This window comes from Eriocheir sinensis, chromosome 7 (assembly GCF_024679095.1).
Source record: "Eriocheir sinensis breed Jianghai 21 chromosome 7, ASM2467909v1, whole genome shotgun sequence".
In the NCBI taxonomy this organism is placed as follows: Eukaryota; Metazoa; Arthropoda; class Malacostraca; order Decapoda; family Varunidae; genus Eriocheir; species Eriocheir sinensis.
Window position 1 is genome coordinate 24339645 of NC_066515.1, and position 71427 is coordinate 24411071.

Genomic DNA, 71427 nt, shown 5'->3' on the forward strand with positions numbered 1-71427 from the left:
CTTATATTTTTTACTTTTATTTGCATTTACGTTTTGGATTTTTTTTATCAGAGAGAGAGAGAGAGAGAGAGAGAGAGAGAGAGAGAGAGAGAGAGAGAGAGAGAGAGAGAGAGAGAGAGAGAGAGAGAGAGAGAGAGAGAGCAACGGCGTGCCTCCTGATTGCTACATTTTCCGTCTCATTAACTCTTTTGGGCTCACCCTTCACGTTGACAACCCTCATGTGGAGCTTGTGTGACCCCTCCCCCCCCTCCTCCTCCTCCTCCTCCTCCTCCTCGTCCTTGTCCTCTTCGTCCTCGTCTTCGTCTTCATCGTCCTCTTCTCCCTCGTTATCCTCCTCCTCCTCCGCCTTTCTAGAATTGTCATCTCCTTTACAAACTGAACTTAGAGACGAGAAAAGAGCAAGGTAAGGTAAGGTATGGTAAGGTAAGGTAAGGTAAGGTAAGGTAAGGTAAAGTTAGGTAAGGTAAAGTTAAGTAAGGTAAGGTAAGGTAACGTAAGGTAAGGTTAGGTAAGGTAAGGTAGAAGACAGATAGACAGACAGACAGATTGATGGACTAGCAGACAGAAATGGAGACAGTTAGTAAGTTGTATTGAGTGAGGATACATTAATCAGTCCAATATTAAAAGTGTGAAATCTGTGATATATGAAAGAGGTAAATAAAAAAAAAGACCTAAAATTATCGAGACCCAGAAGTGTGTCATATGAATTGAGTTTATATGAAGGGTGTCATGAAGGCTATATTTTATGGGAGCTCTTTTATAGGTACTCAACAGGTGTCTTGTTTGCATATCTTTTCACCTGTCAACTCATTCTGCTGTAAATTATTTCTCACATTTTTAATTTTTTTATTTAACACCTTTCACGCTTTTAGATCGGTATTATAAGACAATTCCGCTCCTCACATCAACTATTTCTAAAGGTCAAAGAAGGGACTAGTTGAGTTCTAATGAGTGTTTCTTTAGGTTCACCGTACATAGGAAGGGTCACACTACCACCAGGGTCATAAAACTACTCCTGGAAATGCCCGAAACTCCTACGAAAGCCTTGTCAAATATGTGTTCCTTAGGTTCACCGTACATAGGAAGGGTCACACTACCACCAGGGTCATAAAACTACTCCTGGAAATGCCCGAAACTCCTACGAAAGCCTTGTCAAATACGTGTTCCTTAGGTTCACCGTACATAGGAAGGGTCACACTACCACCAGGGTCATAAAACTACTCCTGGAAATGCCCGAAACTCCTACGAAAGCCTTGTCAAATACGTGAACATGGGCAACGAAATGTCTAGTAATACGTCCCCTAATGGTTAATTGGACATACTTTTATCTTACCTGTACAAACACCCACCCACACACCTGTCCACACCTACCAATCAGGAGCAAAAGTTACTACCAATGGATGCCGAAGAGTGTAGTTAATTGGACACACCTTTATCTTACCTGTACAAGCACCCCCCTAATGTCGTCCCTCTTAAGCTGTTCATCTATTTTTATAACCTATTTTTTTCCGTCTATTGGTGACTCAAAATGCAGTTCTCCGTAATACCTTTCCCCCTCATTGATAATTCCTCGCCTTCACAGGTGTTTGGAGGTGACATAAATTGCTGAGTAATTACTGTTTTTTTTATTTTTTATATGGTAACACCTGAAGATAAATATTTGATACATGACCACCCTTTCATGTGTGTGTGTGTGTGTGTGTGTGTGTGTGTGTGTGTGTGTGTGAGTGTGTGTCTCGTAATCCATACTCGTTTTCCTACTCCTCCATCCCTTCCTCCTCCTCCTCCTCCTCCTCCTCCTCCTCCTTCTCCTCCTCCTCTTTTTCCTCGTCTCACAAATTAATAGTCTGACAAACTCGGCCTAGACACTTCCAGGAGGCGAGAATGTATTTATCTTTCTTCCTCTCCAGTCTTTTCTTTCCTCCTTTGTCTCCGTCCCTCCTCCCCCCGCTCCCCCTTCCACCCCTGGGTCAGACACGGGGAAGGTTTCTGGTCATAAACTCCACTAACTAGACGTATCTTGCGAGAGGCGTTTACCTGACACGCCTTCTGGAGGAGTGAGTCTAGTTCCTTCAGGAGGGTTATAGATGAAGGAAGGTAGTGGGAGGGAGGAGGAGGGAGGCAATAGGGAGGGGAGGTAAAGATGGGGAGGGTGGAGGTGATGGTGGTTATGGTGATGGTTGTGATGGAGGTGGGAGGAGAATGAGGAGGTGGAGGAGGAGGAAGGAAGGAAAGGGAAAGATAATCAGTGAGGGTGGAGGTGATGGTGGATAATAGTGATAGCTGTGTTTTCATGATTGGAGGTGGAGGGAGATTGTGGAGGAAGGAGGTGGAAGGCAGAAGTGGGTGGAGGTGGAGAGACAATCAGTGAGGGTGGAGGAGGTGATGGAGGTGTTGAGTATGGTGTTTCCTCATGAGTGGAGAGAAGAATTGGAGGTGGAAGGGGAGGTGGAGATGGAGTTGGAGGCAGAAGTGGAGGTGGAGGGGTTGGGATGGTATTTACTTCTCCTCCTTCTCCTTCTTCCACTCCTCCTCCACCTTCTTTTCATTACTAAAGGAAAGGTAAGGTAAGGTAAAGTTAGGTAAGGTTATATTAGGTTAGGATAGGTTAGGTAATGTAAGGTTAGGTAAGGTAAGGTCAGGCAAGGTAAAGTTAGGTAAGGTAAGGTAAGGTTAGGTTAGGTAAGGTAAGGTAAGGTTAGGTAAGGTAAAGTTAGGAAAGGTAAGGTAAGGCAAGGTTAAGTTAGGTTAGGTTAGGTAAGGTAAGGTACGATAAAGTTAGGTTAGGTTAGGTAAGGTAAGGTGAGTTAAGGTAAGGTAAGATTAGGTAAGGTAAAAGAAGAGAGAAAGAGAAAGGAAGTTCAATTAAATACTGGAAATGTTCTCTTCGTTTAACCATTCTCGTCACGTCTTAAAGTGGAGAGCATCAATCTTATGTTCCTCCTTCAGAAATTGGGGAGGTTTCACAGGCTGTCGGAAATCAGGTAATGGCGCTCAGAAATAAAATAATAAAAAAAACTCCTAAAATATTGAACATACTCGTGTCATACTTTCACTGCGTCTCCCGATGAATGAAATATGTACGAAAGGTTTACCCCGCCCCGCACTCCTCCCTCTTGACTGATGGAGGAAGGGAGGGAAGGAGGGAGGGAGGGAGGAAAAAGATGGAGAGAGAAGTTACGAAATGCAGTAGTGAAAATTGTTTAATGATGGTGCAGGAGGAGGAGGAGGAGGAGGAGGAAGAGGAGGAGGAGTGAAGAACGAGTTAGTCTTTTTGTGAAGGTGTTGATGCGAGAGAGTGAGGAATAGAGTTAATGATGGGAGGAAGAGAGGAGGTGGAGGAGAAGAGGAGGAGGAAGAGGAAGAGACATGAAGGGAAAGAAAAAAAAAGAAAATAGAAAAATGATAAAAGTGAGAGGAAAAGGTCGTCACACACACACACACACACACACACACACACACACACACACACACACACACACACACACACACACACACACACACACCTGTCCACCCGTCTATCGCCCTCGGTTCTGCATGCTTGCCCACGACCCCTGCCGCCAACCCCTGTCACCGCCGCCACCCTGCCCCTCCCCCCTCACCCCCTACCCCCCCCCTGCTGCCCGTCCCGCCGCCCGCCGCCACCCCTGTCAAAACACGCCCCTCACCACCACCACCACCACCACCACCACTATCACCACCAAAACTGCGTCCTTTCATCACCACTTAAGAACGACCACCACTATTTTTGTGATTTTGCTGCAACCACAATCACCAACATCAGTAGTAGTAGTAGTAGTAGTAGTAGTAGTAGTAATTGTAGTAGTGAAATCATCTACATTAACTTTCATCTTTCATCTTTATCTTTCTCAGTCTTACGGTTTTTGCTTTTTAGATTAACATACTACTACTACTACTACTACTACTACTACTACTACTACCACTACTGCTACTACTACTACTACTACTACTACTACTACTACTACTACTACTACTACCACTACTGCTACTAAATCTGTCCTAATTACTTCCATCTTTTTCCTTTTATCCACCTCCTCCCCTCCCCTTCCTCCTCCTCCTCCTTCCTCGCTCCGTCTCTCCTCCTCACCTTCTCTTCCTCCCTTCCCCCCGACCATCCCTCATACCCAGAATAAAAAATCCATTAGTTGTCCAACCTTGCTGACGTGGAGGCAATAAATCTTTCTTGACAGAGAGGAAAACCGTCCCTCCACCTCTCCTTCCTTCCCTCCCTCCCTCTCTTTCTCTCTCCACTTCCCTCCCTCTCGTCCACATCCATCCCTCTTCATCTTCCTCCTCCTCCTTTTTCTTCTTCCTATTGCTTTTTATTTTTGTATCACTTTTGTATTTCTTTATTAATTTTCTCTCCTTCCTCATTCTTCACTTTTGTTTCTTCTCTACTTTCTTCTCTTCCTTCTTCTCTTTCTCACAAGTATCTTCAACCTTTTCTCTTGCTTCTTATTATATCACTTCTACCTCTTTCTTCACTTTTCTTTTCTCTCTGCTTTCTTCTCCTCTTCCTTCTTCTCTTTCTCACAAGTATCTTCAACCTTTTCTCTTGCTTCTTATTATATCATTTCTCCTTCCTCCTCTGTTTTTATTTTCTCTCCTCTCTCTTTCCTCTTTCTTCTCCTCACCAGTATCCTTCACCCCTCGCCCTTCCACGCCCACACCCCCTTCCTTCTCCTCTCCCACCCTTCCCTTCTCTTTTTCCTTTAGTCTCCCCCCTTCCCTCCCTCACCCCCGGCTGGCCCTCGACCCCAAGTGCCACTAATCCAGTCAGCGGTGCCACGGCGAGCATGTTTAAGAGGGGAAACGCGAGACGTGCAAGAGGCGGAGTTCTTTTCATGCGGGATTCTGGAGCCTCTTGGGGGATCCGTGTTGCAGTGTCGGATTATATTTTGTGGTGTTGGATTCGCCTTACGTGAGACTGGATCCTGTGACTTATATTCTTTCTCTCTATATACGATTTTAAATAGGGATGTTTTTTTTTTTTTTGGTTTAGTGTTTTGAATTGTTTGTTTTAAGTCGTGATTTTGATGTGGTTTTTGATCGCTTTCTCTGGACTCTTCGATTCTCTTTCCTTGTACCATTGGAATCTACTTATGCAGGCCTGGTTTCACTCCTACATCGCTCGGCTTAGCTCGTATGGTGTCAGATCCAGTTCCAAGGAGGTCAGATCGGCTTATGCATCGCTGGTTTCGTGTATAAATCGCTCCATTAAGCTTATGTAGTGTCGGATCCTTCTCCAAGCGGATGAAATCGTTTTGAGTAATACTGACGTGGTTTTTACATTCTCCTATTAGCGTATGAAGGGTCAGATCCACTTCCAAGCAGGTGAGATCGACTTACGTAACGCTGAACCCCTTTATGTAGTTTCTGATCCTCTTCCGAGCGGGTGGAATCGTTTTGAGTAATGCTGGTTTCGTTTTTACACTCCCCTGTTTAGCGTAGTAGAATCCGATCCCCTTCCAAGCACGTGTAGCGACTTACGTAACGCTGAACCCCTTTATAGATCACTAGACTCCGCTTGTGTAGTGTCGGATCCTGTTCCTCGATGTCTTACTCGTTCTTACATCTTTTGATTCCACTTTCTCGCGCGGCATTTAATTTAGTGGCGGAGCTCGTGCGGCTGACGGGGAGAAATTTTAATGCAGACAAGAATTCTCCCCCTCGGTATAAACTTTCCTCCTCCCGGTATTAAATTTAACCCGGAATGACAAATGCCTTTCGATTCCTTATCTTGTTCTGCTGCTTCAATATTTTCTCAGTGTTCTGAATGTGTCGTGGAGCGTGAACGAGGTGAGAGGGGTTAGGGAAACGCCTTCCAGAGGGGGGTGGGGTGAAGGGGTGAGGGGGAGGTTGTCAGGGCGTGATGGAAGGGGCAGGGAAGGGAAATGTGTGGGGTGGAAGGGGGCGAACGTGATCTGGGAAGGGGAGAAAGGGGGGAGGTGGAGGGGGTTAAGGGTGGACTGTGATATTGTAAGGAGAGAAGCGAAGGGTGGAATGGGTGTTTCAGAGACGAGTGAAGGTTGATGTAGCAAGTAATGGGAGGGGTGGACTTGCGTTAAAGGGTGAAGGGTGATTTTGAGAGGGAGAAAGGAAGGGGTTTTAAGGTGAACTGTAGCTCTCCCCCTCCCTTTCCTGCCTCCTCCCCTTCCCTTCCTTTCCCCCTCCCTGCCCTGCCTCTCCACCCCTTCCCTATTTTGTAAGAAGGAAGGGTGGAAGTACAAACACCCATAGACTTTACATGATTCTAGTGACACATGCAATAGAGGTAAGAAAGCAAGACTGTTAAGCATGAAGGAAGGGACTGTTTAGCGTCGAGGTCCAGCGGGTTTGCGGGTAACGGGAAGGGTGTGAGAAGGAAACGTGTGAAGTGACGCTGCATAAGGGAAGTGAGGAGGAAAAGGATGCTGAGTGAAGGATGTTTTTTGAGGGGTAATGAACTGTGATGGACGGTGCAGGGAGTGAAAAGATGTGTGTGTGAGGGGAGAGGTGGGCAGCTCAAGGGACGGCGGGGAGAGATAGAAAGGGAGGAAAGATAACTTGTATGGAGGTAGGATGATGAAATAGAGATCAGTGAGGAGGCAAAAAGAAGGGAAGAGAAACGAAGAGGAGGGAAAGCCATTGAAACGCAGGTACTGTTAAAATGCAGAGACATGAAAGGGCTTTTAAAACGTTCTTTCTAACTCATATATCAAAACTGGCTAACATAGGCAAATGGAATGATGGAAAATTGCGAGAGTACAAGTAAAATGCTGTTCTTGTGTTTTGTAGAGGAGAAATAATGAACTTAGAGCATGACAGTGCATTCGAAACAAACATGTGAAGTGAATGGAAGGAAGATAAGGTGAATATTGATAAGGAAAATACAGGTAAGATTTTGTTTTTTTCTGTGTTATGGAGGAGAAATAATGAACTAACAATGCGATACTTTCCTTCAGAACAATCATCTTGGCCAATGTTAGTGAAATGAGAGGATGGAAGATGACGTAAATATGGAAATGAAGAAAATACTGATAAAATGTTGATGATGTTTTTCGTGTTTGTGATGGAGGAGATATAATCAACTAACAATGCCATACTCTCATTCAGAACACTCATCTTGACTAATAGTAGTGAAATGAGTGAAAGGAATATGATGAAAATTATGGAAGTGAGGAAAATACAAGTAAAAAAAATGTTCGTGTGTGTTATGGAGGAGAAACAATCAACTAACAATGCCATACTCTCATTCAGAACACTCATCTTTGCTAATGTTAGTGAAATGAGTGGAAGGAAGATGACGTAAATATGGAAATCAGGAAAATACAAGTAAAATGTTGTTCGTGTTTGTTATGGAGAGAAGAGGAAAAGAGAAAGGGAAATAGAGAGAAAAAGAATGAGAGGAGAGAGAGAGAGAGAGAGAGAGAGAGAGAGAGAGAGAGAGAGAGAGAGAGGAGGAAAATGAAGAGAGAAAGAAAGAGAAAGAGAGAAGGATTAACATACCACTTAAATATGACACTTGCATTCAGAACACTCATAACAGCCAGTATTAGCGAGCTGAGTGGAAGGTAGACGATGGAAACAGGAACATAATCACGTTCTTATGCATAATGAAAGAGAGAGAACGCAAATTACAACGTGACTCGCTTACAAAACAATAAAAAAAGTGACAACTCTCCTCCCGAAATTGACCTCTTTTTTTGGCCACTCCTCTGTACTCTGTTCAGGAGCAATAAGTAGCGGGCTTTTTTTTCTAATATTGTCTTCTTTCTTTTCTACGCCCTTGAACTGTCTCCTTTGCTGTAAAAAAAAAAAAAAAAAAAAAAAAAAATACATAAGGTAAAAAAAAAGGGGGGGAATTTGGGGTTATGGGGAACGGGGAAGAAGGATAACGAGAGGGAATGGTGCTGGGGAAAGGGGGGGGAGGGGGGGGAGGATGTGACAGTAGGCAGGTGGTGGTGGTGGTGGTGGCGGCGGAGGTTGTGATGTGGCAGGGGTGTGTGGTGGAGGGAGAGGGAAGTGGAGGGGGGGTGGAGGGGAACGTCACTACCATCATTTGTTATAATAGATGGAAGAGAGGTCAGACAACTACCTCCCCCCCCCTCTAGCCCCCCCTCCCCTCCCCCCCACACGGCTATTAGTCTCCGTCTCATAAAACAAGACACACATTTGTATCCTTTCTCGCGTTTGCCGCCTCGTTTTTTGGCACGGCCTTTATTTTGGCTTATGCGCTAGAGGAGGAGGAGGAGGAGGAGGAGGCGGCATTTTTCGCGTTCTCTAAATTTAACGCTACTCTGGGGTTCTCATTTTTCCGGGTTCTTTATTGCTGGGAGGTACTGAAGTTGTAGTAGTAGTAGTAGTAGTAGTAGTAGGAGGAGGAGGAGGAGAGATAGCAGAAATAATGTAGTTGTAGTAGTAGTAGTAGTAGTAGTAGTAGTTGTAGTAGGAGGAGGAGGAGAGATAGCAGAAATAATATAGCTGTAGTAGTAGTAGTAGTAGTTGTAGTTGTAGTAGTAATAGTAGGAGGAGGAGGAGAGATAGCAGAAATAATGTAGCTGTAGTAGTAGTAGTAGTAGTTGTAGTGGTAATAGTAGGAGGAGGAATAGGAAAAAAAAAGGAGGAGGAAAAGGAGGAGGAGGGAGGTTCAGCATCCCATCACTTAATATTGAATAGGAAGCAACATCATTCCCTTTCTCATTCCTCCCCTTCCTTCATCCTTCCCTCCTTTCCTTCCTTTCCTTCCCTTCTTTTTTCCTTCCTTTCCCTCCTTTCCTTCCCTTCCCTTCCCTCCCTTACCTCTTTCCCTCCCTTCTTTCCTTTCTTCTTTCCTTCCCTTCTTCCTTCCTTCATTCCTTTCCCTCCCCTCCCTTACCTCTTTCCTTCCCTTTTTTCCCTTCTTCCTTCCTCCCCATCTTTCCTCCTTCCCTCCCTTCCATCCTTTCCTTCCCTTCCCTTCCCTTCTTCCTCCTTTCATTCCTTTCCCTCCCCTCTTCCTTCATTTCCTTCCCTCCCTTACCGCTTTCCCTCCCTTTTTTCCCTTCTTCCTTCCTCCCCATCTTTCCTCCTTCCCTCCCTTCCATCCTTCCCTTCCCTTCTTCCTCCTTCCCTTCCTTTCCTTCCCTTCTTCAACAGGTTGCATGCTACACACGGAATATATGTCCCGTCAAGCTGAAATCAAGTTGAGAGAGAGAGAGAGAGAGGCCAGGCTGCACCATAAATCAGAGCGGCCGTCAGTGGGTCTGCCCCGTGAAATATTCCTCGCTCAGTTCTCGTGGCGGCCATCATCTGTACCTCTCACTCTCTCCCTCCCTCCCTCCCTCCTCTCCCTCCCACTCTCTCTCTCTCTCTCTCTCTCTCTCTCTCTCTCTCTCTCTCTCTCTCTCTCTCTCTCTCTCTCTCTCCAATTTCTTTCTCTTTCCCTCTCCTTATTTCTCTCCATTTCATTTTCCTCTTCTCTCTCCTCTATTTCGTTTTGCTTCCTTTCTCTTTCTCTCCAGTTTCATCCTCTCATCCTTTCTCTTTATTTCCCTTTCTCTTTTCCTCTTCTCTCCAAATTCTCTCCTTCTCTCTTCATTTCTATCTTCCCTTCATTTTCTCTTCCATTTTTCCGCGTGTGATTGATGATTTTCTTTCTATTTCTTTTCCTTTATTTTCACCTCCCGCAAATTTATCTTCCTTACACAAGACGAGGATTTATGGGGAGCGATGGGGAGGTAAATCTTGCTTACTTAATATAAAGAGCAACGGGGAGGGAGCGATTAATCCCCCGAAGGTCTGACACTCACGTCGCCCCCTTCCTCAACAGGTGGTAATCAAGGGCCATTACCTGGGCGGGGGTGGGGGTAATCAGTGCGTTTGTTAATAAGTTATCGCGTGAAGGCAAATTATGGGCCCGGCTTATGAGGTCCATTTATTTACGTTGCTCTGATAGATTTAATAAATTTCCCGGGGTTTATGAAGTAGCTTGGGGAACGTTATTATTATTAGTGCCTCGCGGGGGTGGATATAGATGGCGCTTTTTACGGGATTAATATTTTCTTTTTCTTTATCTTTTTTTATTTTTCTCTCCGTTTCCTCCCTGTTTTCCCTCCCTTTCTTCCCTCTTTTATCTCCATTGGCGCTTTTTACGGAACTTATGTTTTCTTTTTCTCTACCTTTTCTCTTTTTCTCTCCGTTTCCTGCCTCTTTTATCTCCCTTGCTACCTCTTTTCTCCTTTTTATCTCCCTTTCCTCTCTTTTCTCTCCGTTTCCTCCCTCTTTTCCCTCCCTTTCCTCCTTCTTTTAATCTCCCTTGCTACCTCTTTTCTCCTTTTCATCTCCCTTTCCTCTTTTCTCTCCGTTCCCTTCCTTCTAAACCTCCCATTATCACTATCAATCTATTTATCTATATCTATCTATCTATCTATACATCTATCTATTTATCTATCCATCTATCTATCTCTGTGTCTATCTTTTTGTTTGCGTTGAAGTTGTATTAAAACCTAAAAAAAATGGGGAAAAGAGTGAAAAGAAAGTTAGAGAGAGAGAGAGAGAGAGAGAGAGAGAGAGAGAGAGAGAGGGTTGTGGCTCAGTGCTAAGTATACCTGGTTTTCGTTACCTCTGTTGCGCCCCTTGACGCTCACCTGTGGCGGTCAATTAGCGCTCAGGTGAGGGTGAGCGCGTGTTACATTAAGGTGACATTCTGCCTTCCCTCCCCTATTTCCCTCCACCCCTCCCTTTCCTCTCCTTCTTTTCCCTCCATGCTTTTGCCTTCCTCTGGTTTGAATTTCCTCTCCTCCTCTGCCTTTTCCTCTCCTATTTCCCTCCCTTCCCTCCCTTTCCTCCCCTTCCTTTCCCTCCATGCCTTCCCTTCCTCTGGTATTATTTCTCTCTCCCTCCGTCTTTCTCTCCCTCTTTCTCTACCTCTTCCTCTTTCTCCTCTTGTTCTTCTTTCCCTATTTTCCTCCATCCCTCCACTCCCTTCTCTTCCCTCAACCCCTCTCCTTCCTCCTCCTCCTCTTTTCTCTATGCCTTCTCTTCCTCTGGTTTGATCTCTCCCTCTTTCTCTCTCTTCCTCTTTCTCTTCTTCCTCTTCCCCTTTTTCCTCCCCGCCAAGCAATTGAATCTAAATTATTTATTTTCCTTTTTCTTTCCCTTCCTGTCATCGCTCCATCATTCTCTCTCTCTCTCTCTCTCTCTCTCTCTCTCTCTCTCTCTCTCTCTCTCTCTCTCTCTCTCTCTCTCTCTCTCTCTCTCTCTCTCTCTCTCTCTCTCTCTCTCTCTCTCTCTCTTATCTTTTCTTCACCACAATTTTCTCATCTTTTCTTTATTCTGTTTTCTTACCCTTTCAGTTTTCTTTCAATTTCTCTTTCATTCTCTCTTTTCCTTGCTTCTCTTTCTCCATCATCTCTTTGCTTCATCATTTTCGTAACTTACCTCCGTTTCTTTCGTATTTTTCTATGACATATGACGCTGTTCTTTCCCTCCTTCCCTTCTTTCTTCCTTTTCATTCCCTTCCCTTTGGTCTCTTCCTCTTTACCCTTCCTTTTTTCATTCTTCCCTTTTCTCTTTAATATGTAACATCCTCTCTCTTTCTTTTTTTATGCCTTTTCTTCTTAACCCTTCAACCTTTCCTCTCCTCCTTCCTTTTCATCCCTTTCCCTTTTATCTCTTCCTTTTTTCCCTTCTTTTTTTCATTCTTCCATCCCTTTTCTCTCTAATATGTGACATCCTCTCTTTTTCCTCTTTTTTCCCCCTTTCTTTTTAACCCTTCAGTATATCCGTTTCCCTTCCTTTTCATCCCCTTTTCTCTCTTATCTCTTCCTCTTTACCCTTCCTTTTTTTTCATTCTTCCCTTTTCTCTCTAATTTGTGACATCCTCTCTTTCCTTTTTTTCCCTTTTCTTCTTAACCCTTCAACCTTTCCCTCCCCCCCTTCCTTTTCATCCCTTTTCTCTCCTAATATAAGTGACATCCTGCCCCTTCCTGTTCCGCCTCGTCACCTCCGTCCTCCCTTCCCTTCCCTTCCGTCACCTGCCCTGCCCTTCACCTTTCCTTTCCCTCCCTTCTCTCTCCCCTCCTACCTTACCTTACCTTACCTTTCCCCTTTTATCTTCTACTCCTTTTCCTTTTCTTCTTCCTTAACCTTCCACATTTTTTCTTTTCCTGTGTTTTACCTTACCTTACTTTTCTTTTTTTCTCTCCTTTTCCTTCCTCTTTTCCCTCCCTTTCCTCCCTCTTCTCTTTTCTCTCCTTTTCCTTCCTCCTAAACCATCCACTTTTTTTCCCTATTCCTCTGTCTTACCTTATCTTACTTTTCTTTTTTTCTCTCCTTTTCCTTTCTCTTTTCCTTCCCTTTCCTCCCTCTTCTCTTTTCTCTCCTTTTCCTCCCTCCTAAACCTTCCATCTCTTGCATTATCTTTTCTCCTCCTTTTAACCTTCTTCCTCATTCGTCTTCTTCCTCCCTTCCTCTCCTCCTCCTCCTTCTCCTCCTCCAAGATGTGACAGCCCCCCCCGTCAGGTAAAGAGTGTGAAGCGGGTTCATCTCAAGTTTCCCTCACCTGTCACCTGTCTGTCTGTCTGTGTATTCGTGAGGTATACAGGTGTTGGGGTGAGAAGGGCCAGCCAATCACAGCCCGACATTGCGAGAGGTGGGCGGGGCTTGTGTTTCTGTTCTGGGGCTAAAGTCAGGGGATAGTGTGTCGGAGATGTGCACTGAGGCCTCGCGTAGGTTAGTGTGCCTGGAGTTTTATGTATGTTTGTGTAAGTTTTAGGAATATGTGTAGGTTTTTTTTTTTTCTTTCCTTTTTTTCTTTAAATTTTTTCCTTCTCTTCTTTTTTGCATTCTCTGTTTTCCTTTCTCTTTCATTTATTCTCTCTCTCTCTCTCTCTCTCTCTCTCTCTCTCTCTCTCTCTCTCTCTCTCTCTCTCTCTCTCTCTCTCTCTCTCTCTCTCTCTCTCTCTCTCTCTCTCTCTCTCTCTCTCTCTCTCTCTCTCTCTCTCTCATAAATCAGTTTTCTTTTTTTCCCTCCATCCGCTTGATATCTTCCTATTTCTTTTTTTTTTCTCTCCCTTTGATCCCTCCATAAATCTCCTCTTTCCTCTGTAACTCTTAATCTTTCCTCTATGATAGTCTTTTTTCCCTCTTATTTTATGGTCCTTTTTTCTCCTCTTTATCCCTCTTCTCTTCCTCTTCATCGTTTTGTCGTGGTGTTATGCTCCTCTTTCCTCTTCAAACTCTTCTTTATCATATTTTTTCCTCCTCCTCTTTCTCCTCTTTCATCTCCCTTCCTCTCTTTTCCTCTTATTTCCTCTTTGCGCGTATTTTTCACTCCCTTTCCTCTTACTTTTGACCCCTGTGACCTCTTGCCTCTTGGTCATCAATGCTCCTCTTCTTTCCTCTTCTTTCTTTATTAACATTAGAACATAAGGAGACTGCAAGAGGCCTAATTCATCCAGCAAGGCGGTCATCCAGTCAGGCGTTCATCCAGCCAGTTATTTATACAGCCATTCAACCAGTCAACCAATCTACCAGTCAGTCATCCATCTGTAGAGCCGGTCATCCATCTATTGAGTCAGCCATCCTTCAGCCAGCCAGCCAGTCATTCATCCAGATAGCTATTCTTATTCATCCAGCCAGTTATTTATACAGTCACTCAGCCACTCAAGCAATCTACCAGTCACTCATCCAAGCAGTCATCCATCGAGACAGTCATTAGGTTATCCATATATCGAGTCAGCCATCCTTCATCCATCCATCCAGCCAGTGATTCATCTAACCCGTCATTCATCCAAGCACTCATCCATCCGGGCAGTCAGTAGGTCATCCATCTATCGCGACCATCATCCATGTATTGCGTCAGCCTTCCCTCAGCCGCCCGTCCCAATCGTTAAGTCATCCAATCAGTCATCCATCTGTAGAGCCGGTCATCCATCTATTGAGTCAGCCATCCTTCATCCAGCCAGCCAGCCAGTCATTCATCCAAGCACTCATCCATCCGGGCAGTCAGTAGGTCATCCATCTATCGCGACCGTCATCCATCTATCACGTCAGCCGTCCCTCACCCGCCCGTCCCAATCGTTAAGCACAAGGTCGGAATAATGGATCACCCTCACCATTAATTTCGCCGACAGTAAGATGGATGTTTACCGCTGTCATCCATCACGCAATTTATGGTATGGGTGGTGGCGGGTGTGTGTGGAGGGGGTGGGGATTGGGAGGGGTGGAGTGTGATCATGGTTTTTCCTCCCTCCGCTACCACGCCTACTCTTCCATCTCTTCTCTCCATCCCTTCCACTACCACCATCCACTCCTCTCCTCCACCCCTCTAGAAATTCATCCACCTACCTCTCTACTAGCATGTCTCTTTCTCTATGCATCCTCCACCTCCCCCTTCCTCCTCCTCCTCTATCTCTTCCACCTCTCCACCACTCCTCAAACTCCTCCACCTACCTCTCTACTATCATGCCTCTTTCTCTGTGCTTCCTCCACCTCCCCCTTCCTCCTCCTCCACAATCTCTTCCACCTCTCATCCATTCCTCCACAAACTCCTCCACCTACCTCTCTTTTACCACACCTCTTTCTCCACCCTTCCACCTTCTCCCCCTACTCCTCCTTCGTCACCCTTCCTCCACCTTCCTCCCACTCCACCTCCTCCTTTCCACTACTTCTCCTCCCTTCCCCCCCTTCCCTAACGTGCCCCTATCGTCATTATAGCCAAGTCGGGAAGGTTCCTAAAGTGAGATTGTCCCCCTGGCGGCCTTGTTACGCGTTAAGAAGGCTACGTTGGTACTGTCTTGAGGTCGGGACGGTTGGGAATTCTTGGTGGTTGTTTTGATGTTGTTGTTGTTTATTTGTAAGTATTTTTTTCTTCTTTCTTCATTTTCTCTTTCTTCTTTCTTCTATTTTCTTTCTTCTTTTTCTGCGATTGTTTGTGGTTTATTTTTTTTTCTATTTCTTTCTTCCTCCTCTTCCTTATCCTCCATATTCTCCTCATCTTTCCCTTCCTCCTTCTTTCCCTCCTCCTCTTCTCCCTTCCACTTAGGCGTCAGGGTACAGGGTGAAGGGAGGGAACACGAACAGGAGGCGGCGGCGGAGGAGGAGGAGGAGGAAGGGGAGGGATGGAGGGGGAGAGGTGGGACATAGCCATCAGCTGTGGTCATCAATCTCTGTTTTCCATTATTCAGATCACTTGGGGGTTGAAAGTTGATGAGCTGTGCGGAGGGGAAGAGGGAGAGAATGGAGGGAAAGAAGAGAGAAGGAGGAGGAGGAAGACGTGGGTGAGAGGTGTGAAGTGGAGGAGGACGAGGAGGAGGAGGAGGAGGAGGAGAGAGAAAGTGCTCCGGAGTAGAAAAGGATGAAGGATGAAGACAGACAGAGATGGAGGATGTTTGGATAGCCGTCCTCCCCTTTTTCTCTCCTTCCTCCTCCTCCTCTTCCTCTTCCTCCTCCTCCTCGTTCTTCACCTCCTCTTCTTATGTCTCTCTTTCATAATTTATATTTTCTCCTAACTCGAAATATCACACTACAATTTTCACACTCTCCCTCTCCCTTTCTCCCTTTCTCTCATTTAGTCTCCCTTTTCTAGTCCTTTTTATCTCTCACCTTCCTCCACTTTCACATACACCCATACACTCAGTTCCTCCTCTCCCTCTCTCTCTTTTTCTCTTCCTCCTCCTCCTCCTTCTTTCTCCTCTTTCCCGTTTATTATTTCCATTTTATTTGTATTTTGGAATTTTCTCCTATTTTCTGCTTCTTCCTTTTCTTTATTCTTTTTGTGCTTTGCTTCGTTATTCTAAATCATGAGGTAAGACTTTCCCTTCTTCTTCTTCTTCTCCCCCCCCCTCCTCCTCCTCCTCCTCCTCCTCCTCCTCCTGTTCCCTCCCTACCTACCTCCACCTTTTTTTCCTCCCTCACCTGCCCTCCTTCCCTCACGCGGGTCACCTGTACCGATAACTTGATTGATTTTTCTTGTCTTCCCGCCGCCTCACCTGATCGACTGGACAAAGGCCCCAACAACACTGAGGTTTCTTCTCTCTCTCTCTCTCTCTCTCTCTCTCTCTCTCTCTCTCTCTCTCTCTCTCTCTCTCTCTCTCTCTCTCTCTCATTCGATTTCTATGCATATTTCTCTATTTCTGTGTCTTTCTTTGCCATCTTTTATTTCCTATCTTTATCTGTTTACTTTTTCCTCTGTCTTTCTATCCACCTGTCTGTTTGCCTCTCTGTCTACCTGTCTGTCTATCTGTTGGTCTATTTATCTATTGTTTGTCTATTTGTATACATCTCCATCCAATTGATTATGTAATTTTGTCAATATTACTTCAGAGAGAGAGAGAGAGAGAGAGAGAGAGAGAGAGAGAGAGAGAGAGAGAGAGAGAGAGAGGGCGCAAAGATACTCGCGGCGGACAAGTACAAACAAAAACAATCTCCTTCAAAAAGTAATGAAAATAAAAGTCCGCGGAGGGAACAATGTTGCCAAACGGGGCGAAAAAGCGGAAGGAATTCGGAACTGTCATTCTTTTAAGATTTTTCCGACATTTGTTTACTTTTAACATTCCGCGGAGAGACAGTTATACCTCCGTGTGTGCGTGCGTGTGTGTGTGTGTTTGTGTAGTGGGTAGGGTTGGTGTGTGTGTGTGTGTGTGTGTGTGTGTGTGTGTGGTGTGTGTGTGTGTGTTTGAGAGAGAGAGAGAGAGAGAGAGAGAGAGAGAGAGAGAGAGACAGACAAATCGAAAAATAGACAGAAACGGACAGAAAAAATCAAAATCAGAGAGAGAGAGAGAGAGAGAGAGAGAGAGAGAGAGAGAGAGAGAGAGAGAGAGAGAATTCGGGCTTGCCAATAGATCAGGTCGGAAGGGTTGAATATGGAATGGTGATGGAGGAGGGAGGGACGGAGGAAGATGATGGAGGAGGAGGGAGAGAAGGAGGTGATGGAGGAGGGAGGGAGTGATGGAGGGATCCTTGAGCTGTCAGGGGCCTTTTATCTCCCTCTAACCCAGTTCCTCCTGCATGGCTTAAGAAGGGAGAATAGGGAGGATAGGAAGGAAGGAAAGAAGGATAGGAAGTAAGGAAGGAAGGAAGGAAGGAAAGGAAGGAAGGAAGGAAGGAAGGAAGGAAGAAGAAAAGGAAGAAGAAAAGATGAAAAAGTGAATGTAAAATGGAAAATGAAAAATGAAAATGATTATCAAGACATTTAGAGAGATGAAAATGAAGTTGAAGAAGGAAGGAAGAATAGGGAGAATGGGAAGGAAGGAAGGAAGGAAAGAAGAAAAGGAAGAATAAAAGAATAAAAAAGTGACTAGAATTGGAAAAGGGAAAGTGAAAATGAATATCAAGAATGAAGTAGAAGAGGAAGAATAGGAAGTAAAGAAGAAAAGGAGAGAAGGAAATCAGAGAAAGGAAGATCATGAAAAGGAAAACAAAGATGAAAAATGACAATCAAGATGAAAATTAAAGCAATCAATGAAAAAAATGGCAAATATGAGAAAAAGTACAGGAAAAGAAGGAAAAGAAGGACGTAAAGAAGAAAAGGAAGAAAATCATAGAAAGGAAAATCATGAAAAGGAAAAGAGATGAAAAATGACAATCAAGATGAAAATAAAAGTAATGGATGAAAAAAATGGCAAATATGAGAAAAAATAAAGGAAAAAAAGGAAAAGAATTACGTAAAGAAGAAAAGGAAGGCAGAAAATGAAGGGAAGAAAGATCATGGAAAGGAAAACAAAGATGAAAAATGACAATCAAAACATTTAGTAAGATGAAAATAAAAATAAAGGATGAAAAAATATTAATAATGAAAAGAAAAATGAAGAAAAACAAGAAATATCACGAACAAGGAATAGAAGAAAATACTAAACACTTATTAAACTTTTATTATGCTGAAGAAAATAAAGCAATTGTGAGATGTAAAATAAATTGGACTGCAAAAGATACAAGAGAACGGTATATCAAGTAAATTAAAAGAGCAGTAACATGAGACGAAGAAGAGAAAAGAAGAAAGGCTGAACAAGAAGAGTGGAGGAGGAGGAGGAGGAGGAGGCCTAACTAACCTCAACTGACACCATTATGCTCTTGTTAATGTCTGCAGATGTCTGGCGCTACTCTCTGGGGGGGAAGAATTAAGAGGAGGAGGAGGGAGAAGAAGAAGAAAAAGAAGAAGGAGAAGAAGAAGAAGTGGGAGAAGAAGGAAGAGGGTGAAAGTTTTACCTCAATACAAAATAATGAAAAAAAAAAGATTGAAAGAAAATAAAAAGAAATTCCAGGATTCAGAAAAAGAAATAAATGAAAAGACAGAGGAAGTTAAGCTAATGATAAATAGGAGGAGGAGGAGGAGGAGGAGAAAAGGAAAGAGAGAGAGAGAGAGAGAGAGAGAGAGAGAGAGGTAAGGAGGTAAGGGGGAGATAACGAGTCAGCTGTTCTCCCATTCTCACACCCACAACATCCCCATTACCTCCCTCCTCCTCCTCCTCCTCCTTCCTCCTCCTCCTCCTCCTCTTCCCACACCGCCCGGGCGACAAAGATGTTTTGACAGCCTCCCATCTAGAGCGAGAGAGAGAGAGAGAGAGAGAGAGAGAGAGAGAGAGAGAGAGAGAGAGAGAGAGATGATCAATGGAGGAATAAAAGAGAGGAGGCTGATTTCCCTCCACTTTTCCTCCCTCCCTCCCTCCCTTCCTTTCCCTCCATTTATCTCCGAATTTACTTCAGTGTGGTATTGACATCACTGACTTAGAAACTGCTTCCTCGATTTCGTGTGACTTCATTCTCGGTCGATTCTCTCTCTTTCCCGCCTCCCTTTTCGACCCTCAGTCCTGCCACTCCTCCAAGTAACAGTAGTAGTAGTAGTAGTAGTAGTAGTAGCTGTAGTAGTAGTAGTAGTGGTTGTAGTAATGTTTGAGTGATGGTAACCTAACCTAACCTAACCTAACCTACTACTACTACTTCTACTACTACTACTACTACTACTACTACTACTACTACTACTACTACTACTACTACTACTACCACTACCATTACCACCACCACCACCACGACATCGTTCATCTCATTCTAATTAGTGGTGCTCCCTTCGCCCTTCCCCCTCCCCCCTTTGCTCCCTTTGTCCCTTGTTTACGCCGGAGTCACCCTTTAGCGCCCCCTGCCCGCCTGTTAGTGGGAGGAAGCAAGGGGTTAAGGGGAAGCCGTGACTAAAGACTGCAAAGGGACAGATGTGCTGACTCAGGGTCCCATATCCCTCACCCCCTCTCTCTTTCTCTCTCTCTTTTTCTTTTCCTCTCTCTCTCTCTCTCTCTCTCTCTCTGGCTCTCTTCCTCTCTTTTCCTCTCTCTGTCTCTATCTTCCTCTTCTTTCCTCTTTCCTCTGTCTCTCTGTCTTTTCATCTCTTTTCCTCTCTCCTCTCTGTCTTTCTTCCTCTTTTTTCCTCTTTCTTGCTCTCTTTCTATCTCTTCCTTGCTTTTGCTCTTTAGTCTCAGTCTCTCTCTTTCTTCCTCTCTCTTCCTTTCTTTCTCGCTCTCTTTCTCTGTCTCTCCTCCTCTCTTTTCCTCTCTCTCTCTTCCTTTTCTCTCTCTGTTTTCTAAGACTCGAAATCCTATTCTTTTTGTTTTGTTTTGTTCTGGGTAATTCCAGTTTCTTCCTTATATTGTATCTTGGTTTCATTCTTTTCCTTTTGATTTCTCTTTCTTGTATACCTATTTTCTTTACTCTTCTTCATATTTTACTCCACTGGTTCCACACGCATACTATCATACCCTTCTTTAACCCTTTCTCATCACCCTTGTCCGATTCCCTCACTTCCATTTCCCCGTCTCATACATTTCCCTCACATTCCATCATACCCGCTCCTCTCCTTCCTCACCTCCATCACGCAATCCGCCGTCAGACCCTTCTCAGTTTCCTTGTTTACGTTTGTTTTGTGCTCGAGGGACCCGCGTCTGTGTGCTCGGTGAGGGGCGCTGGATAACTATTAGCCCTGTCAGTATTCGCCACAAGTCTGCCAGTCCTAACGAGGCAGGAACAAAGTGAAGGTCGGTTAATTAATGTGGGATTAACCCGTAGCATCCGGACCAAGGGCGAGAGAGAGAGAGAGAGAGAGAGAGAATTATAGGGTGTCTCGACCGTACCTAGCATCCGTGGAAGTGAATAAACTCGTACTCTCTCTCTCTCTCTCTCTCTCTCTCTCTCTCTCTCTCTCTCTCTCTCTCTCTCTCTCTCTCTCTCTCATTTCTCATCATTTCCTCAGCGCCGTTCCCGTTCGTGTCGTACTGGCGGCGGGCTACAATTTTGCTGTAGGGGCGACCTCTCTCAATTTATGTCTCTCCCCATACAATAAATAAGGGGCGAAGGGAGGAGACGGAGGGGAGGGGCGGCGGAGAAAGGAGGAGGAGGGAGCGAGGGAGAGAAAGGGCGGGAAGATAGATATTAATGGGTTGTGATATATAAGGTGAGAGGATGTTCTTTCACGCGATATTTGAAGGAAGGAGAGAGAGAGAGAGAGAGAGAGAGAGAGAGAGAGAGAGAGAGAGAGAGAGAGAGAGAGAGAGAGAGAGAATTATGTGTAAGCTACGGAAAAGTGAGAATATACACGAACGACGGTAAACTGTGAATTAAAATTAGATAAATATATATGACTATAAATCATTACTGGGACGCGTGTGTGTCATATAACCTACACACACACACACACACACACACACACACACACACACACGTACACACCGTCCATCACACTTAGACCTGACCTATAGTAAGGGAACCGGGTCTGTATATATATTTCAGGGCGCCGCGTTATAATAGGTCCCTGAGCGTATAATTTTGATACAGTGTACGATATATGCCCCCGGAGAGAGAGAGAGAGAGAGAGAGAGAGAGAGAGAGAGAGAGAGAGAGAGAGAGAAATAGGAAAGAATAGAAAGTGCGTAAATCCTGATAAGCATATAATTAAAGATAAAGATGATAAAGTAGAAGACAAGCAAAGTAAAATAATAATAAGATAAAGATTAAGAAACAAGAAAGTGACGTTTAATAAGATGTAAGTGATTATAAGAAAGCAACACAGACTTAAGGTTAATTTTACATGTCTACGTTATCTCTGCAGTAAAAATTATATTCACTTTAATAAATGTGTTAATATTCTCCGCCTCGTATATTTCAAGAGGCAGATAAATACACAAACAGACACAGCCAATATGTTGTATCACACTCGCTTTGTTTTCCCGGCTTTTTCTTTTTAATCTCTCATTCTTTTACGTTCCCTTTCGCTAATTCATTTTATTCATATCTCGTTGTGTCGGGGGTCGAGGCTGCATTAATTTTACAACTCCACTTTTTTGGCGGCGCCGTTCAAGTGTCACAAAACTTTTCACCAACACTTTTTAACCACTTTTCTTTCTGTCGCTCTTATGTTTTTACTACCACAATTTCGTATAATATAACCTTCCCCCTTCTCTTCTCTTGCCTTCTTTATCGGGCCATCTTTTGTGTAAACTTAACGCTCTCCACCCTGTCTTCTTCCTTTATTCCTTCTCCCATCTTTTGTACGAATGTTGCCCGCTTCCTCCTCGGCTCCATCTCCTGCTCCCTCCTCTCCCCCGTCTCCCTGCGCCTTCCGGGTCTTCTCTGCATGCCTTTCCTCTCTCCCCTCCCTTCCCTCTCTTGCCTTCCCTTCCCTCCCTGCCGCCTCACACACACATCTCGGCCCCAACACCACCACACAAATACAGCCCAGGATAAAGTGAGAGGGTAACTGCTTCGCTAGACTATAACTGCTTCCCGGAGGAGTCTCGTAAGGACGGAGGATGTGTTGCCCTCTCTCCCCTCCCTCTCCCTCTCTCTCTCTCTCTCTCTCTCTTCTTTCCTCCTGCACTGCCTCCCTTTCTCCTCCTCCTCCTGCTTCCCACACACAACCTGACTGAAGCTGACGGTAATAGGATAACCATTTCAGAACCTGGCCATGCATTTAAACCCCCTTACACTCCTCCTCCTCCTCTTCCTCGGAATCTCTATACCTCCTCCTCCTCCTCCTTCTCCTCGTCTTTCTCCTCCTCCTCCTCTACCTCCTTTCCTTCTCCTTAAACTCCTCCCCTTACTGAACCCTCCTTGGTTTCTGTGCTTCCGGCTTCCTCCTCCTCCTCCTCCTCCTCCTCCTCCTCTTCTTGGTATATCAACACTTCCTCCTCCGGTGTTTCTGGCGTTGAGGGTGTTCGTGAGGGAGTCTTGCTGTGTTGCGTTGTGGGCGTGAGTTTGACGTTATGTAGAGTGTTGGGTGGTTGTGGGTGTGTTGCTGGAGGTTATGGGGGGAAGAGACGCTTGGCTTGGTGTTGAAGGTGTTGCGAGGTGTTGAAGTGTGGTTTTAAGTGGAAGTGATTGGAAGGTTAAGTTAAGGAAGAGTGAAGAGGTCCTTGAGTGCTTGTATTAATAAAAGGATCCATAATGTGTTAGGAAGGATGTTATGTGGTGTTTTACCAGAGAGAGAGAGAGAGAGAGAGAGAGAGAGAGAGAAACCGTACCGTATGACTCTGTTTATTAACTTTCCTCCCTCCCTCTCTCTCTCTCCCTCATTCTCTCTCTCTCTCTCCCCATTCTCCTATGTCGTGGAGTTACTGTTCTCTCCCTCTCTCCCTCTCTCTCTCTCTTTTCCCTCACTCCCTCCTTTCTTCTCTCCTTCCCTCCCGCGTCTGGTCGTAAAGGCGTTAAGAAAAATTTATCTGTCTAGTTTAAGGAGAAAATATAGAAGCCTGTTCGGAGGATGTGGTAGACAGACTCGCTGCTTTCACGGAGGCAAAAGAGGCGGAGGAAACGGTCCCTCCTTCTCTCTCCACCCTTTCTCTCCATCTTTCCTCCCTCCTCGGAAAATGGGAAAGCAATGTGGCCCCGGATTTGTGTAGGAAAAGTGACGCCGGTGTGTGTGTGTGTGTGTGTGTGTGTGTGTGTGAAGGCTCTTGGGCGGGACGGTGACTGTCAGGAGGAAGGAATTTAAGGCTGTATCGTTCTTCTCTTTCTTTTAAATACAATCTTTTCCGCTTCACTTACCCGAAAATAAATAATATAAAAGTGAGAGATTGTATTGGGGACGTAAGTGGGCTGGAGGAAGGAGGAGGAAGAAGAAAGGAAGAGGAAGAAAGGGCGAAGGAAGAAGGAGGAAGGAAAGTGGAAGATAAGCAAGAGAAGAGGAAGAGGAAGGAAAGAGGAAGATTAGCAAGAGGAGATAGGAAGAGGAAGGAAGGAGGAAGACAGGCAAGAGAAGGAAAGGGTGAAGAAAGAAGGAGGAAGAAGAGAGGAAGATAAACAAAAGGAAGAAAGATCGAATGAAGGAAGTAGGAAGGAAGGAGATAAGCAAGATAAAGAAAGGAGAAGACGAAGGAAAAGAAAAGAAGGAAGGAGATAGCAAGATGAAGAAAGGAGAAGACAAAGGAAAAGAAAAGAAAGAAGATAGCAAGAGGAATGAAGGAAGGAGAAGACAAAGAAAAAGAACAGAAGTGGATAAGGAAGAGGATCGTTAGAGGGAGAAACAACGATTTAGAGGAAGTGGAGGATGATGACGACGCTGATGACGAGAGTGTGACAAGTTTGGCGTTGATGACGAGGACGAGACATGTTTGGGACCTGTACCTATCGACCGTGAAGATAAGGGGGGGAGGTAAGGAGACTGACTACACGAGGCCGGTCCATCTACACGCGACAGCCCCTGAGAACCAGTCTTTCCTATCCTCCCTCTCCTCTTCTGCACACTATCCTTACACCCATCATCCATGCAGACACTTAGGGTAATATTCTTGGTAAATATTTAGGGGTTCCAAGCACGTATCTGACAAGGCTTTCGTGGGAGTTGTGGTCATTTCCATGGGTAGTTGTATGAGCCAGGTGGTAATTTGAGAAGGGTTATGTATATTGAATGTGGAAAGGGACTCCTGAAAGCCTGATTAACCACCTTTTCGGATGTTTGGAAATGGTTGATGTGGGAAGCGGAAACGTCTGAGGATAGTCCATCGTCGTTGTAGTGTGTGTACGTAATCCGAAACTCCTCCAAGTGATCACATCGTACATCGTAATGCTTTATATCATGGTGGGATGTCGACTCTGAAATTCATTATCGAAAAGTCTTGTTATTCAGTCAGTATATTTTCTTTCCCTCATTCGTCATCGTCCAGTCTGTTATTCTTTTGTATCTGTGTTTGTAAAAGTTAATCAGTTTGGACATTTTCTTGTCGACTCTAAACTTCATTATAGGAAAATCTTGTTATTCAGTCAGTATGTTAATCAGTTTGGACATTTTCTTGTCGACTCTAAACTTCATTATAGGAAAATCTTGTTATTCAGTAAGTATTTTTTCTCATTCGCCATCATCCAGTTTTTCTTTTGTATCACCGTTTCTAAAAGTTAATCAGTTTGGATATTCTCTTGTATACGTGGTGACTACATATTAATCCTTTTTTTTTTTGACATTTTGATAGCTGACAGACAAACAGACAGACTGACAACGACATCATCATCAGAGGCGGGCGATAATAACCGTATTTGCCTTTATCAAACATCGGACCATAACACTCCAAATATGCACCACTGTGTTAATATTTCTCCATCTATTTATCTATCTTTATCTTCCTGGTTATCTATCTATGTACCTGTCTGCTTATATCTATCTCTCTGTCTGCCTATCTTCTGTTTTGCATCTCCCGTTTTGAATTCAGAGACGGAAGACACATTCACTAACACACATACATTCACGCCCCCCCCACCCCCCCATCCCACCCACACACCCACCCACACACCCACCCACGCCCATTACGTCTTCACCAGCAATCACAATCCGGCCTCAGAAACACGAGACCCTGTTTATCCGTCCCTCAATGGCCGCGACGCTCTCTCACATACACACGATCACTCTCCACGATAACTTATGTCCCGCACTTGTGATGTTTTCCCGGGCGTTTAATATAGGCGAGGCAAGTGTTCCCCCCTCGAGCGGGTAGGCGGAGAGTGACTTACGAGGGGCACTTGAATCGGGGGTGTCAAGTGGCGGGTTCGGGCGGACAGGCGTGGCATTCAGAGGGGCCCATTTGGCACTCTTGTCAGGCCGCACTTAGCACACGCACTGATCTCCGCGCTTAATGATTCATAATGTAGCCGTGAATGTCATCTAAATTCATTTGGTGCAGTCGCTGGGCCGCGCAGTTAACGTGTGTGTGTGTGTGTGTGGGGTGGAGGTTGGAGTGTGTGTGTGTGTGTGTGTGTGTGTGTGTGTGTGTGTGTGTGTGTGTATGCTTCAGCGGTGGCCCTTGAAGTGGGTTAATGTGCATGTGCTTGCTGAGTGGCCGACAACAACGTGTCTGTTTGGTGTGTGTGTGTGTGTGTGTGTGTGTGTGTGTGTGTGTGTGTGTGTGTGTGCTTGAATCTCGCTACAACACACACACACACACACACACACACACACACACAGACACACACACACACACACTTGAGTCCCCGCCCCACCTCACACCGCACGCCCAAGGACTCAGGAGGCGCGAATAATCTGTTTAATTATTATAAACTGACGGGAAAAAAATCTCTTCCACTCTGATTCCAACACGCAGTTCAGCACCGGGCTCAGGGGCGGTCCATTGTGGGGGTCCTGATTCGCCCTAATGATAGGTTCGCCTTTGTGACCTCTGACTGTTATCTTTATTGTGTGTTTTATCTTCATATATATATCTTCGTTAAGCGCATTGCATTCATTTTTATTCTTCTTCTGAGGTGATTTTTTTTCTTCTTTCTTTCTTTTGCTTTTCCTGTGTTCTTTGTCGCTCTGTGTTTTTCTTATTTTTCTTTTTTTCTTTATAATAAATTTTTCTTTTATATATTTTTTTTCCTTTTTTTCTGCTTCTTTCGTTCTTTGTTGATCTGTGTGTGTGTGTGTGTGTGTCTGTGTGTGTGTGTGTGTGTGTGTGTGTGTGTGTGTGTGTGTGTGTGTGTGTAATCAATTTGAGTTTCTTTTTATTGGTATTTTATTCTCTCTCTCTCTCTCTCTCTCTCTCTCTCTCTCTCTCTCTCTCTCTCTCTCTCTCTCTCTCTCTCTCATGCATATTTAGTATCCAAACCCTTGTGATATGATTGATGTTATGGTTTGTTTTAATTCTCTCCCTCGCGTGTCTTTAGTATCTTTGCACTTGTAATAAGATTGATGCCATAGTTAAGCTCATATTAAAGATCTGACTCTCTCTCTGTCTACCTCTATCTCACTTTATCTCTCTGTCTGTCTATGTATCTCAACATTAAACAAATATAATGTCTTGTGAGTTTTAACATATGAGTAAGGAAGTATTTTCGTTCTGTCTATCTAAATATCTATCTATCTATCTGTATCTATCTCAACAAAAAAACAAATATAATGTCTTGGAGTTTTAACATAGACTAAAGAAGTATTTTTGTTCTATCTATCTATGTCATAATTAATACCTATTCTCTTGCTACAGGTAAGGTGTGGCAAGCCCTTGGGTGTGGACAGGTGACCTCGACCTCGCTTGAACTTAGGTAATGTACCCTATTTGGCAGACTTTCCACGTTCTCGTATTTACTGTTTGTTTTGACTGTCTAAATATATATGTTATTGGAGATGGTGACAGAGGTAACGGTAGAGAGAGAGAGAGAGAGAGAGAGAGAGAGAGAGAGAGAGAGAGAGAGAGAGAGAGAGAGAGAGAGAGAGAGAGAGAGAGAGAGAGAGAGAGAGGAGAGGAGTGGATGAGGGAGGGAGGAAGTTGAAGGAAAGAAAGGGCAGATGGATTGATGAAAAGACGATAGATAGATACATAAAGATGGAAATTATAAGGTGAAGGAAGGTTAGAGCAGACATATAGACGGAGATGATAAGAAAGGTACAGAAAGATGCAGTGACGAAATAATGAGTTGTTGTTGAAGATGTCAGGAAAGCAAATAAGAGACAGATGAAGTATATGAAAAGTTATTGAGTAATTCTGACGAGGGAAAAAGAAAGAAGAACAGAGAGGTTAAGAGAAATAGAAGAGGATACGTGAAGAAACATAGAAAGAATAGAGAAAGATGGAGAAACGAAACATATCCAAAAAAATCTGTAGTTAAGGAAAATATACGATAATAGTGAAAGAGATTAGTGAAGAGATAACATTTTGATAACAGAAGGAGGGGAACAAGGCGAAAGGGAGATAAAAATAGAAGACACGAAGGGAGAACATATAACTTAGAGAAATGAGGGAGGAAGATGAGAAGGGAGAAAACGAGGGGAAAGGGAGAAATACTTAGGCAAAGAAGGGATAAAGTAATGTAAATATATGGTTTGTTACGGTCGAGGGAGAAAGGGTGAAGAGGGGAGAAGAGAGAGATAATGAAGGGGAGGAAGAGGAGGAAGAGAGAGAGAGGGAGGGAGTGGGAGAAGGATGTCTGGAGGAGAGAAAGTGAAGGAGAAGGATTTTGTTGGGGAGAGAAAGAAGAAAGGAGAGAAAAGAGAAGAAAAGAAAGGGGAGAAAAGGGAAAGAAAGGGCAAGAGGGAGAAGCAATGACAGGAAGGGGAGGAAAGAAAATGGATGGAGGAAAGAGGTAACCATGACAAGAGGGAGAGAAAGGGAGAAGGGGAGGAAACAGAGAGGAATGGATGGGAGGAAAGGAGTACCCGTGACAAGTTGGAGGAAAGGGAGGGAGAGGAAGGGAGGGAGGGAGAAGGGAGGGAACGTCGGCATGGTAAAAGAAAGGGAGACAGACTGATGGGAGTTAGATGAGGTGACGGGAGGGAGAGGGAGGAAGGGAGAGAGGGAGAGGAGGAGAGGGAGGGAGAGGAGAGTGTGGCCGTTACGCGCCGAAAGAGAGGAAGTGACGTGAAAACATCCAATATGGCCGCCCGTCTGGCCCGCGTCACCCCCTCCCCCCCACGCCCCCCTCCAGAACCCCTCCCCCACACACTGTTCCTCCCACAAGCGTTCACTCCTCCCAGAACGCTTCGGCCACGGGATCACGCGTCCTTTTTTTTGCTTTTCCTTTTTTTTTTTACTCAGCCTCGTGGAATGAAGACCCCGGTAACAAAAATAATGGAGAAGGGAACGCACGCCCCCCCACTTGATTTCTCCTCCCCCCTTCCATCCAACAAGAGTTATTTTTTTTTTTTTTTAACTCAATCTCGCGGAAATTAAGACACGGTTTACCAAAAGAAGTAATACAGTAAACGCCCCCGCCATCCCCCTCCCCCCCTTCATCCCTCCCTCTCCCCTTCCCCCTCAAAAGGTAGTAATGTAGTCTCCCCCTTTCCCTACCTGCAACCCCTCTCCCCTGTACATCCCCCCCTCTCTCTCCCCCTGCACCCCACCCCCTCCTCTCTACCTCCTGCACTCCTTCCCCCCTCAAAAAATATATGAAAAAGTAGAAACCGCTGTAGCCATCTTAACATTATTTTTTCGTAGTAATCTCATGTAAAAAAAAAGATTGAAAAGAGGATACAAAACGCACGCCAGGTAAAGATTCTGTCATCTGTGTTTACCTGAATATACGCTGACTGAACGCCCAGGTGTGTGAATGAATACGCTGCTCTTTTGTTTGTTTGCTTGACGGCGCCACGTGAACAAAAAGAGTGATGAAGGAGAGAGGAGGGAAAGAAAACAGGTGGCAAACGAAGGTATACGCATTTGTGTTTACCTGAAATCGCTACGCCCAGATGAACGCATACGCCACTTTTTCTTTTTGGACGCCGCCGGAAAAAAAGCAACGTAGATGAGAAGAAGAGAAAAGAAAACGGCCGGCAAACAAAAGCTATCATGCGTATTTACCTGAAAACACTGAACGCCGAGGTGAGTGAATGCGTTGTTTTTTTTACGCATCCACATAAAAAAGAGCAACGTAAAAGAGAGAGAAGAGGAGAAAAGAAAACGGACGGCAAACAAAAGCTATCATGCGTATTTACCTGAAAACACTGAAAACCGAGGTGAGTGAATGCGTTGTTTTTTACGCATCCACATGAAAAAAGAGCAACGTAAAAGCGAAAGAATAGGAGAAGAAAACAGCCGGCAAACAAAGGCTCCTCCCTCCGTGTTTACGTGTCCGCCGTGAAACAAATGAGCGTCGAGATGCGCAACGAGACTATTTGGGAAGGGAATGGCGGCGGCAGATCGGTCCCGGGAGCCACGTTTTGAGCGATGGCCGCGGGGTAAGTGCAATTAAAGCTCCGGGGCTCACATCAGGCGCCAAATTAAGCATGGATGAGCGATGAGATGCCGCTGTCACAACTGCGGCGGGAGGCGTGATGGAGAGCCCGACTTGGTAACACTGCCCCCGCCGCCCGCCAACCCCAGAGAGAGTCACCGCCGTGTTGGTAATACTGCGAGATAGGGTTAGGGTATATCAGTAGTTTTTTTCTTCTTTTTTTTTTTCCTTCTTTTATCGTTAATTTATTTGTGCTCGTTTTAGACTGAAGTATAAGATTTTTTTTCTCCTCATAATGCATTTTTTTTATTTTCTTTATCCCCTTCTTCTTTTTCTTCTTTTTCCTTCTTTCTGTTTTCTTCTCCTTCTCCTCTTCGTATTATTATGTTTACTATGATATTATTCTTTCTGATTATCCATATTTTCTTCTTCTTCCTCTTCTTCTTTTTCATCTTTCTTATTTATTATTATTATCATCCCCCACAGTAGTCATTTTCTTCAGCTACCCTTTCCTCCACCACCACCATCATCCCCCCTCCTCCTCCCCCTCTCCCCCTCCTTCACGGCCTCCCTTTCCCCTCCGCCCATCCATTACACTGATATATAAGAAATTTCACAGTTCCACGCGCCCATCACAGCAATGTCGCCTTAATCACAGGGGGCGGAGAGGCCATAATCCGGCGGCAAGAGATATAACGTAATAGAAGGGAGCTCGTTATTCTATTACCGCAACGCTCGACGATTCGTTATAGCAGGGCCGGATTATTAAAGCGACGTTTATGTAGTGCGCTTCGCTATAACGCAATTCGACATGACGTAGACGGGCGGCTGGAAGTCTCTCTTGGACGTTCCCGGCGCCTCTAGTGGTATAGGTTGTGTGTGTGTGTGTGTGTGTGTGTGTGTGTGTGTGTGTGTGTGTGTGTGTGTGTGTGTGTTTGGATCCTCTTGTGTCTGTCATGAAGGGAATTGAATCCGGTTTAATAATGTATTTTTTTCTTATGTCGTGTTGGATCCTGTTTCATTTTTTCTAGAAGGGGATTGAAAACGAATCACTGATGTTTTTTCTCCTTGTTTCGTGTTAATTCGCCTTGTGTTTACCTTGAAGAGGTTTAAGTACGTTCAATTGTTTTTTTTATGTCGAATTTGATTGTTTATTTTTTCTCTTGAATGGGATTGAATAGTGTTTGATAATGTTTTTTTTTTCTTGTTTTGTGGGTTTGAAAACAGCTTAACAGTATTCAGTATTTTCTCATTGACGTGACGAGGTTTTCATGGGTCAATAAATTCTACACATTTCATTTTTCCTGCAACATACATTTTTAAGCTTGGGAATATAAACAAATTGTGATTCTTATCTCACGTGTTGCGAAGAGTGTAGAATAAATATATATATCACGGGATCGACGTTTATGCGCTGCTCGTAAAACTGATTGGTGGTGGAGGAGGAGAAGGAGAAGGAGAGAGAGGAAGAGAGAGAATAGGAGAGAAGGTGAAGAAGAAGGAGAAGAAGGTGAAGAAGAAGGAGAAGAAGAAGGAGAAGAAGGTGAAGAAGAAGGAGAAGAAGGTGAAGAAGAAGGAAAAGGAAAAGGAAAAGGAAAAGGAAAAGGAGATGGAAAAGGAAAAGGAAAAGGAAAAGGAGATGGAAAAGGAAAAGGAGATGGAAAAGGAGATGAAAAGAGATGAAAAGAGAGAAGGAGAGAAGGAGAGAGAGAAAGAGAGAGGGAGCGGGAGAGGGAGCGGGGAGGTGCAGGTGATGGTGGTGGCTTAAAAAAAAATATTAAAAAAATAAAAACAATCTCATGCATGTTTATATATATTCCACGTCAGATCAAACATGAAGTCTTTCCATTTTGGGCGGCGGATATTTTGTGTCAGGAATCTCGCTTCATTTTCTTTATCTTATTTATGCTCTCCGCTTTAATACGAGAGAACAGGAGAGTCAGCATCTATTTGAATCAATTACGCGGGCTCTAACGAGTGATTAAGATGATGAATGAGCGATATGTTAAGGGATATTGACACGTCACACTCTCCTTAACATGACCAGTTCTCTTAACACCGATTTTTCGCAACCGTTCATCAGTTTTCAATAATTCTTACGTCGTGTTATTTTGCTAGCACGAAATATTAGTTCGATAAAGCACTGCAACTTGTGTAAAAAAATGTATTTCTCTCTCTCTCTCTCTCTCTCTCTCTCTCTCTCTCTCTCTCTCTCTCTCTCTCTCTCTCTCTCTCACACCTGGCCTTCGTTACACCTGGTCGCCTCATTACTCACAGACAGGTGATGAGGGAGGTGAGGACAGGTGTGTGTGTGTGTGTGTGTGTGTGTGTGTGTGTGTGTGTGTGTGTGTGTGTGTGTGTGTGTGTGTGTGTGTTCAAAGTAGTTTCAATCATTTTTAATCTCATAACTAATTGCTGTTTGGGTTAACTTGTCTTACTTAACCCACAAAGGACAATAATAACACACACACACACACACACACACACACACACACACACACACACACACACACACACTGAGAACCATCAAAGCTAAGGCAGAAAAATGCGTTCAAATAAATCATGATATCTTTTAACCATGAGAGAGAGAGAGAGAGAGAGAGAGAGAGAGAGAGAGAGAGAGAGAGAGAGAGATGATTCAGCTTCGTCGGTTGCACTAAGACTAAGGAGACTAGCTCACTACCACCACCACCACCACCGTGAATAAAAATATGATGTAAGTCGTCTTTTCAGAGGACGCCATGGAGGAGAGCCCCGAGTTGTGTTGAAAAAAATATTAGATCCTGGTCATCTATCATTATTAATCCGGTGATCTTGGATGATGAAGTGAGGAGAGGAGGAGGAGGAGGAGGAGGAGGAGGAGGAGGGAGTGTCTGCGTGTTGTGGTGGAGAAAATTAGGTGTTTAAGATGTTTGGATTAACCTCAAATTCGTCGTTGATTTACTCTCCTTTTTGGTTGTGGTTGTGATTTTGGATATAAGAATTTTTTTGTGGGTAGTCGTTTTGTCATGCTCCTGAGGTAATGATGACAATGATAGTGACAATAATGATGATAATGACGATGCATGTTCAGAAGGTATATTTTGATTGTATAGTTGTTATGTCTCTTGCAGGAACTAGGTCGTTGATAATAATGATGATAGTTGTGATAATGGGGATGAAGATATGCTTGTCAACTATCTTTTATGTTAATAGTCTTTCAGTTATTCAATCTTCCTATTATTCTGTTCTAAAGTTTATCAGTTCTTCAATCATTCTAGCTTTCTATCCTTCAATCCTTCATTTTGTCACTTTAAATTTAAGGGGATGTGTAACGCTTGTAGGATGTTGAGAAGGATGCTGTGTAATGTGCCTAAATTGATCACGTTCCCGATGTTGCTTCTGTCATCTGTGTGAGAGAAGTAGTTTTCGAGTATTTTTGATTTCTTTTATTTTGATTTGATTTTTCTTTTTTCTTTTTGTTGTTTTAATTTATTTGCCCGTCGTAAAAAAAAAAATGTGTGTGATAATGATGCTGAATGGGGAGATGAGGACTTGCAGGTTTTGGAAGCGGCGATGATGTGAAGCATGTGAAAATGAGTACACGTAGTAATGTATAGGGGAGTAAGACCTTTAAATGACTTACTTAAAGACCTCGAAAATCATCAAACTCTAAAAATGACGTAAAAAGAGAATCCTGAACATGAGCGTTGGAAAATATTGTATAAAACTTATATCTTTGTGGAAGACCTTTTAATAACTTACTTAAAGACCTCGAAAATCATCAGACTCTTAAAATGACGTGGAAAGAGAATCCTGAACGTGAGCGTTGGAAAATATCGTATACAACTTAAATCTTTGTGGAAACTTTCGCGGACCAAACACAGTGGCGGAAAAAGCTTGTTATAGATATTTTCCCAATCTTATGACACATCAGCAACAAAAAGGATAAAGATACGCGATCGAAAAAAGAAATCAAGGAGTCAAAAATAAAAAAAATTCAACCAGTCCTTAAGCACGAAATGGAGGGATTGGAGTGAGTCGTGAGAGGGGGAGGGAGGGGACGAAGGGGGGCGGGAGAGGAGGGAGGCAAACGGAGAGGCAAAGTGACATAATCCCCCCCGCAGTAAGGCTCATCACTCCCTTGTTGAAAGCCGTGCTAATCGACCTTATGGAGCCAGCCGCGGCGGGGATTTCTGGGCTTCAAAGAAAACTTTTAGTGGGAGAGATCAAAGAGGAGGGAAGAGGGAGGAAAAGGGAGGTAAATCGGAGGAAAGTGGGAGATGGAGGAAAGGAAGAAGAAAGGTGGGAGAGAGAGAGAGAGAGAGAGAGAGAGAGAGAGAGAGAGAGAGAGAGAGAGAGAGAGAGAGAGAGAGAGAGAGATCAGACGAGCAGTGAAAAAGAGCGGGTTCACTAACACCCTAATTGATGTCATCGTGTTTGTGAATATAAATTCCTGAAGTAATGACAAGCCGCGGGATGAGGCGGGAAGCACGTCCGCCACAGCTGCTTCGCCGCCGCCACGGGGGAGACGCGACCCCGGGGCAGCGCTGGGGGGCGAGGGGCTTAACGGGCTGCGGGGAGAATTTGGCAAAGGGGGATTTTATGTAAGTTGGGGCTGGATATTTTAAGGGCTGGGGAGGTGGTTTGGTAGCCGGAGGAAGAGGAGTTAGTGAGGAGGAAAATGAAGGTGTTAATTGTGGGTGTGATGATATTTTCGAAGCCATGATGAGTTGCTGCCAAGGCATTACTGATTATACAGAGGAAAAAGACATTGAGGGATAGGGAGTTTAGGCTTCATCCATGGCGCAGGATTAGATACACGTTGCTCCCAAGGCATTACTGATTATACAGAGGAAAAAGGCATTGAGGGATAGGGAATTTAGGGTTCATCTCTGGCTCTGTATAGATACTTTTTGGGGCTGGGATGATTATGTGGAGGAAAAAGACTTAAGAGGGAATAGAAGATAGATATTTAAACTATTTTTGCGTACATCTTGCAGGGGTCGAAGTGATATAGTGACATGAGAACACTTGTGGCCAAAAAAGGGTTGTAGAACTGGGAAATAGAAATAAAAAGACAGATAAATTTTCGCGATAAAGTGGACATGTAACAAAGCAGTATATGAAGTTTTACAGGAGTGAGATGTGTGACGCTGTGAATATATTACACTCGGAAAATACTCTTAATGAAGTCGTTATAAAATTTAATGACCAGGAGGGGGATAATAAAGGATGTGTATGTCGTTAAGGATACTCAAAACACGTTCTATTACTCACATGTTACAATGGTGAAAGGAATGATAATGGTGAGAGAGAGAACATAAAATTGTTAGTGGGAGACAATATTAACTTGCCCCAAATATAGAGAAGAAAGAAACCTTGAAATAATGAATAGAAAAACCCGAGAATAAAACACCACTGAAGTACTGGAAAGATTATTTATACGCGCCCCAAATATAGCGGAGAAAGTCCTTGAAAGATGCTTAAAAGAGACTGAGTAAGACTGAAGAGGAGAGTCCGGAGGCATGGCAAGACGAGGAGAGTCAGGCGAGTCTTGTATCAAAGGCTTTCGAGATATCAGGTTAGCAAAGGATGGAAAGGAATCGAGTAGGAGAGGAAGGTTAGCACAAAGTGAGGATGGGGAGAGGAGGAGGAGTTGAAGTTTGTGAAGGAAGAGAAAGGAAGGAAGTTGATAGGGGAAGGTTAGGACAGAGTGAGGATGGGAAAGAGGAGGTTGAAGTTTGTGAAGGAAGAGAAAGGAAGGAAGTTGGTAGGGGAAGGTTAGGACAGAGTGAGGATGGGGAAGAGGAGGAGGAAGTTGAAGTTTGTGAAGGAAGAGAAAGGAAGGAAGTTGATAGGGGAAGGTTAGGAGAATGGGGAAGAGGAGGAAGTTGAAGTTCGTGAAGGAAGAGAAAGCAAGCGAATTGATGGGAGAAGTTAGCAGAAAATGGGGATGTGGAAAAGAGGAGGAAGTTGAAATTTGTGAAGGAAAAGAAGGGAAGCGAATTGGTAGAAGTTAGCAGAAAATGGGAATGTCGAGGAAGAGGAGGAAGAGGAAGTTGAAGTTTGTGAAGGAAGAAAACTGGATGAAGATAAGAGTGGAAGTAATTGAAGGTGAGAATCTTTTGTAATTGGTAAAAAGTTGAAAGGTATAAAGGAGGTGAAGGATAATGGTGTGTGTGTGCGTGTGTGTGTGTGTGCGTGTGTGTGTCAAAGAGGGGCTCACAGTGATGGAAAAGAGCATAAATTTGATGAAAAAAGCAAATACTCTTAAATTCTCTCTTTTTATATTCGTTTCAATTGTGTATTCAAGGAAAGGTCATTCAAAAGCAGACGATGAGAGAGAGAGAGAGAGAGAGAGAGAGAGAGAGAGAGAGAGAGAGAGAGAGAGAGAGAGAGAGAGAGAGAGACACACACACACACACACACACACACACACACACACACACACACACACACACACACACACACACACACACACACACACACACACACACACACACACACACCAGAATAATAAAAAAATCTTGCATATATAAAGTTAAACATGAACACTGACATGAAACAGACGTGTATTTTAAGGAAACAGATGAGCACACAGCACTGAGCACACAAACACGGACGGGCAGAGAGGAGAGGGGCGAGGGGCGGACACGGACGGACACGGACGGACACACGGACGCGGACACATAGACAACGAGGATGAAAATATTCGCAAAGGTAAAATCGCTGAGCCTCGCCAACAGGTAGACAAGCAGACGGACAGACAGTTGTAATCAGACACCGACAGCCCGACAGACGTATGGACAAACAGTTAATATATGATAGGAGAAAAAAAATTCGTAAAACTTTATATACTCAAATGGTTTTTATTCTCGCTTGTCTGTCTTGTTCTTTTTCTTCTCCTCTTTTGTTAGTTTTTTTTTTCCTTTGTTTCTCCTCCATTCCTCCACTCCCTCCCCCCTCCACCTCCTTCCTTTACTCCCTCCCTCTCCTTTTCTAGCCCTGTCTTGTTTTTTTCTTCTCCTTTTTGGTTAATTTTTCTTCCTTTGTTTCTCCTCCATTCCTCCATTCCTGTTGTCCTTCTCTATCTCCCTCTTTTTTTTGTTTATTCTCCTCCTCCTCCTTCCTTTTCTCCCTCCCTCTCCCTCTCTTGCACTCCCTATCTCACTCCCTCTCTCTCTCCTCTTGGTTATTCCTTTCCTCCTCCTCCTCCTCCATCTCTCCTTCACTCCTCTAATTCCTATTTTATCCATCTCCTTCACTCTCCTTCGGCTTCTTCCTTTCATCCCTCCCTCTCTCCTTTGGTCAGTTCTCTCCTCTTTTATCTATTACTTTCCTTCTTCCCCCTCCTCTGTCTCTCTCTTCCTCACTCCCCGCTCCTCCGCCACCCCGCACCCCCACCCCCGCACATAAATCCCCAGCAGTCATCGTCCATTTCACCGAACAAGAGCCCATTATTAAGAAACCATTAGAAGGAGACGCTGCAGCTCACACTTCCATCGAGATTATGGCGCAACAGACCGACACAAAAAATATATATATGTTTGTACACAGCGGAGGAGGAGAAAAAAAAAAAAAAAAAAAACGGGTCGTAACTTACCGATCACCTTCCCCCGGGGTCGCCCACCTGAGTTTTCAATTAGCTGTTTCTCACCTGGTCTGCCGGTCCCTTTAATCACCTGTGTTAATTGAGATTCAGCCTTCAGAGTGGGACACGGTAATCTGTTTTTCGCTTTTATTTCTCCTTTTTTTTTTGTTGTTGTTCATTTATTATGGTTTTATTGTTCTCGTCCCTGTTCTTGTACCTGTTTTTTGTTTTGTTTCTGTTTTGTTTTGTTCTTTTTCACGGTTCTCTTGTTCTTATTATTGTTTCTATTCCTGTTTTTCTTTTCTCTTTTCTTAGTTTTCTTCTTTTTCTTCTCATTTTTCTCTTTTCTTTTCTCATTCTCTTTCTGTAATTTTCTTCTTTCTTCACGCCTCTTTTGTCCTTATTCTTGTTCGTATTCCTGTTTTTGTATTTTCTTTTTCTCTTTTCTTATTGTTTGCTTCTTTTTTTTCACACCTCCGTTCATACTTTTTCCTATTTTCTCTTTTCTCTTTCTTTTCTTCTCTTTCAACGCCTCTTTTGTTCTTACGCCTGTTTTCATTCTTGTTTTCTATTCCATTCACTATCATTACCCAGGTTTTCATTTTCTCCTCATCATTATCATCAAACATTATCATTTTCATCATCATCGTATTATCCTCCTCACGTTCATGGTCTTGCCGGCTGGACATGAACAGATACTAAATTTTTCCGCTCATATTTATTGCCCTCACACTTTACAATCGCTTTATTCACACGCGTACATAATAGGCAACTCTTCATTTGGTTCCATAATTTCACTTCTCTCCGTTTTGCTATTCACTTAAGGGGGGCGTCTGATTACCTCCTCCTCCTCTTGTTTTCATCATTCTCTTCCTGCTTTTCCTTCATATTATTTCTCAGTCTCAAAATATTACTTTACAATACGTCTTTTCAGTCTCCCTCCCTCCCACCATCCATCCCTTGATATTCACTTAAGGGAGGACATCAGACCACCTCCTCCTCTTTCTCCTCTTCCTATTTTTCATTTTTCTTCCTGTTATTTCTCATTCACAAAACCTTCTTCCACTGTCTTTTCTCTTTCTCCCTCCCTCTCTTCCTTCCTTAGCTATTCACATTACCTTCTCCTCCCTCTCCTTTTTCTCCTCCTCCAACGCTTCATCATTCTCTTCCTTTTCCTTTCTTTTATCTCCCATTCACAAAATCTTCCTTCATATATACTAAGTCTTTTCTCCCCCATTCCTTCTCTCCCTTAGTTATTCATTTCCTCCTTCTCCTCCTTCTTCTATTTCTCATCTTTCTCCTTCTTTTCCTTATTTCCCAGTCGCAAGATCCTCCTTCACACTGTCTTTTCTCTCCCTTCCTCTCTCTCTCTCCCTCCCTCTCACCCTAGTACCTGTTACCTGCCAAGTCATAGTTTTAATCTTCGTAAGCAGTTTCCTACCTGTCCGGATTCTCTTATCTGTAATTACCTGCCGAAAAAAAACTCCCCCAGCTACAAGACCTTTATTTTACCTGTGCGTAAGAGCCAGGTGTCGTGTCTATAAAATCCGGTGTTGGTCTGTCCCGTTTTGCAAAGTCTAATAGTGGTGGTGAGTTAGTGGTGGTGATGGAGGGTGTTGGTGGTAATGGTGGTGGTGGTGGTGGTTGTGGTGATGATTTAGTATGATAAGGTGTTGGTGTGTTTTGAGTGATGTATGTGGTGGTGTGTGTGTGTGTGTGTGTGTGTGTGTGTTGATGTGATGTGGGTTTTAGATTAAGGTATTGTTCTCCTTTTCTCTCATTCTCTTCTTTCTCTTCTCTCCTTCCTCCCCATTTCTCTATTTCTCTTTCTATCTTCTTTCCTTCTAGATTAAGGTATTGCTATCTCTTGCTCCTCTTTCTCTTCTTTTCTTCAATCCTGTTTTCTCCTTCACACTCTTATCCCACTGTCTAACCCCTTCCATTCACTCTTTTTCTTCCATCTGTCTCCTTTCCTTCACCTCGCTTCCTCTTCTCTTCAATTCTGTTCGCTCATATACTTTCATATCCCATCTTCTCATCCCCTCCTCCCCTTCCTTCCCCCGTTTCTCTCTTCTTTATCTTCTTTCCTTCACTTCCTTTCTCTCCTCCTTCACTCTACTATCTCACCTGCTCCTCCTTCCTTCTCACCCCCCTCCCCATCAACCGCACCAGGTATTACAAGCTCTACTTTCCGCTTCTGGTTATTGCGGAGTCGAAGTCTTGAGTCTGCAATTTGTCGCTCTCTCGCCAGCAACATCGAGGCGGGTTTCGCGGTCGGCGGAGGAAGCGTCTTTTATTTCTTGTGATTTAGGGTGACAGGTAAATCTTGATGGCGTGTAATGTGTGTATAATTCTCCTCCTCTTGTGTGTGTTTCCTCCCCAAACTGCTCGTGTTGTTATGTGGTTACCCTCCTTATGTGTGTGTGTGTGGGGTGGGGTGAGGGGGGGGGAATCGGGGAGTGGGAGGGTGTGTGTGCGTGTGTGTGTGTCGTTTTTTGTGTGTGTCTGGATGTGGATTTATAACGTCTGGGTCTGTTTGTTTTTCTATCTTCTGTTCTGTCTGTCTAACGAGTCCGCCATTTGGTCATCTGCTCCCATCATCGTAACGCCACTCACTCACGACACATGTTCAAAACGCGTTCTTGTTAGCCCTTTTTTTTTGCCTTGGCGTTCATCCACCTTCTGTTTGTCTGTCAAGGATGTGTCTTTTGATCATTTGCTTCCATTGATGTCACCTCCCGAACCTATTTCTCTTCTCCCTTCATTATAATCAATACATGTTCAAAAGGCTTTCTTCTTAATTCTTTTTTTAAGTGAGTATTTATTTTCTGCTTACATATACATCACTTCTGTATGTTTATTTATAGTCATCAAGTATGTGTGTCATCTGCTTTCATACACATCCCTACTTCCCTTTGTTTGTCTATCTATAGTAAGCAAGTCTTTTATCATGTGCTTCCATAGACATTTCCATTATCTTCTGTTCGTCTATCTAGCAAGCAGGTCTTTTTCTTATCGCCTATGAACATAAACATCAACTTTACCTTACCTTACCTTACCTTACCTTACCTTACCTTACCTTACCTTACCTTACCTTACCTTACCTTAACTTAACTTACCTTACCTTACCTTACCTTACCTTACCTTACCTTAACTTAACTTAACTTAACTTAACTTAACTTAGCTTTACCTTACCTTACCTTACCTTACCTTATTTTTACCTTACCTTACTTACCTTACCTTTCCCTTCCCTTACCTTGCTTATAAACATCACCACCTGATCAAAATACTTTCCCAAACACTCACTCCTGTCAGATAAGCGCAACACCTGAGCAGCAGTGTCTCCAGAGCTCATTAAGACACCACCCCAACCTCACCTCACCTGCGCGTGATGAAAAAGTCCCCCACACACAAAAAGCCGTCCGCCAGGTGTTATCAATAAGAATCAGAGAGCCCCATTAATGCTATCTTCAGTAGAGACAAACTCCCAACGCTTCCTGTCTCCTGTGTAATGAATGAGATAGTGCCTGTTCTCTCTATCTCCCTCCCTCCCTCCCTCCCTCCTCCCTCAACCTGACCCTCCCTCCTCCCCTCCCCTCCCGCTCAGAACTCTTGATGAAGTCACGTTCCGAGTGTAGCCAGGTGAGGGAGAGAGAGAGAGAGAGTGAGAGAGAGAGAGAGAGAGAGAGAGAGAGAGAGAGAGAGAGAGAGAGAGAGAGAGAGAGAGAGAGAGAGAGTGTTGGGGTATGTGGTGTGGAAGTGATTCTGGGAACGTGTGTGTGTGTGTGTGTGTGTGTGTGTGTGTGTGTGTGTGTCACAGGTGTGGAAATGACGTGACGTAAGGAATGAGGGGCAGGTGTGCATGCAGGAAAAGGGGGGGGAGGAGGGAGAGGTGAAGGGGGGGAGTAAGCTTGGAAGGGGAGGGGGAAGGGGTGATGAAAGATGGGGTGAAACGAATGACGAGGGGGGAAGGAGGAGGAAGAGGAGGAGGAGGAAGAGAAGAGAAAAAAAGAAAACAAAAGAATAGGAAGAAGTTGAAAAATGAAGAGGAAAAGGAAGATAAGTAGGAGAAAGGGAGAAAAAGGAGAGCGAAAGAGGAGAAAGAAGAGGAAAGGGAAGATAGGTAGGAGAAAAGGGAGAAAAAGGAGAAAGTGAAGAAGGAGAAATAAGAAGTAGAGGAAAGAAAGGGAACCAGCTGATTAATCTCCTTACCTGTCCATCTTACCTGCATTCAGTATCGAGAGAGAGAGAGAGAGAGAGAGAGAGAGAGAGAGAGAGAGAGAGAGAGAGAGAGAGAGAGAGAGAGAGACTAGACTGAACATATCATGAAAAGAGGTTGAAATATGTCATACTCATGTCATCTGGCAATTTCACATCTCAGGAGTCACGTCTCCGACATATTTCTTATGCACCGAACTGGAGAAAATATTTAAGAATCCTCGACTGGCTGTTATCTGAGCCATGGAGGAGGAGGAGGAGGAGGAGGAGCAAGAGGAGGAGGAGGAGGAGGAGGAGGAGGAGGAGGAGGGTTATAAGGGAGGAACGTTATAGAATGGATGAGGATAAGGAGGAGGAAGTGGAAATGGAGGTTGAAATAAGAGAAGTAGATAGAGGAGGGGGAAGAGGAAGAGAAGGAGGAGGAGGAGGAGGAGGAGGACGAGGATTGTTATAAGGGAGGAACGTTAGATAATAGATGAGGTTATGGAAGAGGAGGAAGTGGAAATGGAGGTTGAAATAAGACAAATAGACAGAGGAGGAGGAGGAGGAAGAAGAGGATGACGAGGATGAAGAGGAGGAGGAGGAGGAGGAGGAAAAAGAGAAGTTGAACATTAGTCTCCACATAGTCAGAACAAAAGAAGAAAAAAAAGAGTTACCGTGAGAAATAGCGAAAGAGAGAGAAGTCATGACAGTTTGAATTAATGAAGAAAAAAATACAGAAGGAAATATTCAGCCTCCGAAAAAAGCTACAAATCAACAAACAAAAGACAGGAGGAACACGAAAGCGATGAGACATGCGAGGAGACTGACAGGTGAGAGTGAATGATTAAGCGGGGAATGCGCGGAGACTGACGGCAGAATTAGAGGTAAAAGATTGTGTGAGAAAGCGAAAGTGAAAAATGCTGATGGCAGTCGTTGTAAAGAAAAAAAAATGACTTACCCAACCGAAGTAATTGAATAGGAAAAGAATAGAATCGTTGGTTTGTAAGGAATTTGAACTCTGAATTTGAGAAGGATTGTTTTCAGAGATGGTCAGATAAAAAAATATATTAGTTTCCCTTGAAGCTGAGAACTTTGATTAGTGAGGTGAGATAAAAGTATATTGGAAAGTTATTATTAGAAAGTATATAAGAAAAAAAGTACTGACCTAGCCAAAATAATTGAATAGGAAGAGAATAGAGTCGTTCGTTTGTAAGGAATTTGAACTCTGAATTTGAGAAGGATTGTTTTTAGAGATGGTCAGATAAAAAAAAATTATATTAGTTTCCCTTGAAGATGAGAACTTTGATTAGTGAGGTGAGATAAAAGTATATTGGAAAGTTATTACTAGAAAGTATATAAGAAAAAAAGTACTTACCCAACCGAAGTAATTGAATAGGAAGTGAATAGAGTCGTTGGTTTGTGAGGAATTTGAACTCTGAATTTGAGAAGGATTATATTTTTTAGAGATAGTCGGTCAGATAAAAAAAAAATATGTTAGTTTCCCTTGAACCTGAGGTGAGGTCAAAGTATATTAAAATGTTATTATTAGAAAGTATATAAGAAAAAACTTGCTTACCCAACTGAAGTAATTGGATAGGAAGAGAATAGAGTCGTTGATTTGTGAGGAATTTGAAGTCTGCATTTGAGAAGGATTATTTTTTAGAGATAGTTGGTCACATAAAATAAAATATTAGTTTCCCTTGAAGCTAAGAAGAACTTTTGGGTGAGATAAAAGTATATTAGTTTCCCTTAAAATTGTAATAAAGTAATTCAGTGTTGTTGAGAAGCAAGATTTTGGAGTGTTGATTCGATATGGAGAAAAAAAGGAAGGAATGATAGTACAGTGAAAATAAAGGAGATGATAAGCGTGTGAAATTCTCTTGCTCGAATAAAAGGTAATAAACTGATTTGAAAGAAAAGTGGAACTAAATTAGACGGTGAAGCATTATTATTTTACGACAAGAAAACGGAAAGAAAAGAGACAGAACAGGGTGAAGAAAATTAATGTCTGTGAGTGTGTAGAAAACGGGAAGATTCAGGTATGAAAAATGGGAAGATTGACGTGTAGAAAATGGGAAGATGGAGATGTAGAAAATGGGAAGATTGAGGTGTAGAAAATGGGAAGATTCTGGTGTTGAAAATGGGAAAATTGAGGTGTAGAAAACAGGAAGATTCAGGCATAGAAAACGGGAAGAAATAGTCATAGAAAACGGGAAGATTCAGACATAGAAAACGGGAAGAAATAGTCATAGAAAACGGGAAGATTCAGACATAGAAAACGGGAAGAAATAAGGCAACCAATTATATATCCTCATGAACATTTTTTTACCATCATTGAGAGAGAGAGAGAGAGAGAGAGAGAGAGAGAGAGAGAGAGAGAGAGAGAGAGAGAGAGAGAATGAACAGTACAGTCTGCCACCATGACCTTATAAATGAGACCCTTTCATTACTGCCAAGGGTAATGCCTCACCCACACCCACACTCCCTCCCTCCCTCCCTCCCTTTCCCTCCCTTAGTGTGGCGTGACCTAGGGTGCGTGGCTGCCCTGATCACCCTAATTGAGAGTGTGTTGGGTGCTAAAAACGTGTTGGAATTAGGATTGAACGACCTGAGAGAGAGAGAGAGAGAGAGAGAGAGAGAGAGAGAGAGAGACTAGGCAAGCAGAGTGGGAAAGTGGATTGAGTATAGACACCCCTTCTTCCACTCTTCCACTCCCTCCCTTCTTCTCTCCACTCTCTCCCTCTTTTCCTCCCCCCCTCCTTCCCTCCCTCTAACCTCATCACCGAGCATTAATGAAGAGCTGTCAGGGACCCTCCACCGTCGCTTCTCCAGCCATCCATCAGTCGGAAGGGAGGGAGAGAGAGAGAGTGAGAGAGAGCCATGAGGGTACACGGCTCAAGTGACACCTCTCTCTCTCTCTCTCTCTCTCTCGTTTATAGGATTTTTTTGGTTATTTTCTCATTTATTTTATTTTTCCTTCCTCCCCTTCACTTCCTTCACTCTTCCTCCTCTTCTTCTTCCTCCTCCTCCTCCTCCTCCTCCTCCTCCTCCGTGGTCATGGTAACCTTGATAGGAAGATGATGGATGACCTCGACCTCACACACACACACACACACACACACACACACATGCACATTAACTGAGTCAGATTTCTACAGAAGTGGCAAAGTGTGTGTGTGTGTGTGCGTGTGTGTGTGTGTGTGTGTGTGTTCGTAACCAGGGAGTATACGCACGAACGGACAAACAAGGAAGATAAGTTAAATATTTTCTTCTTCCTCTTTTTCTTGTCTTCTTTTTCTTCCCTCCATCGCTCCGTTTCTTGTCCCCTCGAGGAAGAAAAAAAATCAAAATGGATGTTCTCCGTGACGTCTCTTTTTATGGTTTAATGGTTTATGAGGCTGTTCGTCACTGTCTGCGTCTGTCTGACCGTCTGTTTAGCTGTCGGTCTTCCTGTCGGTTAGTTTGATGAAGTTTGTGTGTGTCTGATATTTTTTTTCTGCCGGTGAGTTTTCGTATCTGTTTGTTTGTGTGCGTTTGTTTGTGTGTGTGTCTGTCTATTGGTGCCTCTTTTGTATGTGAGTTCGTATTTTTTTTATAGTAAAGGAAGCAACTCAAAGGGCAAAAATAAATGAGAGATAAAAAGCTATTAGAGAGAGTAGATTTGAATGGCCAAAAGAAAGTGTGTGTTTGTTTGTTGTGTCTGTGTGTGTGTGTGTGTGTGTGTGTGGCCATGCAATCTAGGGCAGTTTTATATTTACTTGATGACTTTCATACCCCGGCAGTGTTACCAAGTCCATGGGCGGCAATAACCGAAATAAAGGAGCTGGCAATATCGCGGGGAGAGAGAGAGGGAGAGGGGGAGAGGGAAGGTCTTATCTCCCCTCCCCTTCGCTAATGGTGCAAAGGGAGGAAGAAAAGGCATGTGATAAAGCGTGCGAAAGTGATGAGAGAGAAGACAAACTGACCGGGCTTCTTTTTCTTCTTTTAGTGAGTGGAAGAAAAAAAATCATCGCTTGTTATATCTCACAATTTTCGTTATCTTGTTTTTTTTTTTTATAATTTTTGCTTCCTTCAATTTTCTCTCTTGTCTTCCTTCTTCTTTTTATTTTCCTTATGTCATTCTTTTATCAATATTTTTCCTCTTCTTTCTTCTTTTCGTCATTTATACATTTTCCTTTATTTTTCCTTTCTTCCTTCCTCTTCTTCTCTTCATCTTTCCTTCTTTATCCAACATTCTTTTTCTCTTCCTTCCTTCTTCTTTTTATCATTTTTACATTTTTCCTTTATATTATTTCTCCTCTTCCTTTCTCTTCTTCTCATCTTTACTTCTTTATGCAACTTTTTTTTTCTCTTCTTTCCTTTTTTTAATCGTTTTCACATCTTTCCTTACATTCTTCTTCCTCTCTTTCTTCCTCTTCTATCTCTCTTTTATCACATCTTTCTTTAGCCAACATTCTGCCTCTCTTCCTCTTTCTTTTTTCTAATTTTTACATCTTTCACCAAACATCATTCCTCCCTTCTTCCTTTCCTCCCTCTTCTTCCCTCTCTCCTTCCTTTCCTCCTGTCTTCCTTCTATTTATCATCTTCCCATTCTTCTATAACTAACTCTCTCCCTTGCACCCTCTTCTTCCCTCCCTCTTCTTCCCTCCCTCTTCTTCCCACTCTCTTCTTTCTTCCCTCCTTCCTTCCCTCCTATCTTCTTCCTATTTATCATCTTCCCATCCTTCTATAACTAACACTCTCTCCCTTTCACCCTCTTCTTCCCTCCCTCTTCTTCCCTTCCTCCTTCCTTCCTTCCTTCCTATCTTCCTCCTGTTTATCATCTTTCTCTCCTATAACTAACATTGACTCTCTTCCTCCCTCCTTCCCTCCCTCCTTCCTTCCCTCCCTTGCACGTGCTGCGGGTGCTCGTGGTGGAGGGAACGGAGGGAGGAAAGGAGGGAGGAGGGGTGGAGGGATGGAGGGAACGACGGCCCCACCATTAATCATCTCGCCATCAATTAATCATTAGCTTAATTGTTACTGTGATGAGCATACATGATGAATGAGCGGCCGGGGTGACAGGTTACCTCCATCCCTCCACCCTCCTCCGCTCTCTCTCTCTCTCTCTCTCTCTCTCTCTCTCTCTCTCTCTCTCTCTCTCTCTCTCTCTCTCTCTCACTTTTTTTCACACCTGAGAAAGCTGATTCACCTTAAACCTAATTAAATCCCTCACTCTTGTTTAATGTCCTTCAGGAGTAAGTGGAGTAGGAGGAGGAGGAGGAGGAAAAGCAGTTGGATAAGAAGTAGAAGGAAGAGGATGATGATGATGAGGAGGAGAAGAAGAAAAGGAAAAGTAGGAAATGGAAGAGGAGGAGGAGGAGGAAGAAAACTATGTGGAAAAGGAAATGGAAAAAAAAAGAGGAGATGGAACAAGAGGAGGAGGAGGAGGAGGAGGAGGAGGAGGAGGAGGTGGAGGAGGAGGGAAGAAGTGGATGAAAGGTGGAAAAGCACGCTGGTATTAATTGTGACGAATTATTGTTATGAATCGAAAGTAAACACGAAACAGTTTGTACAATTAATCCCCGAGAGAGAGAGAGAGAGAGAGAGAGAGAGAGAGAGAGAGAGAGAGAAGGGGCACAAAATTATATCATTAATCTTCACTTGACCTCATTTTGTAAGCGGCGGCGGACGAGATATCAAAGTGACCCCTCCAGGCCTCCTCCTCCTCCTCCTCCTCCTCCTCCTCCTCCCACCATCACAGTTACCTCCCTCTCTCCCTCCCTTCTTCCTCTCTGCCCCCCTTCCCTCCTCCTCCCCCCTTCAGGTCAGCAGGCGCCGTGATGGATGGTCAGGTCACGCCAGGTCGCTGCGTCATATGAGTTAATTTAATGATGACCCGATTTTGTAATGGAATGAATAGACTACTGTTGTTATTACCCTTGTTGTTGTTGTTGTTGTTGTTGTAGTATTATATGTAGCGGATGTTCTTGAAATCTAAACTTCGGATATAACGTTTTTTTTTCAACGTTTGGATAATTTAAGTCAAGATTGTTTTTTTGTTTTGTTTTGTTTTTTTGTTTTGTTTTTCTTGATCTTATTGCTTGTTTTCTTGTTTTGTATCTCTCCTTCATCCCTCTTCCCTCCCCTTCCCTTTCTTCCCGTCTTCATCTCCTTCCCTTCTTTCCCTTCCCTCCCTTCGTCTTCTTCTTCGTCCTGTTCTTTCATCCCTTTTCCCTCCCTTTCCCTTTCTTCCTTCGTCTGCCTTCCTCTCCTTCCCTTCTTTCCCTTCCCCTCCTCCGTTTTCCTCTTCATGTTCTTCCATCCCTTTTCCCTCCCTTTCCCTTTCTTCCTCCCTCTGTCTTCCTCTCCTTCCCTTCTTTCCCTTCCCTCCCTTCGTCTTCTTCTTCGTCCTGTTCTTTCATCCCTTTTCCCTCCCTTTCCCTTTCTTCCTTCCTCTGTCTTCCTCCCCTTCCCTTCACTCCCTTCCCTTCCTTCCATTTTCTTCATCCTGTTCTTCCATCCCTATTCCCTCCCTTCCCTTTCATCCTCCCTCAGTCTTCCTCTCCTTCTCTTCTCTCCCTTCCACCCTTCATCCTCTCCTAAATATTTACTTTGCGTTCAGAAAAAGGTCACTATAGGAAGCACTTTTCTTTACTTTTCTCTTCCCTTTGGTTCCTTAAATAATATGACATTAAAGAGATAAATCAAATATGTGTCGAGTTCATTCAAAGTTGCGGAAACAAAGAAAATAAAGATGGAAAAGATAATAGAGAAAACTAATCATATTTTTGTGTTTTAATCTTACATGCTTTATATATTTTCCGTCAACTCGCGACTATGAAAGAAAAATTAAAGGAAAGTAAAGAGAAATGAAATCCGCGCAATCCATTAAAAGTGACGTTGATTAAAAGGAGGAAAGTAAACAAACACGCAAGGCGATGTGCATTTGTCTTAGCCGTGACGTCACCCGCGGACCACCCGGCAGCGCACTCCCTCACCCCTCCTCTCTATGACTCACTTTGTTCTTTACTCATTCATTCACTTCTTTTTGGACTCGCTAACTCACTTCATCACCCACTTACTCCAGTCTGTTACTCACTTACTCACTCCTCTTACTCTTTTCCTCATTTACTCCGTTCTTTACTCATTCATTCACTTCTTTTTTGGACTCGCTAACTCACTTCATCACCCACTTACTCCTGTCTGTTACTCACTCACTCATTCCTCACCCACTCCTCTTTCTCTTTTACTCACGCCATTCTTCACTCATTTTTCCTCCCACTAACACAATAACTCACTCCATTCTCACTCCTCTTCTCATTCCTCTCACTCACAAACACTCCCTCCCTCATCCCTTTCACTCCCTCTTTTATTCATCCTCTTACTCCACTTTTTACTCTCTTTTACTCCTTTACTCATCCCCCATTTCTCACTCACCTCTTTTTGTACTCACTAACTTACTCACGTCTATCCCTCATTCTTCCTTATTCATCTCACTCCCTCAACCACTAACTCCTTCTCGCTTACTCCCTCACGCTTATGCCTCACTCCTATTCCTCCTTCACTCTCTCCCTGTCCTTCCTTCTCTCCTTTTTATCCCGTCTCCCCCCTTTTCTATTCCTTTCTTTCTTCAATCTCTTCTGACTCCCCCTTTTCCTTCCTTCCTTACTCCCTTTTATCGCTCTCTACTCATATTCTCCCTCCCCGACTCCTATATTCCTCCTTCACTCCCTCCCTGTCTATCCTTCTCTCCCTTTCCTCCCTCTCCTCCCTTTTCTATTCCTTTCTTTCTTCAACTACTTCTGATTCCTCCACTTCCTTCCTTCCTTACTCCCTTTTATCGCTCTCTCCCTCACTCATTCTCATTCCCTCACTCTCCTTCCTCCTTCCCTCTCTCCCTCTTTTCTATCCCTCCCTCACTCATTCTCTTTCCCTCACTCTCATTCCTCCTTCCCTCTCTCCCTCTATTCTATCCCTCCCTTCCTCACTCTCCTTCCTCCTTCCCTCTCTCCCTCTATTCTATCTCTCCCTCACACACACTCACTCCTTCAGTCACTTTTCTCCCTCCTCCATCTCCTCCCTTCCTCTCTATCTCCTTCCCTCCCGTCACTCCCTCCCTCACACTCACTCACTCGCTCACTCCTTTAACGGTCACGTGGGATAATCTATTACAGTCACGGGTTGATGGCCGCTCGATAAGTTGATGGAGCGTCGCCCTTCCTCGAGTCATTTTATCTTGTCCATTAAGAAATATTGCGGCCATGAAAAAGAAAAAAGAAAGAAGAAAAAAAAAGAAAAATAATGGTAGTTGTGTACGTGTGGGTGGATGGGGGGTGTAAGAGAGAGAGAGAGAGAGAGAGAGAGAGAGAGAGAGAGAGAGAGAGAGAGAGAGAGAGAGAGAGAGAGAAAAAAATAAAGAAAAAAGAAGAAAAATAATGGTAGTTGTGTGCGTGTGGGTGGATGTGAGAGAGAGAGAGAGAGAGAGAGAGAGAGAGAGAGAGAGAGAGAGAGAGAGAGTCGACAGCCATGACACTTCTGCTCCTTTAGTTTCCTCCGATTTTCTGGTGATTTTTTTTGTTTGTTTATTTTTGCTGCACCTTCCTGTCGACAAGAGGCGGTGGTGGTGGTGGTGGTGGTGATGGTGGTGGTGGTAGTGGGTGGTTCTTGAGGTGAGTTCGAATAGGGAAGGAGAGAGAGGAGGAGGAGGAGGAAGAGGAAGAAAGAAGATAAGGAGGAGGAGGTGTTGAGGGACAAGGTTAAGGAAAAGTTGAAAGCATGATAGTAGAAGGAAGAAGGATGGAGGAGGAGGAGGAGGAAGAGGAAGGACAACTATATATGGAAAAATAGGAATGGAGAAGAAAGATGACGAGGAGGAGGAGGAGGAGGAGGAGGAGGAAGGAAGAACAGTATAAGGAAGAGGATTAGGAGAAGGAATAGGATGTAGAGGAGGAGGAGGAGGAAGAAGAGGAGGAGGAGGAGGAGGAGGAGGAAGGGAACTGTAAAAGGGAGACTTAACTAAATTCCTGTATATGAAAATTATGTCGTTATTATTTTTGTATTTATTCTCTCTCTCTCTCTCTCTCTCTCTCTCTCTCTCTCTCTCTCTCTCTCTCTCTCTCTCTCTCTCTCTCTCTCTCCATCATCATCATCTCCCTGACTATGAACTCCATCACGACAGGAAGGAAGTTATCCATCCTCATCCACCCTCCTTCTCTCCCTCTCCCTCTCCCTCTCCCTCCCTATTCATCCATCTACTTATTCACTTTTTCTCCTTCCTCTTCCATCTCTGACATTTATTATTCATTACTTTTTTTTCCCCTTTTCCTTCCATTTCCGCTTTCCACGCCAAGCTGTTTTCCTTCTTTTCAATTTGTTATTTTTTTGTTTTCCTTTTCTTTCCACTCTGTTTCTTCATTTCCTCTTCTTCCTTTTCCGTTCGTCTGGTGTTGTTTTCCTTGTTTTCCTATTCATTGCTTTATCATCGTTTCTCTTTCAGGGTTTTTTATTGCATCATTTTCTTTCTCTTCTCTTCTTTCTATTCTTCCTTCATCCGTATTTGCTTTCTTTCATTCTCCTCCTTCCTATTCCTTTCTCTTCTCGTCTTTCCTTTTCTTCCTTCATTCGTATTTCCTTTCTTTCATTCTCCTACTTCTCCTTTCTCCATAATCTTCCTATTTCTTTCTCTTCTCTTCTTCCTTCTTTCGTATTTCCTGTCTTTCATTCTCCTACTTCTCCTTTCTCCTTAACCTTCCTATTCCTTACTCTTCTCTTCTTTACTTTTCTTCCTTCATTCGTATTTCCTTTTTTCATTCTCCTTCTCCTTTTCTCCATAATCTTCCTATCCCTTGCCTTTCCTTCTCCTCCTTCTCCTTTTTCCATAACCTTCCTATTCCTTGCCTTTCCTTCTCCTCCTTCTCCTTTTTCCATAACCTTCCTATTCCTTGCCTTTCCTTCTCCTCCTTCTCCTTTTTCCATAACCTTCCTATTCCTTGCCTTTCCTTCTCTCCTTTCTCCATCTCAGTTTCCTCTTGCACTTTCCTCTATTCCTCCATTCTCCTATTCCTTACATTCACTTTTCTCTCCTTTATCTTCTCTCCCTTCCATCATCACTTATCTTCCTCTCCTTATTCTCTTTTCTTTGGGTCTCGTTTCTTGCACTCCTTTATTTCCTCCTCTTTCTCTTCCTCCTCTTTCTTACCCTCCTCTCCTTCCATCATTCTTGTCTTCCTCTCTTTCTCTCGTTTCTTGCATCTTCTCTTCCTCCTCTTCTTCCTCCTAGTTTCCCTCCTCTTTCCCTTCTACTCCCTGTCTTCTTGCTCTCCATCTCTTCATGCCTCGCCTCCGTTTTCCCTCCCTCCTCCTCCTCCTCCTCCTCCTCCTCCTTCTCGCCTTTTCACATTAGATGCTTTCCTTGTGGACAGTGACGATGAGAGATGAGGGCGAGAGGTGGAGAGATTAATGCTCCACTCAGCCCCGTCTTTCTTTCACGCCTCCTCTCTCTCTCTCTCTCTCTCTCTCTCTCTCTCTCTCTCTCTCTCTCTCTCTCTCTCTCTCTCTCTCTGCGCCGGGTCTGTTTTCCATGTTTTTTCCTTGTTTTTGCTTCGTTTTTCTTCCTTTTTTTCCTCATTCTTCTTTAGTATTACCTTCACCTCTTCTCCATCACCACTCCTCCTCCTCCTCCTCCTCCTCCTCTTCCTCCTCCTCCTCGCGTGGCCTGAGGCGGGTGAATGATAAATGACTTCCCACGCCTCAGGTCTTTCTTGGGTCGTGTGGGAGGCGGTCTTCAGGCTGCTCCCTCCTCCATCTCCTGCAGCGGGAGGGAAGGAGAGGAGAGGGAGGGGAGAGAGGAAGATGGAGAGGGAAAGGGAAGGGATGGGAAGAGAGGGGAGAGGGAGAGGAACGAGTGAAGAAAGAGGGAAGGGGGAGGAACGAGAGAAAGGAGAAGGGAGGGAAGGGAAGGGAAAGGAAAGGAAAGGAAGGGAAGGAAAGGGAAGGGATGGGAAGAGAAAGGAAGGGAAGGAAGGAAAAGACGAGGGAAGGACAAGGAAGAAAAGGAGAAGGGAAAATATAAGTGGGAGAGGAGGAAAGGAAGAGGAGAATGGAGGGAAAGAAGAGAAAAAGGAAAAAAAAACTGAGAAGGGAACGATAAAATGGAGAGAAAGGATGAGGAAGGAAAAAAAATAAATGAGGAAAGAGAGAAACTGGAAGGGAGGAGAAAAGAGAAAGGAAGAAGTAAAGGAGGAGTTAGGAGTGAAGGATAAGGATGAATGAGGGAAAGAGGAGGAGGAGGAGGAGGAGGAGGAGGAGGAGGAGGAGGAGGAGAGTGAAAGTGAGAGATGGAGGGAAGGAGGAAGGGGAGGAGTTTTTCTGACATATAGTGGCATCACGTGACAAAGAGAGAGAGAGAGAGAGAGAGAGAGAGAGAGAGAGAGAGAGAGAGAGAGAGAGAGAGAGGCGGCACAGCGAATCTTTAATTACATGCGAATACAGAGAAAAAAATGCGAAATACGTGACATAGGGAAATAGATGATGAGGCAAAGAGGAAAACGAAGCAAGAAAAGACAAAGGAAGAAAAAGAAGAAGGAAAGAAAAGAGAAGAAAAAGAAAATGCTGCTTCGTCTATCAGAAAAAAAGGAATCAATTGCAGGAACTCGAGGCAAAGAAAAAAAAAAGAAAAAAAATATAACAGGGAAAAGGGACGAAAAATTGATGGGATTTAAGTTTGTGAAAGAGTGGAGTTCGATTCTGTTGTAATTCATATGGAAGAAAAGAAAAAAAAATATACGAGAGAGAGAGAGAGAGAGAGAGAGAGTAGTAGTAGTAGTAGTAGTAGTAATGTATATAAGGAAAACAGCTGATGATGATGATTCTAAAGAGGGAAAAGAGGAAAACATCGTGAAAAAGAATAGGAAGGAAGAAAAGAGGAAAATATCATGTAAAATAAAGAGGAAAAGAGAAAAGAGCTGATGATACTGATGATTCTAAAGAGGAGGAAGAGGAAAAAAATAAAGAAAAAGATTCGGAAGGAGGAAAAAAGTGAGTGAGAGGGAGAGAGAACGAGAACGAGAAAAACAACGACCGAAAAGAACGACAGAACAAGAACAAGAGAGAACGAGAAAGCTGGAACAAGAACGAGAGAGCGCACACACACACACACACACACACACACACACACACACACACACACACACACACTCACGATCACCTGCCAGCCCCGAGACGAGAGGTGAAGCAGGCCAGGTATGAAGATGTTATCGGGCAGTGATCGGGCAGGTGAGGAAGTTATGAGCGAGCGAGTTGCTGCGCGCCAGTACCCGTGTCCCACCAGGTGTTGTTCCTTAATCACACCTGGCGAGCGGTCATATATTTTACCTGCCTGATGGAAGACGCCGGTAACAGGTGCATAGGAGCCAATTAACCTTATCTGATTTAATTGTTCTTTTTTGTTTTTTTTTAGTGTGAGTTTTGGTGTTGAAGGTAATTTTTTTTTTCTCGTTTTTTTTTGGGATTGTGTTATGGCTGTTGGTGACGTTGTTTTTGTTGTGTTTTTTATTATTGTTTTTATTATTAGCCGGGAATATTGTCTTTTTTTCCTTCCTTGTAAGCTTTCTATTACTCTTACTGTTTTCCATCTTTTTTTCCTTCAATTTTCCTTCCTATCTTCTTTATTCTCTTCCTTCTTTCCTTTCTTCCTTCCATTCCTCATTCCATTTTCTTTTCCTCTTCAATTTTTGTTAACCATTTAGATTTCTTCCTTCTCCTCTTTCTCGTCATCATCTCCTCCTCCTCCTCCTCCTCCTCCTCCCCATTGATTGGAGGTGGCCGGGATACAAATGTGTGTGTGGTGGGGATGTGACGGGACCTGTGGGGGGCTGATGACCCCTCGCCCCCCCTCCTATAACTTTGCCTGTCACCCTGAGCCCAATCCCCTCCTCCCCCTCCTCTCCTTCTCCTCCTTCCTTACCTCCCTCTACCCCTAACTTTCTCCCCTTCTTCATTCCTTCCATTCTCTTTTTCTCCCCTTCTTCCCTCCTTCCATTCCTTTCTCGTATCCTTCTTCCCTTCTCCCTCCGCCCCTTCCCTTTCCCTTCCTTCCCTTTCCTCCCTTTCATACCTGTCTTTCCTTCCCCTTCTCTTCCCCTTTCACCCATCTCCCCTTTCGCCTCCTAAACCATCCCTTTCAAAAACTTCTTAGTACTGCTTTTTATCTCCCTCCTTTATCATATTTTCACTCTCTACGCTCTTTATTATTTCAATTTTTACCATAGTTTCCCCTCGTCCCTATTTAATCTCTCCCATTTACTTCTTATGGATCGACAGACAGACAGACTGACCTATATATTTCGGCGTCCAATAGGCTGTCTACATATACATCGATAGCGTCTTGCACACACACACACACACTCTCTCTCTTCCTCGGCCCGTTCGTGTGTATCATTAAACAGCCATCGCTCTCTCTATCACTCAGCCCGCCAAGGTAAATATTTCCCCGTCTGCCTTGAAATATATAAAAAAATCCACATATAGAAGAGACTTTCAGCTTGGGTGGAGGAAGGATTTATAGGGCGGTAAATTCATATTATTAGACTGAGCAGCGCGAGAGGGAAGGAAGGAGGGATGGAGAGAGGAGAGAAAAAAATAATACAAGTTTAGAAATGGATGAGTGTAAAAATATAAAGATGATGATGGTGGTGAAAATGGATGTTATATGGTGTGTGTGTGTGTGTGTGTGTGTGTGTGTGTGTGTGTGTGTGGCCTTGAGGAAGTATTAGCGACGGGTTTACGTGTGTGTGTGTGTGTGTGTGTGTGTGTGTGTGTGTGTGTGTGTGTGTGTGTGCAGAGGATTCATGCGCGTACATTTTTCAACGTTCGTGAGTGCGTGTGCGTGAGTGTGCACGCTCGTGTGGAGATTTGTGAGTCACGGAGACCTACTCAAGCGTCGCTGAGTCCCGCTTGACGCCGAGGAGGAGGAGGAGGAGGAGGAGGAGGAGGAGGAGGAGGAGGAGGAGGAGAAAGGCTAATAGAAGAGGAAGAAGGAGGGGAACGGTGGGGATGAGGAGAACGTGGAGGAGGAGGATAGGAAGAAGAAGAAGAAGAAGGAGAAGGAGGAGATGAAAGAGGAGGAGGAGGAGGAGCACTAGGAGAAAGGCTAATAGAAGAGGAAGGAGGAGGGGAAGAGTGGGCAAGAGGAGAAGGAGGAAGAGGTGGAAGAAGAAAAAAATAAATAGAGGAAGAAGGAGAAGAAGGGAAGGAAAAGAGGTACAGTGAAAGATGCGAAGAAGAAGGTGAGTGAGGAAAGGAAGGAATAAGGAGGTAGAAACGGGAGGAGGAAAAGGAGGAGGAGGAGGAGGAGGAGGAGGAGGAAGAAGAAGGGAAGAAAGGGAGATAGGAGGAGGTAACATTATTATTTTATTTCACCAAAGAATCGCCAAGTGTTCAAAGGGTCACCTGGTCTTAAATTACAGGTAAATATTGTGATAAAGGTAAGATTTCAAAACCATCACAAACATCATTATAACCAGCATCATCATCACTATCATCACCATGTTCATCACTTTCACTATCCTCTCCTCACTATCCACATATCCCTTCACTATCTATTACCACCATCACCATCATCAGCACTTCGTTAGGTTTACCGGGCTCACGGGACCTCTACCTGTCGTCATAAGGCACAGGTAAGGCCTCCCAGACTTCCTGTGTTTAATTGGTCACGTTGAGCCAGCCAGGTCAGGTGTGCGGTTAATTAGTCTCAGGTGACCGGTGCTGGTGTTTGTGTATATCATTAACATCACTTTTTATTATTAGTATCATTGTTTTTATTATTATTATTGGTACTTTTTTGGTGTTGTAGTTGAGGTATGAGAAATTATGGAAGTTTGGGTTGTGGTTTTTTTTTTTCATAGGGAAGGAAACTGCTCAAAGGGAAACAAAATAAAACGAGAAAACGTAAATTAAAACGCAAAAAGGGAAGGCCTCTAAGTACTGTTCACGCAGAAGAAAACAGAATAAGTGGCTAGAAGAGAGGATAGTAGAAGTAGTAGTAGTAGTAGTAGTAGTAGGAGGAGGAGGAGTAAAAGAAGAAGCATAAAGAAATCGAACCTCCAGCAGCATCAAGTTACCCGTCAGTTAAATCCACTCACAAAACACATCATCAGTCAGTGTGAGGGTCGCGTCCTTAATCTCTGCGGCGGGGACGAGTTTGAGGCTTAACCGCTGTAGGAGGAGGAGGAGGAGGAGGAGGAGGAGGAGGAGTTATAGGGTTACGAAGCTGTCACAACAAACAAACAGGTGCTTCATCTCACCGGCAGAAAAATTAATTATGTGCCATCCATCGCTTAATTAAGAAAGCCCCTCCACCTGTCCCCCCATCTATATCCTCTCCATCTCTACCTCCTCCACTTCGCCCTTCTCCTCTTACCTCTCCCCTTGTGTCCCTCCTTCTCTCCTATCCACAGCCTCTCCTAGCTATTTCTCCTCCACTTATCTCTCTCTTCCTCTTCGTCTGGTGAGCGTTCAGGAATTTACGCCTTACTACCTCGCTCCTTAAGGCTTAGTTGTTAGTACGTCTCGCCTTTCCTCCCTTAAGTGCTCGCCGTTTAGATAGTGTAGCGGTTTATTGCCCCGAAAAATACTGCAAGAGTGTGACCAGATGCATTATGGGTCTACGCCGTGAGGGTTGGTCGCTTATTAATGATGTGTGTGTGTGTGTGTGTGTGTGTGTGTGTGTGTGTGTGTGTGTGTTTAATGGAAGCCAAGTGGAAGGTGTTTGTTATGAAAGGATTGGCGAGCGAGTCCGTGTGTGTTTGTGTGTGTGTGTGTGTGTGTGTGTGTGTGTGTGTGTGTGTGTGTGTGGGCATTTGTATCCGTCGATCTGTTTGTGTCTTGTGGTGGATGTGTGATTTGTATGATCTGAGTGTGTTTTTGTGTGTGTGTGTTGGGGGAGGGGGGGGTGCGTGTGTGCGTGTGTGCTAGATAGATAGAGAGAGAGAGAGAAAGAGAGAGAGAACGTGGGATGTACAAAAAAAGCATAAAACAGATACCAACAGACAAAAAAGTGAAGATAAAAACCCATTAGTAGTCACACGGGCAGGTCGGAGCCTCACATTTACCTGGAATCACCCGCCAGGTAGTCGCCCCTCCCTTCAAGACCGCCTATCACCCGTGTTAAGTGATTCCCAGGCGCTTGTTTGAGTCCACCTCGACACGACACCTCCGCCCGGGTCTGCATTTACCACCTGCGCAGTCCTCCCTCACCTGTAATCAAGTCTCTTATAAGCAGATGTCATGCAAAGAAGCTCAATCACAGTCTTTTGTTCTGGGTGACCTACACTGCTATGGTGGGAGAGGGGAGAGGGAGAGGGAGGGAGGATGTAGTGTACCTGTGTGTGTGTGTGTGTGTGTGTGTGTGTGTGTGTGTGTGTGTGTGTGTGTGTGTGTGTGTGTGTGTGTGTGTGTGTGTGTGTGTGGAGTGCCTTGTTTATACTCTGGTTTTATTTTTCTCATTTTCATTGCCTTTCCGTGTTGACTTTCGGATCTTGTTCTTTCCTCACCTCCTCCTCCTCCTCCTCCTCCTCCTCCTCCTCTTCCTCTTTAACCTTATCCCACTACTTCTCATGTTTATTCTTCCTTCTTCCATCTCCATTTCGCTCCCTCTTATGTCTGCCTCCTCTTCCTCTTCCTCCTCCTCCTCCTCCTCCCTTCTCTTATCCCCCTTCCTTCTCCTCCTCTTCCTCCTCCTCTTCCGTCTGATAAGTCTTCATAGTTATTTGCAGTGTCAGATTCCCCGCTGTGCATGACATTTCTCTCTCTACTTCTCTCCCTCTCTCTTCCTCTTTATCTCTTTTTCCTTCCTCTTCTCCTCGTCTTTATTCCATCCCTGCTTAACTTCCTTTCTGCCTTCTCTCTTTTCTTTCTCCTTTCTCTCCTCTTTCTTTCTTCTGCTTCGTTCTCACCTACTCGTCTTTTAATTCCAACCTCGCTTCTCTTCCTCCTTTCCTCTTCTACTTTCTCTCACTCCTCTCTCCCTCTTTTTACTCCCCTTCTTCCTCCTTCCTTTTACTTACCCCGTCTCTCTCCCTTTTCCCTTCTTCTCTTTCTCCAACCACCCCCTTATATCAATACCTCCCTCCTTCCCCTTTCTCTCCTCTCCTCCCCTCCCCTCCCCTTCCCGAAGCTGGCGCCCTGGTGACAAGTATGATAATCGGGGAGTCATTGTAACCGCTGTCGTGTCTTGATGGGTGCATGAGACTCCATCGGAACAGCATTTAATTTGGGAGAGAGAGAGAGAGAGAGAGAGAGAGAGAGAGAGAGAGAGAGAGAGAGAGAGACTGGCTACTGTTGTTATTTTTCAGTTTATTTTTTTAGGTAACTTTTTTGTGTTTTTAGTTGACGGTTTTAATCTCAGTTCTCCTCAAGATCAACTCAGGTTCCCCCAGGTGTTGGTTTACCTGTTCCCGTGCCCCCAGTTCGAACCCCGGTGCGTTAGTCCAAGCGTCCTATCGATGTTTATGTGTCAGTTTAGCTTTTGAGATTTATATTCAAAGTCTGTAAGAGAAAACCTTTGAGCGAGAGTGAAGGGACACACCTGGCAACACACACCTGGTCAACCTCATTTTTATCACCTGCGCTCTCTCTCTCTCTCTCTCTCTCTCTCTCTCTCTCTCTCTCTCTCTCTCTCTCTCTCTCTCTCTCTCTCTCTTTCTCTCTCATTTTATCTTTCTTTCGAGTAGCGATTCAGAATGGGCAGCAAGATGAACGTGTGTTAGGTTTACAAGTAATGCAAAATAGTCACCGTCACACATATTGTCCAAGTCCTGAAATGCAAAGGGCTGTCCAGTATGGTCTTCAGCTTGTGTTGCATCGCTCAGTAGCTTGAAGGAAGGGAAGGGAACGTGTTTTTTCTTTGTGGGGTCCAAGTCTTGAAATGCGAAGGGTTGTCCAGTACGGTTTTTATCTTGTCTTGCATCGCTCAGTAGCTTGAAGGAAGGGAAGGGAACGTGTTTTTTCTTTGTGGGGTCCAAGTCTTGTAATGCGAAGGGCTGTCCAGTACGGTTTTTAGCTTGTGTTGCATCGTTCAGTAAGTTTGAAGGAAGGGAAGGGAACGTGTTTTTTCTTTGTGGGGTCCAAGTCTTGTAATGCGAAGGGCTGTCCAGTACGGTTTTTATCTTGTCTTGCATCGCTCGGTAAGTTTGAAGGAAGGGAAGTGAGCGTGTCTGTACTTTGTGGGGTCCAAGTCTTGAAATGCGAAGGGCTGTCCAGTACGGTTTAGTTTGTCTTGCATCGCTCAGTAGCTTGAAGGAAGGGAAGGGAGCGTGTCTGTACTTAGTGGGGTCCAAGTCATTAAATGCGAAGGGTTGTCCAGTGCGGTCTTTAGCTTCTCTTGCATCGCTTGGTAGCTTGAAGGAAGGGAAGGGAATGTGTCTGTGCTTAGTGTGGTAATCTGATGCTTCCCACGCGAGGACCTCAGAACACGAACGATTTTAAATATCAATGGAATGTGACTTGAGAATATTAAAAACTCCGTCATGTTTTTTTGTAAATAGTTCGGGAATGTATAAAATCATCAAGTTAATAATATAATGTCAGGTATTTTGAGTAATTAAGGAACAGCTGATTATATATAAGTTCTAAATTAAAAAAAAGCTTCGTCATGTGTCCAAGGTTGAAATTGAGAAAGGAACATAGTAATTTAACTTCAGTCAGCCAATGAAAAAATAAATATCAGCTCACTTATCATCACAAAGAATAACACTTAAACTGCACCCAACACATGACATATAATTAAGACAGTAATACGAGCCAGACCAACACACGAGCTGATAACGAGGGAGAACTTGAGGCTTTAAAATCATACAGAAATTCCTCGAACATATCTCAGCACTTGCCTTGCCTGAAAAAAAAAAAAAAAAACATGGTATTTTAGGTTTTAATCAGTGTTACTTTTTTGGATTGACAATTTCTTACCTGAGATGGAGAGGAAAGGGAAAGGAAAAAGAAGGAAAAGAAGGAAATTGCAACAAGAAGAATAGCTTACCGAACGGGCTTTTTTTTTTACACTTTTTTTTGTTGCCCTTGAGGTGTTTCTTTATCTAAAAAAAAAAAGAAAAAAAAAAAAGAAGCATCGTGAACAGGTGTCGACGGCTATCAGGTGTTGTGTCTATCTGACCTGCCTCTCCCGGATCTTTTGCGCCTGTTGTTGCTCTTTTGTTCTGATCCTTATCGCCCGTGACGTAACACTGATGGTTTTCGTTCGCGTTGAATTGCCACCTTTTCGTCCGGGGCACCTGCTTTGTATTATTTTGCCAGACAGTTTTGACGATCGCCCAAATTTATGTCGCAGAAATTTGACTTGCGTGTTGATGTGTATCTGTGTTATTTTCAGAGTGTGGATTTTGGTGTGCTATTGTGTCGTGTCGTGTCATTGCTGCTGTATTTTATGTGAGGTTGTGCTATTTTAAACCTGTAGTGTGTCATGCATGCAGGTGTTTTGTTTGTGTTCCTGCTGCTTTGAGAATGTTTTTGTTGTTGTTGTTGTTGTTGTGCTGCCCACCTGGTGTTGAGGTGGCTGACCTGTTCTGCTTCCTGTTACCAGATTGAAAAAGTTTTAAGCTTGTGCTGCTCTGTTGGCGAAGGAGATAATGGGTTAGTCTTATACTGCTTAATAGTCTGTCTTATTTGTGTTCTCGTGTTTGTTTATTCTTATGCTGGTCTGTTCTTCATTGTTAGTAAGATAAATGTTGTCTTTTCTGGTTCATCTAGGCGAGACAGGAAATGGATTAGCCCGATGTTGCTTCAATGGTGAGTTTGCTGTGTTCTCCAGTGTTTGTGTTCTTAAGTTGGTCTGTTCTTCGTTTTTAGTAAGATAAATACCAAGTCTTTTCTGGTTAATCTATAGGCGAAACAGAAAATGGACTAGCTCTTATGTTGCTTGAAGGGCGAGTTTGCAGTGTTCTCCAGTGTTTGTGTTAAGATGGTTGGTCTGTTCTTCGTTGTTAGTAAGATAAATATTAAATATATTCTTCTTCATCTTGGCGAGGCAGGAAATGGATTAGCTCTTATGTTGCTTGAAGGGCGAGTTTGCAGTGTTCTCCAGTGTTTGTGTTAAGATGGTTGGTCTGTTCTTCGTTGTTAGTAAGATAAATATTAAATCTATTCTTCTTCATCTAGGTGAGGCAGGAAATGGATTAGTTCTTATGTTGCTTAAAGGGCGAGTTTGCTGTGTGCTCTTGTGTTGGTGTTCCTAAGCTGCTCTGTTCTCCGTTGCCGTTGCCAGTTCGCTATGCTGCGTTACCTAATGTGTGGTGTGTCGTTAGCATATTGTAGAGGTAGTAATAATAATATCAATAGTAATAATGTGATCAATTCCACTTTAACGTATTCTTTCCTCCTCTTTCTCTCATCCTTCTCTCTCTTTCTCTCCACTACTTTTCCTAATGTTTTCTTTTCTTCCTTTGTTCTCTCCCTCCTCTTCTCTTCATCTTAAATCTTTTCTGCTTCCTGTAGGCGAGGCAGAATATGTTGGTTCTATATTGTTTAAGGAGTGGATTTGCTGAGTGTTCTTGGGCTGGTCATTTCTCCGCCAACACAATATATTTTAAACCTTTTCTGCTTCCTGTTTATAGGCGAGCGAGGCAGAAAATGAGTTAATTTTTTGTTGTTTAAAGAGTTTGAAGGGTGAGTGTTTCCTCTGTTGCTGTGGCGGTGTGCTCGGTGACATGTTGCAGGGCTGAGATATTTTAAACCACCGCTGTGCACAAAAACGAGGCAGATAATGAGTTACTTCTATGCTGTTTTCTATGTTGTTTGAAGGATGAGTCTTTCCTCTTGCTGTGGCGGTGTGCTCGGTGACATGTTGCAAGGCTGAGATATTTTAAACCACCGCTGTGCATGAAAGCGAGGCAGTAATGTGCTTGTTTTCAGTTCACACTCCCCGAATTCGTGATGGTGAAAGTATGTGCTGGGTGACATGTGCGGGGGAGGGGGTGAGGAGGGAAGGGGTGAGGGAGGGCGGTGTCATCGCTCCATAATGTATTCCCTTTGTGGATCGCCGCGCCTTGCAACAACCCCCGTGTCAGCTCTTAATGAGGCTGAGGGATTACTATTTTAATCTCCCATTCTTTTTTAACATTTTCAATCGCCTCCATGACAGCCTGACACCCATTCACCCGCCCACCCTTCCTCCCCCGCCACTATCTCCACTCCTCCCCTTCCCCTTTCTGACAAGCCGCCGCCCCCTTCCCCTTCCCTGACAGCCTGATATCCCCCTGCCTGCTTCCCCCCGCCCTGGCTGACACCCGCTAACGATGCCGCGGTCTCCCTCTTACAAAGCCTCTTGCTGACAGCTCGGCGGTGCAGGTGGTGGCGTTGGCAGCGGCTGTTACCGTTAGTCTGACCACCCAAGCCAGCGCTGAGGAGGCGGAGGACGCGGCGGAGTGCTTAAGAGGGTGGGGGAGGAGCGCGGCGGAGAGGTAGAGAGTGAGGTGTTTTTCCTTGAAGGCGGCGTCGCTGCGATATTTGATTTAGTTCATTATTCTGGAGTTGTCCTCGTCGTGTCATCTTCTCATGTACAGCAATTTACTCTGACAAGATAAACATTATCAAGACCTGTCATCGCTTCCCTGGGGGGCGCGAGAGGAGCCTAACCCACAACTCGGCACACGCACCAAAACCACCCTTAAAACATAGACCCTCAAAGCCCATACTGCCGTGGTGTTTGCTCGTTAGATGCTTCCTTTTCCCCCTTCGTCCAGCCCACACGCTAAAGGGAGGCAGAGAGACGCAAGACACAGACGCGAGGGTTTGAGATCTTGGCCGTAACGAGGCGGTGGTCTTGGGGCGAAGGTTACGTGGCCCGCTCCTGCATCTTTACGCTCGGCTGGGTTGACGTTTGAGGTTTTGACGGGAGACAGGCATCGCGTTTCATGGATGTCAATCAAAAATTCATACAGTGTGTGTCAGAAGCAGGGGAGGGATGGCGTGTGTGTGTGTGTGTGTGTGTGTGTGTATATATTCTTCATTTTTATATATGTTCTCTCTCTCTCTCTCTCTCTCGCAAGATGTCGTGTCATGCAAGAGAAATTGTGTAGTCAATATTCTTTTTTTCTCCTCGTGTGATTGATTTGTTGTCAGACTGGGCGTGGAAACGTATGACTTTATATTCCTCTTTTCCGACGGGTATATTTTCGTAGAGGTCCTTGGTATGCTGTGCTGGTGGTGCGTTAAGTTGTGCGTGGTGTGTCGTTAGCATATCGTAGAGATAGTGATAGTAATGATAGCGATAATAATAATAATACTGTGATCGATTCCACTGTAACATCTTCCTCCTCTTCCTCCTCTACTCCTTTCTTCCTTACTCTTTCTCTGTATCACTCCTTTCCCTATTGTTTTTCTTCCTACTCTTTCTCTGTATCACTCCTTTCCCTATTGTTTTCCTTCCTTTCTTTGTTCTCTCCTTCCTTCATTCCTCTTATGTTTTTCTTCTTCCTTTCTTCTTCCTTTCCTTGCTGTCTCCTTCTCTGTCTTCTCCTTTCATTTGTTCCTTTTCTTCTCTTTCCCCTTATTCCTTTCTTCCCATCTTTCTTTCACTCTTTCTTCCTCTCATCCCTTCTTTTACTTTCTTCTTCCTCTCTCATTTCCTCCATTACTCCCTTGTTTTTTCCTTACCCTCCTTCTTACTCTCCTCCATCCCTTCATCCCTCCGTTTCTTCCTCCTCCTCCTCCTCCTCCTTCTTCTTCTCTCTCCCACTCTTCCCTTCCTCCTCCTCCTCTTATCTAATTTCCTCTTTCTCCCTTTCTCCTTCCCCTTCTTCCTTCTTTCTCTTCTCCATCCCATCAACCCTCCCTCCTTCCCTTCCTCCTTCTCTCCCTCTCTTCCTCCTTCTCTCCCTCTCTCCCTCCCTTCTCCATTCTCCCTAAGGTTGTGTTCGCCATCAGAAAGTTGACAATTGACGTCTGACCGACAGCCGTCAACCGCTTGGCTGACAGGTGCTATCTTCTGAATGGGGGGAGGGGGAAATGGTGCTGGTGGTGGTGGTGGTGGTGGTGGTGCTATGGTGTCTCTCCTGGTCCATTTGTTGCTGGTTTGTTGTTATTGGTGGTGGTGGTGGTGGTGTATGTTACGTGGTGTTGAAATGATGTTGTTCTGGTGGTTGAATTGGTGTTGTGATGGTGTAGTGGTGGTGTGGTAGTTTGTTATTTGGTTAGGTGATGGAGTTGAAAGTGGTGGTGATGGTGGTGATGACTAGTGGTTGAGGTGGTTCTGGTTGAGAGAGGGGACTAGTAATGTATGGTTATTTGAGTGGTTGTTGTTATGGTGGAGTGGCGAACCAAAATTGTTTTACTTTATGGTTCGATGTAATATAAATAGCAGTAGTAGTAGTAGTAGTAGTAGTATAGTAGTAGTTGTAGTAGTAGTAGTAGTATAAGGGGTTTTAATTCTTGTTGTGTTTTATATCTTGAACAATTTGTCTGTCTGTCTCTCTGTCCATCTTCGGCATTTCACTTTGTCTGTTGGGAAGATATCTCATGATAAACTTAACGAATTCAAATAAAAGTCAGCGAAAATCAGATTGAGAAAGGATATTTTTTGTGTGTGTGCGTGTGTGCGTGTGTGCGTGTTTGAATTCATCGTGCAGCACTCAAGTATTTCCTTTCACAAGTTCAATGGAATCCTCTCGTAACTTTTTTCGAGGCCTTTTAACATACAGACACGTGTCACCAAACGGACGGCCTCATGTCAATCCCTTAAATAATTTCTCAACGTTGTCGGGTTGGTGGACGTCTTTGAGGTTTTTCATAATTCCCAAGAACTTGACTGAGCTGCTGTCCATGACCTCCTGATGGTACGTGATTAGCTTCTTCTTTTTTTTCAGCCGCAAGACTTTTGATAACTTGGAAGTGGAAATTTCCCTAGACACTGAGAAGGTTGTTAGGGAGAAGGGATCAAATTAGCAGAAGAATACAGGAAAGAGGAAAATGGAGAAAGAAATTGGTTGTAGTAGAAAAGGCAGAGAGAAAAAGGAGATATATAGGGAGAGAAAAAGATTGAAAAGTTGTATTGTATTAGCAGAAGAATAAGGGAAGGAAGAAAAGGAAGAAAAAAAAAGTGGTTGCAGTATATTAGCGGAGAGAAAAATAAGAGATACAAGGAGGAAAAAAAGATTGAAAAGTTGTAGTATTTTAAATCTTTGTCTGTTTGTATGAATTTTATCACATTTTAAAGAGGAAAATATTAACTGTATACTTATTCGTAGTTTAAAATGGGAAATGAAAATATCCCTGAACACTGAAAAGTTTGTTAGTGAGATGGAAGGTCAAATGTTTAAGTCTGTTTATATGAATTTTATCACATTTTAAAGTGGAAAATTTTAAATGTGTGTTTATTTGTGGTTTAAAATAATAATAATAATAATAATGAATGGAAAGTGAAAATATCCCTAAACACTGAAAAATTTGTTAGTAAGAAGGGAATCCAAATTATTAAGTCAGTTTGTATGAATTTTATCACATTTTAAAGAGGAAAATATTAGCTCTGTGCTTATTTGTGGTTTAAAATAATAATAATAATAATAAATGAGAAGTGAAAATATTCCTAAACACTGAAAAGTTTGTTAGTGAGAAGGGAGATCAAATGCTTGTCAGTATATTTGAATTTTATCACATTTTAAAGACGAAAATATTAACTGTGCTTATTTGCGGTTTAAAATTTCTCTTCTTCACAGATGCTTATCGAAGGATCATATTTTCTTGCAATGATTGAAGTTGAGTTTATCATGGATCTGGCTTTCTCACGGTGTCTGTTTAGGATTATTCTGCATTTGTTTTAACCTCTATTTATCCTTACATTTTATCTCTGTTCGTTATCTCATTCTTTTGTCTATATTTCTTTTTTTTTTGTAGTACTTGGTTGTCAATATTCTCACAACGATTTGCTTTCATTCCTGTTTTTACATAATTTTCATATTTTTCAAGTTTTTCCTTTTTCAACTCTCCTTCATTTCTCAATTTGTCAATATTCTCATAACGTTCTGCTTTCATTCCTGTTTTTTTAATTTTCATATTTTTCAAGCTTTTACTTTTTCAACTCTCCTTCTCTTATCATTATTTTCAGTTTTATCTATATTCTTCCTTTCATTTTTACGGTATTTTTGCTACGTTTTCAATATATTATCAGTCCTTCTAGGTTATTTCCGCTTCTATCTCATATTCTTATATTTTCCAGCTCGTTTTTCAAGTCTTTTTCCCTCAATTCTTCCTTCCTCACCATATCGCATCTTTCCTTTCATTTGTACGTACTTTCATTTTGCTACATTTTCTATATATTATCAGTCCTTTTATGTTATTTCCGTTTCTATCTCATTTTCTTATGTTTTCCAGTTCGTTTTTCAAGTCTTCTTCCCTCATTTCTTCCTCTCTCACCATTATCAACTATCTGTGTGCATCTTTCCTTTCATTTGTGCGTTCTCTGTTTCCCTGTATTTTCTGCATCACACGAGTCATTGGATTTTCATTTCCTTATCCGCATCATCTTCGTATAAGTATTTGCACAACTCTCTCCCTCTCCTACACTTAACAGAACATTTCCTCGCGTCCCACTATGCATGAGCTCACCTCCATCCCTCTATTGGTGTGTGCAAAGGCTTTTTTTCCCTTCTTTTATACCTAGTTTTCTGTATTCTCACAATGCTTGAATTTACAGAGGAATTAAGAATAGCCGAAAAAAATACCCAGAAATACTCTCTTGCCTAGTGCGTCTTATTTACTGAGCAATCCTGCGCAACCAAGCAAGCAGTAAGACGGACAGGCAAGCAGAGAGTGACTGACAGACGGACAGATAAACAGACAGACGCAGAGCCGGACAGACAGACGGACAGGTGGTGAGTGGTAAAGTAAGCGAGATGGAGTGTGAGGCAAGTTTTGGAAGAGGTCGAGGAAGGGAGGGAGAGGGAGGGAGAGAGGAAGAAAGGGTGAGGGAGAATGAGGAAGAGAGAGAGAAGGAGGGAGAGAGAGGGTTAAGCAAGGGATGGGATGTCTGTTTGTAAAGTAAGTGGTTGTCTCTTTTGTTCATTTTTTGTAGTAGTAGTAGTAGTAGTAGTAGTAGTAGTGGTATTATTATTATTATTATTATTATTATTATTATTATTATTATTATTATTATTATTATTATTATTAGTAGTAGTAGTAGTAGTAGTAGTAGTAGAAGTAGTAGAAGCAGTAGAAGCAGTATTACACCATTCTACGAAATAACGGACACACCCACACACACACACACACACACACACACACACACACACACACACGAGCTAGCGAATCTGATAACAGGCGTGCCAAGACAGAGAGCAAAATATGACACTAAACTATTGAGGGGAACTTCCAGCAAGCCCGTCCATTTGCAGAGAAAATTGAGCAACTCTTGTCATTACCTGAACGTGACCGGCGGAAAGGAGGAGGAGGAAGAAGGAGGAGAAGGAGGAGGGGGAGTTAGAGAGAGAGCAGGCAATCTTAGGGAGTGTAGCGGAGTAGCGGGAGTGAATGCATTTGGAAAGCAAACACTCGTGATTGGAAAATACGTAATAGCGAAATTATATGACACAGCGCGGGCCAAGCGGTCGGAGATGTAGGAAAAATAAAGAAAAATAAAGAAAAGTGCGAGATAACAGAGGAGAGCCCCGATAATCATACAAATCAGAAACTTTTGCGATTAGATACAATACAAAGGGAGGCTGATAAGATGCGGGAGATAACAGGCCTCGCAAGCACCGTAAAAAAAGGGCCAAATAATAGAGAACACATAATAGAAGGAGCAGTAAATTAACCTGTAAATATTCACGTTGATACCCCTGGGAGAGAGAAAAAAAATAAGAAGTAAAATAAAAGCCGCGTTTAAATAAAGAGATAACGAGGAGGCTCAGGTACACACTTCCCGGCGCACCTGTGATCAATGTCAGAACTCAGGTAGCAGAAGCCTAATTATATTGAAAGGTGAGCGGGTCTGCCAAACAAGTCTGACTGCTCGCCGCCGCCGTATTAATCGTGGTTTTCGACTAATCTTGAGCCCTCCATCAGCTGCCTCGCTCCCAAGCCGGCACAGAAAGTAATATGCTAATCTAAATGCAAATTGGCCCCCTAAAAAGGTTAATTATTCAATCTCACTCAGGTTAATCAGCTGTGCGTCAGTCGGCAGGTGATTGTGAGTTACGAAGGACCGGGGGAGAAAAAAACTCGAATTATTTGCGTTTGACATCCGTGTAAATAAAGACTTGGGTATTTAGACCATCTGGAAAGCGGGTTTTGGGGTGGAGAGAGAGAGAGAGAGGAGGAGGAGAGAGAGGAGGATGGGGGAGTCTGATGCAGGATCGTAAAGTCTGTGGAAAAGTTTCGCCTCATAAATAGCCATCGTCAATTTTCACAACAGAAGAAGGAGGAGGAGGAGGAGGAAGAGAGGAGAGGAGAGGAGAGGTTCCCGGAGGCGCCCTTTAAAAAGTTATAATCGTACATAAAAGATATAAATTCCCTCCATCCTTGGCAAGACTCTATTCTCTCTCCCCCATTCTCCCCCCTCTCTCCCTCTCCCTCTCTCTCTCTCTCTCTCTCTCTCTCTCTCTCTCTCTCTCTCTCCCCGTACGTAGCAGTTTACCTCCCTTATATACACCGCTGCATTCTCGGTCTGGCTTTTAAACTTCCTCGCTTCTCCTATCTCCAGCATCTTTACTTGGCCCACGTAACAGAGGCGAGTAGTTAAGATATTTTACTTCCGCTATGTTCCCTCTTATAAACGGGAGAATAAGTCGGGAGGGAGAGAAGGGGGAGGGTTAGAGAGAGGGCAAGGCAAGAAGAGGGCGTGGAGGAGTGAAGGAGGTGAAGGCGGAGGAGAAGGATGAGAGGCGGGAGGTGTTAAGGGATACTCGAAGGGAAGGTAAATGGCAGCGAGGTAAAAAGAAGAACAGGTAGAGGAGGAGGAGGAAGAAGAAAAACGAGGGAGGTGGAAGAGAAGACAAAAAAAAAGTAGTAAGAATAAGATTTGAACTAAAGGAAGAAGAAGAAAACGAAGACGAAGAAGAAGAAATAGAAGAAGAAGAAGAAGAAGAAGAAGAACGAGAGAGGTGGAAGATAAGACCAAAAACAAAGTAGGAGAAGATCTGAACTAAAGGAAGAAGAGGAAGAAGAAAACGAAGAGGAAGAAGAAGAATAAAAGCTAACGGAGATTGAGAAGAGAGAAGAAGGAGGAGGAGGGAGGAGGAGAAGAACAAGAAAAAGGAGGAGGAGGAGAACCAAGAGAAGAAGAAGGCGGACCAGGAGGAGGAGGAGGAGGAGGAGGTAAAAGAGAATGAACTAAGTTGTAAATCGGAGAGCGACTTTAAGTTACTCGGGAATTTACAGCCCCGTGAAGTAAAGCTTATCAAACCCTTAATATCGGTCATGTGAAATTGGCCCGCTCATAATGGCCACGCCGCCGGGCTGAGCGATGGCGCGATAACTCACTCTGAAATTACTGGTAGTCGGAGATTAAGAACCGCGATTTAACAATACAGATTAGACGAGAGGAACAGAGGTCTTGATAATTGAGTGTGTGTGGCGGGTTTGGCCATTGTGGTGTGTGTGTGTGTGTGTGTGTGTGTGTGTGTGTGTCCCCCAGTTGCATGTTTTTGTCCCTTCATTCGCCCGTGTTGTTTAAATCATCCGAACATGAGTTTCCACGCTGCGCCAAGTCGTTCGTTAGACATCTGTGTGTTTTCTTATTAATTTACCCCGCGTTAACCCGTGATGGAGAGGCGAGCAGACTATCCCTCACTTTACTCCTAATGATAACTTTTGAGGTCAATAACGAGCGCTTAAAACCTGATGACTGGCTTCTCAGGACATATCTCTTTCTTTCTTTCTCTCTCTCCCTCCCTCTCTCTCTTTTTCCCTATTAACATCAGTGACTCGGCATTATTAACTTTATCACATTGCAATCATCCACGCACGCAGTCAGATTTTGCCACACGAGTTATAATATTAAATCAAGACACTTCAGAAAAACGCCGAAGAAAAAAAAACTGTTGCAGAATCACTCCTAAGATGGATTCCCAGAAGGTGGATTTTGTTGAATAAGATATCAGGGGGAAATATTATAGAAGCGAGCACTGCATGGCGGGTTCCCTGATGGATGCGGCGCCCACAGAGAGTGATGAGAATTATCGCCTCCGCGGCCAGGTGATTCATTGCCGATGTACCTGAGAAATGGCTAATTATATGCCGTATACCTGCCCGACCTCACCTGACTCGCTTGCTTGACTGGAGGCCCTGAGAAGATGGAAGAGAAAGAGAGAGCGAGAGAGAGGGGAGGAGTGGAAGACTGGGAGAGAAAGGATGGATTGGTGAGGGAGAAAGGGGAGGAAAGTTATGAGGGAGGGATGAGGAAAATATGGATGAGGAAAAGGAGTAATGAAGGGAAGGAGAACTGGAGGAGAAGGGAGGACTTGGTGAAGAGAGAAAGAGGAAAAAAGTTGAAAGAGAAGAGGGAAAGAGAAGAGTGGTAAGGAGAATTGATGAGGAAAGAAAGGAAGGAAATGTTGCAATGAAGGAAGGGAATGGAAGGGAAGAAATAATGAAGAGAGGGAAGGGAAGGAAAGGAAAAGAAAGGCCAAGAAATAAAAAAAAAGAGAAAACAAAACGAAAAACAAACAAAAACAAAAACTAAGGAAAGGAAGGATAAAAGAAAACTAGAAGAGGAAGAAAGAATTAATAAGAGGGAAGAAGAAAAGGAGAGGAAGAAGAAGAGGAAAAAGTTGAAGGAGGAGGAAGAAAAGGAAAACAAGATGAGAAAGGAGGAGAAGTAAGAGTAAGAGGAGGAGGAAGAAGAAAAGGAAAACAAAAGGAGAGAGGAGGAGGAGGAGGAGGATGAAGAAGGTCACCTGTTATTGATAGCCTCGCACCTGTCCGCCCCAACACCTAATTACCTGTTTGTTTTATCGGCTCAGGTCTCAAGTGAGTAATTTTTCTTGTGCGTCTCGGGCTCTCAATGATTTCCATACCCGCTATTATCTTTATTAATTTTTTTTATTCTTATATGTTCATAGTTATTAATATCTTCCATGAGGGATATTTTATTTTTATTTTTTGTTGTTTATTTTATTTGTTTTCCCTTTTACTTGAGTCTGTGGTTGATATTTTCCTTTTCCTCGGTTTTCTCTCTCTCTTCTGCTTCCCATTTTCATTATTATGTTATCTATTTTGTCTCTATCTATCTATCTGTCTATCTATTTATCTATCTTTCGTTTTTTTATGTATTTTTCCTTCTTCCTTTTTTAATTTATTGTCTTTATTTCGTTTCCCTTTTTCTTCCTCTTATTTTTTTTCTGTATTCTACTAAATATTTCTCTCTCTCTCTCTCTCTCTCTCTCTCTCTCTCTCTCTCTCGCGGGTGATGGATCTTGGTACCCTTCGTTTCTGACAGGTGGCGCCACATGTGTTCCCTCGTATCGTCACCCCCGCCGTACTCTGGCCTGGTCGCAGTCCTGTTCATGTCGGGCTTCTGTTTCTGGGACAAGTGTCGGGTACGGGTCGTGAGCTGG